The sequence below is a fragment of the Drosophila novamexicana genome, unplaced genomic scaffold, assembly GCF_003285875.2.
Source record: "Drosophila novamexicana strain 15010-1031.04,08,12 unplaced genomic scaffold, DnovRS2.1 tig00000485-arrow-pilon, whole genome shotgun sequence".
Taxonomy (NCBI): domain Eukaryota; kingdom Metazoa; phylum Arthropoda; class Insecta; order Diptera; family Drosophilidae; genus Drosophila; species Drosophila novamexicana.
In genome coordinates this window covers 4,951,860-5,011,795 of record NW_020824808.1, presented here as the reverse complement: position 1 = coordinate 5,011,795, position 59,936 = coordinate 4,951,860, and the positions used below count along the sequence as shown (strand labels likewise).

Sequence of the window (59,936 nt, the reverse complement as noted above, 5' to 3'; positions counted from 1 at the left end):
GTACTGGATAATAGACGTATTTGAAATGCTTAATCTTTTACAGGACGTAGGTAATATTTAGTATACAAACTGAATGATAAAGACCAAATTGAATCCTTACATAAATATTAAAAGTATTTTATTACTATTTTATATTTATATATTTTCAGCCCAATATAATATGTCTCATCTAGTATACAACAAAAGTTACTTCTTAATTAAGAAAAAAAAAAATTCAAAATTTTAAGATTAATAACAAATGCTCTTTAGATTAAAAAATTGTAAGATTAGAAACAAATGCTCTTTAGAATGTCTGTGACTTCCGCTAAAGATATAAATATGGAAATGATAATTATGTTAACTCGAACCAAGTCTTGAGTATTGTTTTAGCTCGTCTGAACACATTAGTTAAGATGGAGAAAATGATTTAATCAGTACCATCAGCTACAGCATAAAGTAAACAAGTAAGAGGGTCTAGTCGGGATCTCCCGACTAGGGGATACCCTGAACCCTCTTCTTCCAACATCAAATGCATATATATTCTATTTTAGAAGCTATATGTCAAGTTTGGTGACTCTAGCTCTTATTATTTACCAAAATGGCCCAAAAACAGGATATCGATATAGATTTTTATCGATTGCTTGGAAACGGAGTTTTCGATTATCGGAAACAAACTCGATATGCGCGTGAACTAGGAGCATGTACATCTAATTTCAAGTCTCCAGCTCATACATACGGACGGACGGACGGACATACGGACGGACGGACGGACAGACAGACGGGCGTGGCTAGATTGACTCGGCTATTGGTGCTGATCAAGAATGTATATACTTTATGGGGTCGGAGAAGCTTCCTTCTGCCTGTTACATACATTTGGATTTTGCACAAATACAATATACCCTTATACCCATTTTTAATGGGTTCAGGGTATAAAAATTCCACTTCCCTACCCCTGTTTCCTAGGAGCATTCGCCCTTATCAGACCTCCAGCATAAACATGCGACCACTGTCAAGGTCTGTCCACTTGTGATAACTTGACTGAAACTTTGGGGCATTACTCGACTCTTATAAATTGTGTTTCCAATTCCATTTCGTTGCTCTCATACGATATGTACTTGCTCGCAGTAACTAACGCTTTCCGGTCTTATCGCTTATCTAATTCAACTTGAACAACTAAAGAGTCCGACTTTATTTAGTCGCCGTTCGTTGGCCAGCCCAAATGCGTTGCCCCCGGACTCATAAGCATTTCGGTTCGGGAATTTTAGGATCTTTCGTATAGTGCGGGTCTTACGGCCAGCGAAATGGTTGTTACGTGTGAGTTCAGCTTCGATAATAACAGACATGGCACCTTCTACGCCGGGCAGCTTGTGAGCGGCTGCGTAACCCTTAAATCGGATAAAATCAAGGAGGTTCAAGGTACTATATCCCATATATATAATTGATGCGACCAGAGTTGTGAGTGTCGAGTTTTACGCATTGGGAATTTAAATGCCTGCAAATTTTTGGCATTATAAATACTCCGGCGATAATGATAGCTGATAGACTAAATGAATATATATATATAAATGTTACTGACGACATTGATTCCAATCATATTCTTTTTATACCCTGAACCCATTAAAAATGGGTATAAGGGTATATTGTATTTGTCCAAAATCCAAATGTATGTAACACGCAGAAGGAAGCATCTCCGACCCCATAAAGTATATATATTCTTGATCAGCACCAATAGCCGAGTCGATCTAGCCATGTCCGTCTGCCTGTCCGTCGGTCCGTCCGTATGTACGAACGCAAGGATCTCAGAGCCTATAAGAGCTAGAGACTTAAAATTTTAGATGTAGATGCTCCCAGTTCCCGCGCAGATCGAGTTTGTTTCCGATAATCGATAACTTACTCCGTTTTTAAGCAATCGATAAAAATCGATATCGATATCCTGTTTTTGGGCAATTTTGGTAAATAATAAGAGCTAGAGTCACCAAACTTGACATATAGCTTCTAAAATAGAATATATATGCATTTGATGTTGGAAGAAGAGGGTTCAGGGTATCCCCTAGTCGGGAGCTCCCGACTAGAACCTCTTACTTGTTTTTGTTTTATTTTTGTGGAATGCGAAGAGTCGAGCGATAAGAGTTGTATATAAATAAGCATGAGGTATTAAATTAAAATTGCCTTGGAGAAATATACGTTAAGTACAATTGTAGAACTCTATTATAAAATTTGGCTAACGTTAACGTTAGATATCGTGTTGAAAGTCTTTCCCGATTAACTTTTAAGCCCAACTAAAAAAAATTTCGAAATGCTTATCAGAATTCATATTTAATTGGGGCTATTAACCAATTAGAGCGCCTTTAAATAAGTCAATTTATTATGGCGGAACGGGGAGAAGACAAATTATCTAGCCCGTGTTTGGCTTTGCGGGCGGCTTATCACCTGCCTGTTCGCAGGGTTTATATCATTGCATTATATCATATATCATATTTATCTTCTTGACAGCTGCGCTTGTTAAAGTCGTGGGCTACTCTATAACCAAATGGAGCGAAAGACGTCTGGCAACAACAAAACTATTCGCCGGTCGAGAGGAATATCTAGCATCACAGACATATCTCGTAGGCTCGGAGCAATGTAAGTATTAGATTTAAAAGTCGGTTCTATTATAAACCGATTTTGTAAGAATCCATCAAAAGTTGTTCTAAAATATTTCAAGTGGATTTCGTTCATTTAACATACATGCTTATCAATTTTTAATGTAGAAATCAGTTTGCACATAATTAAATAAAAACAATTTAAAAAATTAGTAAATAAAATAAATTTTCCACCCTTGTGGCCGGCAATTCACCACTTTTCAACAAAAGAAAAGGAAATACAGCATCACTTTTAGCAGTGTTGATCATTAATCAATTAGTCAGTCAATCAGTCAATAAGTCAATTGTTTAATTAGTCAATTAATCAATCAGTTAATCGGTCGGTCAGTCATTCATTCAGTCAGTCGGTCTATCAGTCCAACAGTCAGTCAATCAATCAGTCAGTCAATCAGCCAATCAGGCAGTCAATCAATCAGTCAGTCTGTCAGTCAATCAGTTAGTCTGCCAATTACTTCATCAATCAGTCAGTCAGGCAGTCAATCATTCAAAGCCGTATTTACATCTACCTCTTCACCCTTCTAGCCAATGACAGACACATTATACAGGCGGGTGTGCACAACTATAATTTTGCCTGCCAGCTGCCGTATCAGTGTCCCTCATCGTTTGAGGGTCGCTATGGCTGCGTGCGCTATATAGTCAAGATATTGCTGATCCGGCCCTGGAAATATAATCAGGCCTATACGCATGGCATTACTGTGCTGAAAATGTTGGATCTGAACTGTGAAACGCCACAGCTGAGGGTGAGTTTTCACTGTTATAAAAGTCTCTAATAAAACTGTTTTATTTCGCTCTCTCACTCCTCAGTTACCAGCGCACAGTGAGAACTACAGGACCTTCTGCTGCGGTCCCTGCAAAACAGCGCCGATCAAAATGGAACTGCATCTGCCTCAGGCGGGCTATGTGCCCGGCCAGCGTATACCTGTCACCGTGCTGCTGATCAACAATAGCAATGTTGCCGTCTCTGAGGTGCGTCTCTCGCTGGTCATGCTGGTCCGTTACTTTAGTGTTACGCCGGAGCACTCTCGCGTGGATCGCATTGTGATTGGCAAGGCCAAAGGTGACTCCGTGCTGCGACGCAGCACGCGTTCCCTGACCCTGGACATGGTGGTGCCCAGCACGCCGCCAACCTGTCTCGATGTGTGCAAACTAATACAAATTGCCTATCAGCTAGAGGTGGAGGCGCTGATTAAGAGCCTGCGGGAACATCAGATGATCACCATGCCCATAACCATAGGCACCTGGCCGCTGGGCAACAGCTCATCCGCCTCGGATGTGGTGCAGCAGCAGCCACCCAGGCGCAGCGAACGCTACGAGTCGCCGGCGGATGAGCTGCCCGTGGTTACAGCGCTGGCAAACCAGCTCAACTCTCCAGATATAGGTAAGCTCTTCCAGAACATCCGCCAATCAGCATATCTTCTGATAGCATTACTTCTTTCGAAAGGTCTGCCCACGTTCGAGGAGTCAAAGCACACGCTGCACGGCAACATTAACGAGGAGGAGCTTTATGCGTTCGGAGTCAACGAATTTGCGCCCTTATATCCGGTTTACAGCATTCCAAGTCCTGTACCCGTTCTTTCGGCCAACAGTCGGAATATTGGATTCATCAACCAAAGTTTTGAAAAGTAAGCTTTGCTGGCACTTGGGTGGGGGCTGTTAAATAAGCTCGAGAATTTTGATTTGCATATAAATATTTACTAAGAATTGTTGAAATATATTTGCGTTTGTAGTACAGATTGATGCTTGGGGTTGAAAATTTGCTAACTTATATATCACTTGTATAGAAATGTTTCAGCAAAAGTTGACTTACTTTTTGGGTGGATGAAAAATTTGACAGCTTGTGTAGAACAGTTTATGTGGGAAGGTGCAAGTTAAACAGTTAGTATACAACAGTTTATATTAAGAGTAGTTGTTCCCACTATTTGAATACCAGTTTTTTTAAAATAGCTGACAATGTTGTAAAGGATAGCAAACTATTATAATTTAACGAAGGATTGTGAAAATGCTAGTCTATGATTTCAACTGTGTTGTTCACGTATAAAAGTATTTTTTTGTAACGCTTGAACTAAGGGTTGTTATATGGTTGTAAAACTAGCTTTTGCAAGGATAATAAAAGTAGAACAGTTTGATTTTAGCACATTATTTATAAATATAAAAGTATTAATGCTCTCGTATAACAGTCTGTTATATCAGTTGAAATTGTGCGAATTTAGATATATTTCGCCTGTATAACAGTTTATATAAGAGTATGATAATTTGCGTATAAGATTTTGATTATAGCAAAGAAAATATGCAATTTTCGAATTTGTTATACTGGAAGGGGCACTGCTTGCTCTTCAACGTCTTGTACCAAAACTCGCTGTTAAGCCTGTTAAATGGATTCCACAGCTATGCACTGCTTGGTTAAAATAAACGAATTAAAGAAATATTTTTAAGCGCTTAACATATCTTTTAGTTTTGGCTGTAAAAGCAGCTAAATTGTAATCTTTTTTTGTTTCTATATCTAAAGCGTTGCTCTTGTTTTATTCTATTAATTTCTTTAATGCTTGCCGCCTACTCCTAAATGTCTGTACAAGCTACGAGTATTATCTATTGGCTTACATAGTTACGATAACGAGCACGCCGCTTGCGGCGTTGGCTTTAATCTGCCCAGACTACTTTGATATTATCAACATGGGTTAGCATAAAAGTCTCGACTAAGCCCCAGCCACGTACTAACTATAGTGTGCGGATGGAAACAGAACCACAAGCCCAACCCCAGTCCCGACCCGTCTCTACACAATTCCTGCATAAACTAAATACCAACTCGCAACATGTTTAGTTTTTATTGTCACCTCAACTACGGGCTGGATTTATACTCAGTTGGGACGCGGTTTAATTGTCTCTGCTCGCTCCTCCAATTTGATTGTTGAGAGGGGAATGTTATTTTTTTTTTTTTTTTTTATGGTGTTGTTTTCTGTATGCTGCGGTCAGAGGCAGCCGCAATGCTGTTGCCTCAAACTTAAATGCAAAACGAAATCTAAAATGTTGCACGAGTTTTGTGAATTTTAAAAAAGTTATAATCAGCTTGCTGGGATCAGAATTGCGAGCTTTTAATTGACAGTTGTTTATGTTGATATCGAAATTTAGACAAAGTCAAATGCTTCATTTAACTAATGCAAATATACACAGCGAACGTAAGATAACTACAGTAAGGGGTTGTATAACTTACAAGCTGGGCTTGGCAAAATTGGTTAAATGAGGAAGATATGGTACTTCGTGTTTTAGAACAGGGTATCTATTAGGCGAGTTCTATAATTGTCAGTTAGGTAAATATAAAATTTGCTCAGGAAAATAAATCTGGAAAGTCTTGGTAAATATATATAACAGTTGTTCTAAGGGTCTATGAATGTTAATGCTTATTAAGGGGTATCTCTGGGTCGAGCATTACGCAACGAAACATTTTCGTTTGATCGATAGATAACTTGTTCAATTATCTTAAGGTGATTGGGCACATTACAGGGTATCTACAAGTTGATCATAAATCATCATTCAAATTTAATTTGTTAGTCGTAAGCAAATTTGTTATATTAATAGAAATGCTGTAAAAAAATGTAATGCATTTTGTATATGCTGCAGGGTAGCTATAGTTTACTTACTTACTGCCAATTAAATTAAATTTGAAGCATCTTCAACATAACCAAGCTGGGTGTCGAGTGCGTGTGGCAAGTCTGGCAAGTTCTAGGGATGCATTGGCCCAACACCTGCAATCCCGTTAAAAGCAACGTTGCCCTATTTTGTTAGCGCCTAAAATCAGCTGGCCAAATATGCAGCCGTAATGGGAATGTACTCGTAGGCATTATGCGATTTTCAACGGAGCATACCCTGCACTTTCCTACACACAGAGAGGAGAACACAAATCGGACTCGAATTTTCAAGCGCCGTGCATGTAAATGGCTAAAGTGATGGGAATTTGGCGGTAATTGGTATTTGGTATTGGCGTTTCAGCTTTCAAAACTGGATAAACAGAAAGGGGGTTGCCATGAGGCTTGTTGCACTTGTAGTGCCACTTGCTACAAGCGCTGCAGTTGAGGGGCTTGTTGCAAGCTTCAGTAGAAACAATGTAATGATATCCAGCTAGAGGGCTTGTTATTTGGGGCTTACCACTACAAGAGCATTGCCTGTAAACGGGGGTGCTGGGTGGCATTATATGAGTTAGGTTTAACTAAAAATAAACCAAGTAAATAAATAGTAAGGGTGAAATGCTCGAGACAAGCGAGCTTGGGTAGAGAAACCTCTCTGCAACAAGGACGAGGCCTTGCTGTAATATACATATTTATCCTTAATAATCCGATAGCTGCGATATCTTAGTTGTGATATCTAAAATATAAATATGCAGATGATCTGAAAATATACTTGTATTAAAAAGAAATATGAAATAACTGAGAAGAGGTAAAGTTATACTAAAGGTAATCTAGATAATCTTAGATGTTAGTGATATTATTTTGCATTTGATTAGGGCTAAGGATATCTAACTTCTATGTATTTATAAAAATTTACAATGTGGAGTGGTCAATATATTTTCATGTCGATATATATATATATATATATATATATATATATATATATATATATATATATATATATATATATATATATATATATATATATATACTACACATTGTCGAGAATAAAAGCGGGAGGCATGATATATCTTTACATCTACATATATATAGAGTCGCAAACTATCCATTTTTTCGCCCATGCGCAATTTTAAACATATTTAGAATTAATAATAAAAACAATTTTAATGATATAATAATAAAATGAAATAAAACAACACAAAATAAACAAAAATGTTTGTCCATACAAGAACCTACTTTTCGACCGATCGTTTCTATAGCAGCTATATAATATGTAGTAGACCGATCCGTCTGGCAGCGATATATTTACTGCCAGCAACAGAAAGACGAACCTATGCAAAGTTTCAAGATGACAGCTTGTAAACAAAAGAACAGGCAGATGGACTGTCGGACTATATCGATACAGCTATTAATGCAGGTCTAGAATATTTACACACTTTATGGAGTCGGAGATGTATCCTTCTATACGTTCCATTTCGTGATAAAATTATAATACCCTATAAGAGGGTATACAAATGATTATTTTATTAACTATAATTATTTAAAATAAACTAAACATCTACATCAAATTTTATTCTATGCTCACGAATCTAATGCCCACCTGAGTGAATTTCGTCTCTTCCGGGCTGTCACATAGCAGGAAATGTTTTCATCATACTCAACACGTAGGAATGCTATAGGGTATTTTATAAATAGTCGATATTATTTTTAGATTTCTTCTAAAAATGCGAATCGTTTAGCTACACATTCTATAAATATTTGCCTGGTCCACGTTTAATCACTGGGCTGGATTTATATCTAATTTAAATTTATGTGGTTCTGGCTACAGATTTATTTATGTCTGCTCTCAAGTGTAGGCAATTGATTAGCATACTTAAATTGCTTTTATTTTTCACTGATTTTAGATGGACTCCCCGCACATACACATATGCTCGAAAGTCAGCTCACATGTGCTTGATAAACATGTTCAGGTTGACATGCAGCAACAACAAGGGCGACAACAAGAGCAACAACAACGATAAAAAAGTGTTAAATGTGTTTTACATATTCGATTTGTTACCGAAACGCAGCTTTGCCCCACGTTTATCCGTCTACTTTGCACCTTAGCGCCGCAAAGCGCGCTACAAAATATTTTACTTCTTTTTATCTGGCCGGAAATTCACACGTGCTTATGTGGGTGTGAGCGTCCATGTCTGTGTGAACGCGCTGCGGCTTTCACGGCTGTACGGCTGAGTCCTGCTTGAGTCCTTGTTGCTGGTATTTGCGCATTGTGCTTGCGGCTCAAGCGCGTGTGGCAACAATCACAAGTGAATTTGCTGCCAGAAACGAATTTCAGCGACTGCTCTTGACTGAGTGTGTGTGTGTATGAATGTGTGCGTGTGTGTAAGTGTGTGTGCTTGTGTGCATATCGAGCAATAACGATGAGTGGGCACTTGATGTTAGTGCAGCTGTTTTGACTGGCAAAGAGCTTGACGTGTCTACAAGTCAAAGCCATTATCGATAAGGATTTCACAGGCATCGCTTTGAATGTTTTCATTGCCATTTTGCCAATCAAATCGAAAAACAAAAAATTTTCTTGTCTAAGTAGCTTCAATGGAAGTGCCCAATTGGTATGGTCTGTCCTACTATATCAACGTCACGCTAAGGTCTCATTAATTTGTAATCATACCAAAAAACAAACCACACTTCATCTCATTATGAACCCCTTTTAAAAACAGTTTCTAACTACAAACAAAAAAAATCCTTTTTTTCTTTTAACTTTTGTAATGGCAAAAAGTTGTCACGCGCGCGTAATTCCGAGCTCCATTGTCACATCCCCCAAAATGGAAAACAAATGTTAGTTTGCCCAAGGAACTAGACTTGTAGATACCCTATACGCGAGTGCCGCGCTTACAATATACTTCCATTAGAATATACCGCTAATAAGATAGGCCTGCCACCAATAATTATAGCCTGAACCCATTAAAAATGGGTATAAGGGTATATTGTATTTGTGCAAAATCCAAATGTATGTAACAGGCAGAAGGAAGCATCTCCGACTCCATAAAGTATATATATTCTCGATCAGCATCAATAGCCGAGTCGATCTAGCCATGTCCGTCTGGCTGTCCGTCCGTCCGTCCGTATGTATGAACGCAAGGATCTCAGAACCTATAAGAGCTAGAGACTTGAAATTTTAGATGTAGATGCTCCTAGTTCCCGCGCAGATCGAGTTTGTTTCCGATAATAGATAATTTACTCCGTTTCCAAGCAATCGATAAAAATCGATATCCTGTTTTTTGGGCATTTTTGGTAAATAATAAGAGCTAGAGTCACCAAACTTGACATATAGCTTCTAAAATAGAATATATATATGCATTTGATGTTGGAAGAAGAGGGTTCAGGGTATTCCCTAGTCGGGAGCTCCCGAATAGAACCTCTTACCTGTTTTTAGATTAGAATATTTAGCTGAGAGCGCACGACTTAAAAATATCCTGTAAGCTTGTGCAAGGCAACAAACTTATAATTATAATCAGTTGAAACTAATTAAGTATATTCTAGTCAACAAGTATCGACTTGGAGATACCCTGTACTCATGTCTGATACCCATTGACAAGAACAATTGCCGCTTCTTCGTATCTCTCACCATAGATAAAAATTACTCGAATAACTCGAAATCTTAGCCGCGAGCACTCGAAGAGAACTTACCCAATCCACTCACTCAATAAAAAGAAAAGAAATTGTTCTGCTTATTAATTCACGACCAGGAGATATCCTGTACCTTACGTAAAACACGCTTTAACACATAGCTTCCCGACTATTTACATGGCACGACTCTTATTTAAAATAGTACAGGGTATACCAGCGAGCATCAGCAAAATGCACCAGAAACATTGCAGCTTGCAAGGGTTAAGTCAAGTGGGCAAAAACAAAAGTGTTGGTCTAACAACAAGCGAGGCGCTTTTCGTGTGAAAATTTTAAGCTACTTTGCAGAGCCGAAAATGCTGGCTGAATAAGCGCTAAAAGGCAAGCCAAGTAAAGGCTACATATCCCAAGCCAGCAGAGTTGGCGGATACGTGGCGCTAGGGCGTGGCAGGCTCTATTCAATTATGTGCAGGTAGCACATAGCCAGCCAAAAAGTCTGACACTTCGTCGAACTCGATGCGGAGGTCAAAGCTTATGGCAGACACAAAATCAATGCAGTTGCCCCAACACCAAAGCCAACATATAGGTGTGTCACGATGTTAGCGGGGTAAAATTTCATAAATCAAAGTGGCGCTGGATGCACGTGCAACGACTCAAGCAACAACCGCGCCAGTTTTTGGGTGCACAGACAGCAACAAGGGGCAGTTGCCCCCTAAACACTGATTCAACTTCTACACACGCCACAGTAATTGCTTTATGCTGTGAGGCGTGACGCGGTCAACAACGCAACGTGAGCAAAACATTTTTGATATTACACACTCTACACACACACCAACTCAGCCCCACACACACACGCTTTTATCTTTATATAGACATATTCTGTTGGCTAACATGAAAAAGTTAAAAAGTTTTATGATATTTTAGTTATTTGATGCGTTCGCCTGCTGGAGTCTTGCTGCCCAACTCCAAGCACAAGCCAAAAACATATTCTACGTAAAATATATGTTGCTTACAGTGCATTGATTTTGTAAATGGATAGCAGCCCAGGAGGCAAGGCTGCCTTTTTTATTGCACGGCAGATATCCTATCAAAAGGTGCACTTGCCTTTCAGCTAAAGTGTGTAAAATGTTCTGTGTGTGTTCTTTATAACTATTTCTCTGTACCTACTTTATGTATTGGGGACTTTTATTTTATTCATATTATATAAAATAATTTGAAAATGTTTGGCCACATTTAATGGAACAGCATGTGCAAAAAATCTAAAAAAAAAGTTTATTATATTTGTAAACCCTAAATCCATGGAAAATGGGTAAAAGGGTAACATGTTTTTGTGCAAATGTATGTAAAAGGCAGAGAGAAACCTCTGACCCCATATAGTATATATATTCTTTATATATCAGCATCAAAAGCCGAGTCTATCTAACCATGTCCAACCATCCTAATGTATGAACGTAAGGATATCCGAACCTGTAAGAGCCAGATACTTGAAGTTGTAAACGTAGGTACTACGAGTGTCCGCGCAGTACAAATTTCTTTCCGATAATCTGCAACTTTCTTTGTTTCTAACTAATTGATAAAAAAAAGTAAGAGTTACCAAACTTGACATTTAATCATGTTCAAGAATAGTATATATAGATCAGGGATATAGGTCCGCCCATCTAAAACTACACCATTCTGCTTGCCGATATGAAGTTCGAAATCGACATAGCTCCGCCGTTGATCATGTTTAAGTTTTATATTCAATACTGTGCTCGCAGTGGATTGTTTTTGATTAGTCAGATAGTTTGCATATAAAAAATTTATCCATATTAATATTTTTATACCCAGAACCCATTAAAAATGGGTATAAGGGTATATTGTATTTGTGCAAAATCCAAATGTATCTAACAGGCAGAAGGAAGCATCTCCGACCCCATAAAGTATATATATTCTTGATTAGCACCAATAGCCGAGTCGATCTAGCCATGTCCGTCTGTCTGTCCGTTCGTCCGTCCGTCCGTCCGTCCGTCCGTCCGTCTATCCGTCCGTCCGTATGTATGAACGAAAGGATCTCAGAACCTATAAGAGCTAGAGACTTGAAATTTTAGATGTAGGTGCTCCTAGCTCTCGCGCAGATCGAGTTTGTTTCCGATAATCGATAACTTACTCCGTTTCCAAGCAATCGATAAAAATCGATATCGATATCCTGTTCTTTGGGCAATTTTGGTAAATAGTAAGAGCTAGAGTCACTAAACTTGACATATAGCTTCTAAATTAGAATATATATATGCATTTGATGTTGGAAGAAGAGGGTTCAGGGTATCCCCTAGTCGGGAGCTTCCAACTAGAACCTCTTACTTGTTTTGTAATGTTATTTTAGTTCCTTTTTTTATCACTAGTACTTAATTGTTGGTGTGGCTGATGAGTAGAGGCTTAGAAATTAGTGAGGTCTGTCGCGAGTTCGACCCCTACCGGGGAAAGTATTATTATTTTTTTTTTTTTGCTGGTGTGGCTGTTGATTAGAGTCGACAGCAAGTAATACGGCCAGTTGCGAGTTCGAGCCCTGCCAAGGGAACTTATTTTTATTAATTTATTTGTTGTTGGAATAAGAGGGTCCAGGGTATCCCCTAGTCGGGAGCTCCCAACTAGAGCCTCTTACTTGTTATTTATGTTATCGTTATTATTATTAAAATTATTATATATTTTAAAATTAAACCTATAATTCCAATTTCATCTTGAGTATTGCTAAAAAATTTTGATTTAATTCTGTCTATTAACTGTGACATAAATTTGATAACCAATTTAGTTTTAACTTTTTTGATTATTATTTAATAGTTTGGCTTATTAATTTTGCAGCCTACTGTCTGTGTACGTGTATTTAGATATGTATAAATATACATTTTTTATGTTGCCATGACGTATTTTCAAAACTATTCACGTGTGTACACACACTCGCACTTACACCCACACCCACCTGCCGTAAATTGTTGCTAACATTGCAAATTGAAAAGTCATGAAACCCGGGGTCAAAACTGAAACACCTAAAATATTTACAGCACAAATTTCATAGACAACACTAATAAATTATAACGCTGGCGGCAATAAAAAATATATCAGAAAATAAACACAAAATACGTGTATTTTATAAGCCAACTACATTTTTAGTGCTGCATCAACACAAATGCAGACACAAATGCAAATATATATATATATAAAGTGCAGCACAAAGATACATACAGAGACTCACATGCACACACACAGCCACACCCACATACTCACAGAGGCAAAGCTAATAAGTAATTTCTTTGAGCATTTTCGCCACAGGCACGCTTCGGGCAACATTCCCTCGGCGCAACCTGTGTGAATTATATTTCATGACAGATTTATGGTAAAAAGCGTATATATATATATAAAACAAGTAAGAGGTTATTATGAACCCTCTTCTTCCAACATCAAATGAATATATATATTCTATTTTAGAAGCTATATGTCAAGTTTGGTGACTCAAGCTCTTATTATTTACCAAAATTGCCAAAAAAAAAACAGGATATCTATATAGATTTTTATCGATTGCTTGGAAACGGAGTAAGTTATCGATTATCGGAAACAAACTCGACCTGCGCGGGAGCTAGGAGCATCTACATCTAAAATTCCAAGTCTCTAGCTCTTATAGGTTCTGAGATCCTTGCGTTCATACATACGGACGGACGGACAGACGGACGGACGGACGGACGGACAGACGGACGGACGGACGGACGGACAGACGGACGGACGGACAGACAGACGGACATGGCTAGATTGACTCGGCTATTGGTGCTGATCAAGAATATAAATACTTTATGGGGTCTGAGACAGTTCCTTCTGCCTGTTACATACATTTGGATTTTGCACAAATACAATATACCCTTATACCCATTTTTAATGTGTTCAGGGTATAAAAAGTAGAATATATAAACCATTGACGATGTGCTAAGACTGATGATATCAAGCAGGTGGCGAAAGTTTATTGCCCATACGAGTCTGGCAATATGGCCGCATGTGAGCTGGGATTGCAAAAAAAGAAATGCCAAAGAAAAAATTTTTTTATAAAAATACGAGCTGAGAGAACAATATGCGAAGCTGTCGCTCTAATTAATGGACGACTTTGCTCACACAGACAACAGCACAAAGAAAATTTTACTAATTAAGAACAAAAAATAAAGCAAGTAAGAACGTTGCAGACGGTTGTTGTTGACTGCGCAATACACTGTTCAAAAGCTTAAAGCAGGTGACTACCGACTGGAGACTCTTGGACAGTAACAAACAACGAGTTCCTGTCAAACTAGAATATAAGAATATGTTCGTTATGTGGCCAGAATATTGACAGATCGACTTTGAGAGAAGGTTGTAAGCAGACCAACTGTTGATGTTGACTGTTGTTTAGAAACTATACACGATATGTACATATATAAACATTAGATTTACAGCAAGCGCACACAACCAATATATTCCTTTTGACGTTGTGAATAGCGTATACGAACTGCAACAGCACCAACTCCATCCACTGTGGCACAACTGCAACTTCTTTGGCTGCATATATAGACTATCTATGTATATGTATACATTGTATATATAAGTATTTGTTCAGCGTGGCCATTTCTTGTGATTATTTCTAACAAGTTGGGCGCCGTGTTGTAGCAGCCATATAAATTGCTCGCGGACTGCAAGTAATTGTCTCTGGTTCGTTGCTTTGCATATGGATTTGGATTTTGGATTTGTGTACTTGGTTTCGGCTTTGACGCCGCTCAACATCATTAAATGTACATAATGGAATTGCTGTGATTTGTTTCGCCAGCTCTAGATTTATTATCTCACTCGGCATTTTCCAGCCGAAAAAATCGGCTTTATGTTACGCTTGCCTGATGACTGAGTGCAGCCAGAAGAGAGCGAGTGCGAGTGGACGACAGGATATGAACAGGAGATGGCAGCTCTTCCCCATTTGCTCCATAAGCATTACAATGACAATCAAAGTCGCTTACACAAGGACATTTGTGAGAATTTATGGCGCTACGAAAGCGGCAATTGCTAAACTTTACGCATTTAATTTGTGCAAAATTTGCTTTTGACTCGAAATTGAATTAACCTGATGAAAACTTTGCTATCCAGGCAGATGTTCTCACATATGCCTTCGCTTTGGTTTCAGTTCTGTAATATCCTGCTCAGAATGTAATTTTACTATGCAAGCGAATGAGCTCTTCATTAGGTTCCCATTTACACTTTCGATCTATTTTCGAAATTTTTAAATCTTACGAACTCATTTTTAATTATTATTTTCAACTCACATTCAACTAACCAGGTACAAATTTTACTTTGATAAACGCTTTGCAAAAGCTCAAGTATCCCACCGCAATTTTATTTCAACAAATTTCAATTAAACGCCATACTAACTATTTTCTTATCTAGTTATTTTCATTTGTGATATCGTGTTTAAATTTGTTTTAGAAGCACACAAACATTTACAAACCAAAGTACATTTGTTGTACAAGTTTTGATGTTGTGGCTTTCGTCATTTGCATTTCAAGTTTTTCCCTCGGCAAAGTTTTTAGAGAAGTTTTGCAGTCGTCACATATGCTTGAGATGATTGCAGGACTTCATTTTAATAAAATATGTTAGCTCGGACTTGAGTAATGGCTGCAATAGTTAAAATTAATTGCTTGCAAAACTATACAAAGTCCTTGCCATGCCTTACTTCTGATCCTTGCCGCTTATACCTGCTGCATTTCCCATGCCTGGCAAAGGTGAACAGTTTCTGTTGTTATCAAATAAATTAAATGTTGACCATGACAAAAAGCTGTCACACAACACATTAAGTTTCCGGCTGAGTTGTGCAAATTGGTGCGATAATATCGCATGGCTTTGACACTGAGCATTTGTGTCTGTCACATATTGAATGATATATTTAAGCATACTTTTGTAAATTATAGAGGTGGAAGACGTTTAAAAGTGGAATCTCAGTCGATATATTTAAACATAACTTTTTTAAATTATAGAGGTGGGCGGCATTTAAAGCGGGATGATGTATACAAAAGTTAGTCCCAGCAAAGTGTTTATTCACTCTATTATTTAATGGTATTTAACTCAAATAAAAAATCATATGTCAATTCGTTTATATATTTCAATTCAGCGTAAATTAAAAAATATGTCTCTTAATAATCATAATCCCTAGCATGTTGTTGTTGATTTCTCTTTCACATATGACACTTTACATTTTAAGCCTAAAAGCATTTAATTTTTAATGCGTATTGTTTTAATTTTTTTTTTTTTTTTCATTTTGTGTATGTGTGATTCATCACATTTGCAAATGTGGTTAATGTTAAAGCAATTGTAAATATGTTTAATTTTTTATGCGTGCAGGAAAACAATGGCAATCACTGTTTGGATAGGGAGGTCATCATTAATTATTTATTAGTCAAGAGTGCAGAATATGAAAGCACTGAAATAAAGTTGAATGTGCAAATTGTTTAATTAAAGCCAATATAGTACAAGTGTACATATATATTTAAATATATCGATCAGCCTGTCAACAGCTTCGCTCTTAACTGTGCTCTATAAAACTGATGCCAATCAACAGCAAAATTAAGACTCAAATATAAATGTCGGTCAATTTATGTTTTGGCCATTGTTTTGGCTTGGCAAATTAGCCACATTTGATAGCATTTGCGTGCTGCAAGGGCGGGCAGGGCGTTGGTTTGGTTTGACTGCACCTAATTCTTGCTACGTGCCGGAATCTATAATTATTGCTCGGCTAATTCGTGTAATAAAATGGCTTTGTTGATAATGTCAAATATTTTTTGGCCATTGTTGCATCACAATAGATTGACATTTGGGATTTGTTGCCCACGGTTGTGGCAGAACTTTTGGCAATCAGAATTTGGTATATTGTGGTTCGTTCGTTTGTTTGGGTAACTAATTCGGTCATAAATAAAATTAACAAGAGCTTTAAAAATAAAGTCTATAAGTCTTTATTTAGCTCTAGTTTGTTCAAATCAAAAATGAAAACCAATTTTGTTTTGATCCATATTTTTCCTATATATATATATATACATATATATATACATATATATATACATATATATATACATATATATCTTTATTTACCAATTTCTAAACAAATTTTGTTGTTTAAATTGAATTGTTGAAATTGAATTTTTCAAGAATAAATTCAACTTGTTATATCCATTGAATTGAATGTTTGTCAGTTTATTAAATATTTGTCTGCATTTATCAGTTATTAGATGGGCTAAAAAGAGCAGACTTAAACGGTGCCATCCACTCGACCTACCTAACAGGGTTCTTTAAGGCATATCTCCTCGATAAAATATATTATATAATAAATAATCCGCAGAATAAAAACAAGTAAGAGGTTCTAGTCGGGAGCTTCCGACCAGGGGATACCCTGAACCCTCTTCTTCCAACATCAAATATATATAAATATATACATATATTCTATTTTAGATTATATTATTATATGTCAAGTTTGGTGACTCTAGCTCTTATTATTTACCAAAATTGCCCAAAAACAGGATATCGATATAGATTTTTATCGATTGCTTGAAAACGGAGTAAGTTATCGATTTTCGGAAACAAACTCGATCTGCGCGGGAGCTAGGAGCATCTACATCTAAAATTTCATCTCTAGCTCTTATAGGTTCTGAGATCCTTGCGTTCATACAGACAGACAGACGGACATGGCTAGATCGACTCGGCTATTGATGCTGATCAAGAATATATATACTTTATGGGATCGGAGAAGCTTCCTTCTGCCTGTTACATACATTTATATTTTGCACAAATACAATATACCCTTGTACCCATTTTTAATGGGTTCAGGGTATAATAAAACTTTTCGCCTTATAGCGTTATACACCTTTGACTTATTCATAGTAAGTCTTGTTAAATATTTTCCCCCGTATATAATTAGCTTAGGCTGCCATATTAGGTAATAGAGATCGTGTTAACAATAAAATATTTATACAATTCTGTCTTTCACAACACTAAAACTTGGTTTCCATTGTTTCAGCCAAAATTGATAATCACTTTAGTATGCTCTCAAATCGATATGCTTTTGATAGGCTGTTCAATTTTCGAATTGTTCAACTACTATGTGCACTGCTTGTCAGAAATTAGAATTTTGATACATTTTTTATATAGAAGAAGCCTCTACATAAAAGTGGTCGCTAACATTAAGGTTTGGTTGTTGTTAAACACAAGTTCTATCTGCCTGATTATATTTAACACCTAATTTAAGCTTTGTTTTTGATTGCGTTGGTTAGAAACAGAAATCAATTTCAATGCCTTTGCTCATAAATAGCTCATTGCAAGGTCATTAGCCTGGCTGGCCACTTAGGCACACTCAGAGCTAATAATATATCTTCAAGTTGGTTGGCTCGTTGATCTAATGCGTGTAATTCATTAGCCGAAATTAGAGTTCAATTGAAAGGTTCAAGGTCTGCGGCCGCTGGGGCAAAGAGCAAACGTTGCCATTGCCATTGAACAGAAATATAGCACTTCATTAATGTGCCCCCCCTCTCTAGGATCTACCCCCCTCATTGGAATATTATAATAATAATGTGGTCGTTTGCTTTGACTGGCTCAAGGGCTGGAGTTGTTAAATGGGTCCTTAATAGGCACAACATTTGGGGCAATGTTTTCGCAGCACACATACACACATTTGCCTCATGTCCTGTCAGCGAGTCCTTTGCCAGGAGCTGTTTTTGTGTGTGGCGCCTGCTGATGGTTCATAATTGCGTTACATCTTTTGTGTGCCGCATTTTGCCGTATGCTCTTACGAAAATCAAATGAAAATGAAAAAAATATATATGTGGATATACACAACTGTATAATATAAATTAACCACATATATAATTCATGATGTGTCTGCAATGGTTTTTATTTTATTTTCGTATAACTCACATAAATTTAAGCTGAATTTTTTATGTTATAAATTTTCATTCTTCTCCTTTAACCAGCTGTGTGTCGGCAATTTCAGTGAGGCTAATTACAAATTGAGAAATTTCAGTGCATATATTAATAAATGCAATCAGACGATAATCGATCATAAATTAATGAGAAAGATATTTAAATGGTTAAATGGTATTAAAATAATTGCTTAATTATATTTTATTTGCGGCTTGTTTAAAATGTTTAAAATAACAGCTGACAACTGAAAAAGCATTTGATGGTGCTTGGTAAAAACTAAATTTATTTATTAGAATATCTGACTATTTTCGAAACCTTAGCTTAAAATCATAATAAACATGATGTCAAGTTGAGAGTTTGAAAAATTATTTATATAAAATAACACAACAAACGATAAAGCAAAATTCAATATTGTGAGACGTTGTAAATGCCAAATCTGTTAAAATATGTTTGAATATAAAAGTACCTCAGCAGCCTCCCAGGAGTTGAAAGATCAACTTTATAATATACGTACGAGTCCTCCTGCTATGTATCACGATGATCTGAGTCCGGGGTATGATAGCTTATCCTCGGTACATCCCGCTAAAGTGCATTCTAAAGTGAATGTCGCATATCATGCTAAAGTTGTACAAGATCATGAGAGACACAAAAAGCCAAAGCCCAGGATGTCCGATGCGTTGCGAGGCAAAAATGTTCCCCTGTATCAACAAGATGTCTACCCAAAGGCTTTCGATTTTGAACAAACTGATAAGCTGGAAAGAAAACTTAGCCTCACCATTAACCGGAGTGAAAAGAACACCAAACGCGCCAGCTACATAAAAAGTGTTGAGTGGGACCAAGAGTCATGGGTGCTCTATGATAGGGTGTTTAACGATCAGTTCGACATTAGCCAACATCCAAGCTATACGATCAAGAACGTTGCCTAGTAAGTGGCCAAATAGCAGACCCATTTATAGTTACATAATTATACAGTTTTGAATATCCTCTGGCAGTAATCTGGAGTGCGAAGTGGTCTATATGGAGGCTAGGGAGAAGTATAATGCACACTTCCGCCGTGAAATGGAAAGCTTTATTGCCTCGAAGCGCACCGCCGGCGATCAGTTTTTCACCAGAAGGTAGTTAGCATATGTCCTGTGTTTTTTTTAGCAGTGTATTTATAATCTCCATTATTTTTGCAAGACTTTTATCCTATACATCACTTTGGCCACCGCTGCATACAAAAGCTGAACTGAACATATTTATAAAGAAGTTTTTTCAACTGACGCCGGCGCAGAAAAAACGTTTACATTTTTTAATGACAACCGATTTTACGACAATTTAGTACAAGAAAATTTACAACATTTAATTGCAGGCGTAAATGTGTTAGTTAAATATCACAGAGGAATTTACTAACATAAGTATATTTGCAATAAAATATCAAGGAAAAAGTGAGGTTTTTAGTAATAATTTTAGTTTTAAAGTTTTAAAGATCAATTTATTGTTTAAATCTACAAAAAAAAAAAATAAAAGCAATATGCAACTATGTTGATGTACGTGCACCCTACAGCTAAGTTCTGATTGTATTATATACATTTGATGTTATCTAAATTGGTTCCTTTACTTATATTTATTCATTTAATATAAATATATCATTAGTCGTTGGTCAAAGCATTTTAATGGCCCCTTCGTAATTAAACTACCGTACACCTCTCCTGTACGCCCTATCCTTAAATACTGTTCCTATATTTATTCAATTACAATTATAATTCAAATATCCTGGATTGTATTGAATGTGTTCAGGAGCGATTTCTGCTTTTTGCCTTACGAGGCTTAAACTGGGACACCAATATTCGGTTTCCATCATACTCAAACTGGCCTTTCCTTTTTAATCTTCCGTCGTTAAGCAACCGTAAAATAATCCACTTTGTTGACTTTCTACATAAGTTGATTGTTGGCGACACCGCTTCTTCTTTATTATTAGGGCGTCTTCAGCTCTTTACTCTGTCTAACTACTGCCAGGAATTATCGCCTCTTATTATTACTATGTAAATATTACAACAGATTGTAGCACGTATTCTCCACAGAACTAGATTCTCTCCTGCTTTCAGAATACTGAATCATCACCGACCATTCTTAACAATTAGTAGGGGCATACACTTCTAATTATAATAATTTTTTTAATTATAATAATAAAATTATTTATTTCAAAGCGTATATATTCCTGATAGCCCTAACAACAATTTGCACCAATACAGTAAATCCTTTATTATTCTAGGTCATTAGTTAATTCGTATGCAAAATGAATTAAATTACGCAGATTAAATATTTGCTTTATACATGTGTATATATTTGAGTAGTTTCTATTGTTTTCACTTGTTTAGTCAATCATGAAAAAATCCAAACCATGCATAAAGTAAATTGTGCTTTATTGTTGTGAAAATATTTATTCACCGTTTTTTATAGTCTTTTTAAAGTGTTTTTTTTTTTCTGTTTCATTTAACACGCAGATGCGTGTGTAGCCTGTCGGTTAACAGGAAGTATGCCATTTGTCAAATAATATTTTATAACTGGTTTTTATATTTTTGGCAACAGCCTGCAAACGACCTTGTTAGACACATGTATATGCGTGTGTACATATAAAATGCTTGTTATTGTGCTCTCACTCGTGACAATTTATAGTTATTTTAGTTTATTTTTATATATATTGATTGGTTTCTATTATTATTTACCTGCTCATAAATATCTATTTTGTTTGAAATAGCATTTAATTGCATTACTTCGGCCAACTGCCATTTATTTAAAAATATTTAAGTTTAAGGGCAAACTATCTGACCTAGCAGAAAGCAATATCTAAATATTTTCAATAATTTTGGCTGGAATTTTCTATATAAATATAGATTTAGTGCAAAAAAAAACTGTGTGCATTGGGATAGCAGAAACAATTTCTTAATTTTCTTAATATAATTTATTACGAAATTTTCATTTGTGTTTTGTAAGAAGTTTTTATATAAATGTATAAGCTTATTGACTGATTCCCACGCCATTCCTTTTAAATTGACAATACCTTTTATTGAACTTTTTTACTCCGATTTTCTCTTATATATTCATATAGGTGAGAAACAATGGCAAATAAATCCCATGAAGTTCTAAGCAGCCGCCGTCAATACTCAACACATTTCGTTCCAAGTTATACACCCCAGAGGGTAGGTGTAGAAAAACACCAGAGAGGGGGAGGAAAATTATTGAAAACACTTTGCATGCCTAAACTCATTTTCACAACAATCCATGAATATTTAAGCCAGGTAATGTGTTACCTTATGCAGGTGAATACTTCGGAGTTCAGCTGCGAATATATGCTTAATATTTTCGGTTTTCACGCGCTCAAAATGCCAAGTACTTTTTATTAAAGTTTAATACTAAGTACAGCTAAATTTGAAGAGCCGCTGTGTGGGTTTTTCCAAAGAGGCAAGTGGCGGGAGGAAATATTATAGTAGCCGGCCGACATCCGCAACTTTGTGCAATAAATTATAATTTCCGTATGCTGAGCTTCTGTGTATATATATACACATATATATATGTATATATGATTTTTTCGCACTGTGCCCTACACCTGAATGGCCAGAGATTCAGCCTCTGGGCAATGGCTCGCCTGGTCATTTCCCGATTTTATGAAGCTTATGAAAAAGAGTGGGTGGAAAGGCGAATACAACAAAAAAAATGGTGTTGTGTGGTGCATGGCTGCAAGGTGTGCGCCAATTTCCGGCGTGAGTGGGCTTGCATGAGCTTGGGCTACTTTCAAAAGTATTTAAAATGTTTGGCTAGTGGTTCGTTTTTATTATATTTTGTTTGAGCAGAAAACGCAGCATATGTTGCCAGCGGCACAGCAGCTAAATTGTTATTAATTGCTCTTGAAATCCGTTGCAGCAGCTCTTCAGCATTCATTCACCCAATTATTTAGGTATTTGCCCTCAAACAGTTTGTTAATCACTGGAGCTGCTCGTGTGTGTGCTGCTTTTGAAGTTTATTTAACTCGATGCAGCGGCAATAGGAGCACTAACACTGTCAAAGAACGCCAGCAATAGGTTAATTAAAAAACATTTCTCATACGTACTGTTGACACACAGGACTTACGCCAGAGCTTAATGCATTTGCTTTCATAATCCGGTTATTATTTATAGTAAAAGTACCTAATTTATATTTTTAATTTGACAACATAATTAACTTGCATAATACATATTTCAATTTGAGCCACGCTTCAATTTCTCTCCACTCCTTCACTACACTTACTAACATATTTCGATCCCATTTCCTATCGTGCTCCGGCATCGCGCACTTCCCATAAACGTGCTATAGATGAAATAAACGCGTGTTGTAAGTATGTGTTACATATTTAACAAACAGTATACCCGTGCAATCATTGCCAGCCAGTGTTTGGAATTTTCCTTGCTTTCCTTTTTATAGCATAATTTTTATCATCTGCTTTTATTATGACCTGTGGCCATAAAAATTCTTTCAATGGGTATTTTAGTTGTTTGGGGATGTATGTAATGAAACGATATTGAAGTAAGTTGGGCATATTTTAAGAAAAAGCTCAGCTGGCAAAGTCATGCTGCCTGCATAAGGTTGATCTATTAATCTGAGAAACTGAAGCTACAGGCGTTAAAAATTGATATGTAGGTTCTTGTAGGCTCCATATATATATGAAGAATACGACATGTGTTGGAAATTTCTATGTGCTGCCTGGTACTTGGAATAAAATTAATTCTCTACTCCATGGTATATATATGTTACATATATTATTCAGAGTACTAAGAGCTAAACATAAATAAAAAACATTTAAGAAAAAAAATATATAAATGTATGTTACTTTTACTTGTCGATTGTACCTTAGATGAAGATTCGCTTGAATAAATATATAAAGACTTAAATATTGATTTGATTGAATAAATATATATAGACCAGTTAATTTATATGCATTTAATAAAATTTTCATCTAAAGTTATTTTTATAAATCATCTTTTATATATCTATATTAAATAAACTTTATATATATTCAATAAAATCTCCATCTAAATTGACGACCGAAGAGGAAAAATAGAATACATTTATATATCTTACCTATACAAAGGGTAAGTCTTAGTCAAGCGCTCACATGTGGAGTATTCATGTTTCGTTTCTTTGTGCCCAATTTTCTGAACTACAACTCTTCTCTCTGTGTGTGTGTATGTGTGTGTCAGCGTCCTGGTCTCTGGTCGTAACTTTCGCTCTGGGCACACAACGCTTCAGTTTTGTGGCATTGCAAAATGCATTTTATACGCAATAAAAGTACACTTGCAGAGCGGTTTTACAGCTCGCCCGTTGCTGTTGGCTGTCGCTTCTTTTAGCGCAGTTTTGCCACCATAATATTTCCTACTTATAAAATAAAACCAGAAGTCAGTGGGTTTGCTCTACGCTCTGCTGTATTTGTGCTTCTTCTTTTATATTTTTTTTTTCAGAAAATTTCATGAGCTACTTAATGTTGTTGTTCAAGCGCTACTGCTGCTTTAGTTTGCTTTTTCTTTTCGTTTTACGATTTTAACAAGTTGGTTATTAAATAAATTCAAATTACGCGGGCCTCGCGTTCTTTATTGTATGCCGCCCGGTACATTATGATGTTGCAACACAAGAAAAAAGTTCAATTCATGGTTGTCAATGGCGAGCGTGCTGCCAATTTATAAACACTTCCAACAAATACTTAATCATTTCAATAGCTATCGTTTCTTTTGTTGCCTTTTTTATACCCTGAACCCATTGAAAATGGGTAAAAAGGGTATATTGTATTTGTGCAAAATGCAAATGTACGTTACAGGCAGAAGGAAGCATCTCCGACCCCATAAAGTATATATATTCTTGATTAGCATAAATAGCCGAGTCGATCTAGCCATTTCCGTCTGTCTGTCTGTCCGTCCGTCCGTCCGTCGGTCCGTATCTATGAACGCAAGGATCTCAGAACCTATAAGAGCTAGAGACTTGAAATTTTAGATGTAGGTGCTCCTAGTGCCTGCACTGATCGAGTTTGTTTCCGATAATCGATAACTTACTCCGTTTCCAAGCAATCGATCAAAATCGATATCGACATCCTGTTTTTTTCAGCAAATTGGGTAAATAATAAGAGCTAGAGCCACCAAACATGATATGTTGCTTCTAAAATATTATATATATGTCAAGTATCTTACATTTTATACCTATCGCCACCTCCCCGCTAATAAAATAACCCAACTTTTATTGCGAACCAATTTAAGCTGCAATTTAAATGCAATTGACTTCTTCAGAATACACAAATATTCTATGGTACAATAAGATATACTGTAGAAAATTTCATAAAGATCGGTTACGAAAAAAACAAAGTTATATGCAACTGCGCAATTGGATGGGGCAGCAGCTTTAAGAATTTCTGTATAAATGTACACACACATATTTATGCGCGTATGCTTCGCATTCTAACAGCACGGTAATTTCGACTGTTTTCTGTAATGCTATTTTAGTTCCTTTTTTATCATAATTGTATAAAAATTGGTGTGGCTGCTGAGTAGACGCATAGCAAGTGGTGCGGTCTGTCGCGAGTTCGAGCCGGTAGGGGGAAAGAATTTTTTTTTTTTTACTGGTGCCAACAGTAGAGTTGACAGCAAGTAACAGTTGCGAGTTCGAAAAAGAGTGTAAAAATATGCCTGTTGAAAATTGCACAATCATGTTGACTGAATATTTAACTCAGATTAATTCCTTCTTTTTATACCCTTGCAGAGGGTATTATAATTTTGTCGTGAAATGTGCAACGCATTGAAGGAGACATCTCCGACCCCATAAAGTATATATATTCTTGATCAGCATCAACAGCCGAGTAGATAGAGCCATGTCCGTCTGTCCGTCTGTCTGTTTCTATGCGAAATAGTCTCTCAGTTTTAAAGCTATCTTAATGAAATTTTGAAGAAGTCCGTCTTTCTGTTACACGCAGCACATATATCGGACCACTATATCATATAGCTGCCATAGGAACGATCGGTCGAAAATTAAGTTTTTGTATGAAAAAACATATTGTTTATCAAGATATCTTGACCAAGCTCGGCAATTATAAGTTTTAGTAAGCTCCTCATATATATGCAAAATCCTATTAAGATCGGACTACTATATCATATAGCTGCCATAGGAACGATCGGTCGAAAATTAAGTTTTTTATGAAAAAGCATTTTGTTTATCAAGATATCTTGACCAAACTCGGCATTTATTAGTTTTACTAAGGTCCTCATATATATGCAAAATCCTATTAAGATCGGACCACTATATCATATAGCTGTCATAGGAACGATCGGTCGAAAATTAAGTTTTTGTATGAAAAAACATATTGCTTATCAAGATATCTTGACCAAACTCGGCAATTATAAGTTTTAGTAAGCTCCTCATATATATGCAAAATCCTATTAAGATCGGACCACTATATCATATAGCTGCCATAGGAACGATCGGTCGACAATTAAGTTTTTGTATGAAAAAACATTTTGTTTATCAAGATATCTTGACCAAACTCGGCATTTAATATTTTCCCTGTGCTTCTTAGATACGGGCAAAGCACTATAAGCATTATGAAAAGGTTGGGTCTGCAAGCGTATTAGATCTTCGGCGTGCCGAAGATAGCATTTCTTTCTCGTTTTAAGATGGTATGAACATTTTGTAAAGTTTAAATATCGTCGAATAAACTCATAAATTTAAAAATTGTTAACTAAAATCTCCATCGTTTCTTTTGGCATTAAAACTTTACCAGAAATCGAATGATCCCAATTTTCCAACAACAAATCTCGTATAATTGAGGGGTCCTAAAATTGTATTTTTGTCCACAAGCAGAACCGCATTTGACAATCGACTGCATGAAACTTGAATTTCTTTTTGCTTGGAAAACCCGTGCACAAAAGGCAAATAAAATTAAACAGAGCGTAACATTTTGCATGCTCAATTCTTTCCTCTTAGTTTTTTTTTCTTTCGGTTCTTTTAAGGGCACTTTTATGCTCCGCCCTTTTATAAGGGGTTCCATGACAATTCGCTTGTCTAGAAATTCGTAACGCTCAATTTGGCAACAATTTATGTGAATTTCGAAAAGCCCCTACATATTTATATTTGCAGACATCGTAACTTAAATTATATTACAATTCCTTTAAAGCTAAATTTTATGATAGGTGTAAATGGAATATCAGAATTACAATCATAGTTAAACTTTTATTTCTAAACCTAATTTTTGTTAGTATGTCTTATCAGTTGCTGTGCGTTATTTAATTAATCATGCAGCAGGCGCACAAATTAAATAACATAATCAATGCTGAAAAATCGCCAAGCACATCGTTTGAAAGAGGTGTTCAGGTGGTGCAGACGGACGAAGGGGGCACAATTTCGCAATTGCGAAATGCAAATGAAAAGTAAATAATAAAATTGTTGTGCACTGCAAAATGGGAATCGGCAAATGATGTGGCCACCGTTGCATCAATGGCAACAATCAGCAAATGCAATTGACAAACGAGGTCGAGCCAAAATCACATTTAAGGCCATGCAAATGCCCAGAAGCGGTAATCAAATGTGCAGCATGTCCCATACAGACACACACAAAGGCACACCAATCCATACCCACACACACACACGCACACATACAACGTTCACCTAACTGTGTTCCCAGGTTTCAAATCGCAAATAGAGGAAGGCAGGTTTATGATTAGCTTAAAGTGAAACTGAATTCACTTTAATCAAATTTTTAAAAATAAATTCGTCTTGATTTATTTATACAAGCATATACATAGTTTTATAAAAATGTATATGCTCACATTTAAAATATAATTAATTAATCAAAAATGAACGCAAGTTAATAAAGCTTATTCATAAGATTGACTTTGCAGAATTCGCATATGAAAATCGCTTCGGGAAATTCAAAATTCGATGCATTGGCGGCGCAAAAACGAAAATTGCTTCCAAAATCCACTTTGGCATTTTGACGGGTATTTGAATCCGTAAATCGGGCCGAGCGATGAGTTTATTCAGGCCAAAGTCATAAATTGCGCAAAAATCGTGGCTTGGGCGTCGATTTGGGTTTGGGTTTGGGTTGACACGGCAGCTTCTGCAATGCTTCAGTTGGGCTATGCATGTTAAATGAAATTATTGCAGTGTTTTTTTTTTTGGTGTTCGTTTTTCTAACTGTCGCACATGGCGTATGCGTAACGTGCGCTCAATTCATCAATCAGCGCGGCATATAGTCTGAGGCACATATTACTATGTGATATATATTCTTTTTCTGGACACCAAAACAAACAAATTGACTTAGATTTACGAGTGTAAGGGTGAGAGTGCGAGTGTGTGTTTACCAGTTGACCCAGTGGGCAGCATCATTTGCAAGCAGCGACTTGGAGGATCTGTTAACAACCATATTTGCTTATATATGTTTAAAATCTTTTATTAGTGTCTTTAAGGTCAGTCCAAGAGATAAAGGGAGAAACAAAATGAAACTAAGTACCTTTATGATCTGAATGATGGGCAGGGAGGTTAAGGGGATCAAGATTGTAGAGAAAGAAAGAGAGGGAGAGATAGAGATAGAGATAGAGATAGAGATAGAGATAGAGAGAGAGAGAGAGAGAGAGATAGAGAGAGAGAGAGAGAGAGTTTCTATAAGAGACTCCAGCTGAGAGCGACGAGGAAATATAAGCACCATTGTAATAAATAAATAGGTCCAATTTCCAATTGGGACTTATAGAAGAGTTAATGAGAGTTAATTTAACCGAACATTACAGGCTTAATTTTGAGCACAAGGCGACACTTTTAAGGGCCAATCTTTTTCAATTAAATTGCTGTAAGTGTAGGCTATCAATTAGGCAAGTATCCTGTACAACTTTGGCAGCTGCTTCTCTGTCTTAATAGCAGAACGTAGTTAGCTAAACATATTATGTCTAAGTATTTATATATCAAGTATGGATTCCCTGCCGTGGCCACTTATCTAAACGTATTTGCCAAACTTTGCCTGGGCCGAAACTCCACAGTAAGCCAAGTGGTTTACGAGGCAGGCTCGTTAACGCCGGCGGCTATTTAAAATGTTGCCAACACAACTCAATTACACTGCGTCGGCATCCCCCCCACCCTTCCCCACCCTTCCCCACCCAACCAACCACCCAGCAAACGTTCTTCTTCGCTTTGCAGAGACCGAGCCAAATCTCGGGAGGCCGTCACACAAATTTACACATGAGTCGGAGTGTGAGTTTGGAGCGCTCTTCGGGCCAATTGATGGCAGTCAGTCTGGCCAGTGCCAGGTGTAGCTGTGCCGTCTGTAATTTCGTCTACTTCGGATGTGTGAGTGTGTGTGTGAGTGTGTGTGTGTATGTGTGTGTCTGTGTGTGTGTGTGTGTGTGTGTGTGTGTGTGTGTGTGTGTGTGTGTGTGTTTGTGTGCGTGTTAATTACATTTGGCTTGCATTTGTGTAAAGTTGCCCAAAATTGAATTACAAGTTTTTGCCAGCATTTAGGCAAAGTGAGTGAGTTTTTTATCCGTGTTGTTTTTGCTGGCCGATTTGGCCACACATGGCCGGGCCTGAGCACGAAAGTGCACACTTTTCAGCACGCAGTCGAGGGTTTTTGGCAACAGTTGCGCCAAGTTGTTGGCAACTGATAACTAAAACGCTTCAAAGCAGCAGTTTTTTATCTACAATTTACTGCTATTTTTTTGTTTATTTTCTTTTATTTTAAATTTATTAAAAAGTATTTAGGACGTGTCCAGCAAAAAGGTCATTTAAATCAAATCCAAATTTACGTGTTACTTAAATTTAAAATTAATTAATGTAGCTCGCTGGAGAATCATATTATTCTGGGAAAAATAAATATATTTAGAGAATAAATATATATTTGTATTTGTTTGCCAAATTTATAAGTTCAATTTCATTCGACCTAATTTCACACCTGCTGAGTTGATAGTTGTTCGATGGTCTTTGGTTCGTTTTGGCATTAATAATGCATGTCGAGAATTTCTTAAAGGAATGTTCAAGGAATCCTCAAGGAACTACAAGAGACTGTTTTCCTTATTTGCCTTCTTGTGCCAGTTCGTAATTCCATTTCGCTTTTCTTGAAAAGTCAGTCCGCCAGGCTCAAAGCTGCTAATGGAACTAGTTATTTAATGTCTTAACTTTCATAATTAGTTCCAATGCAAAAGAAGTCTCGAGTAGAGCTTGAAGTGAACTCGGTTTACGACGACGCCAATCAAAGCCAAACTGTAAGCCAATGCACCACCCGCCTCTCCACCCCCTCTGAGTCACTGCATACACTTCACTAGCCTTTGGAGTATTTCAGTTCATTGTATAGCTTACTTTACCTTATTTGGCTGCGTTTCCTGCAGGCCTCATTAACCTTTTCGCTCAGCCCATTAATTGTCTTCTTTGTTAAGCATTGCCACGCCCACCCATTACGCAGCGCTAACAAACAATTTAATCGGGACAGCAGCGGCAACAACAGCAGCAGGAGGAGGAGGAGCAAGAAATTCTCTCTGGACGCCAAGTGCAAATAATAGAAATTCATTGCCAAATTGCATAGAAAATCGTTGAGAGGACTTGTAAGGCCTTGGCGCCTCGGGCAACTTGGCAGCGCTTACCCAAGTAACTTTCTGAGGCATCGTTTTAATTACCGCAAACGGTGGCAGTAAGCGCATTACGTATACGCCACGTTGCAGCTGCCGATAGAATCGCATTTAATGCAAGTTAATTAAAATGCGTCGCCTTTTGCTTAAGTTCACACAGCTCGCTCTTTAATTAAAACTTAATTTTAGGTTGCCCTCGAACTGCATTCTATTGCAACGCCTCACGCACGTATTGCGCCCTCGATCCAATCTATATATTCTGACACGCGGGTATAGACGCCCGGCCAACCCTCCAGTCCGCAGCGATTGCCAAACGAGACGACGCCCTCCAGATACCACGCCTCCCTGTAACGCATCAGAGGTCCACCAGAATCGCCGTCGCAGCTGTCTCGCGAGAAGTCGCCGCCGGCGCACAGTTGCGAGCTGATCACATTGATTCGCCGAGTGGCGAATTTCTCCGCACAGTAATTGGGATCAGCGACGGGCACATCCAGACGTTGCTTAATATTACTCTGACGCGCTGCAAAGAGAATGAGAGAGCATAAGTGCTTTATCTTGATTTGTACTCTACGTAAACTACAAAATGCAACTTTCAATAGGAACAAAAAAATTCCCTAAAATTTGATACATTTTCCCATTTTCTTAAAGCTCGATTGTGGTTAGAATACTTTGAGCTCGAATATAAAACTCACTCAGTAGCGTGCGTCCCCAGCCGCTGACAACGAGCAGCTCCTGGTTGTTGATGGCAGCTCGAGCGTTGGCCAATGGCAGACAAACTGGTTGGATGTACTCATTGAGCTCGACAGGTGTATTCAGACGTATGAGCGCAATGTCGTGATGACGATCCCGACTGTTGCCATCGTATTGCGGATGCACGATGACCTCCTCGACGCCAACCTCCAGAACGGGCTTATTGCAGACGCCCTTCACGCAGTCCACCTCCTTGCTGAGATCATATTCGCCCAGGCGCACACGGTTGCTGCAGAGGAATTAGGATTGGGTTAATAGATGAAGAATATTGTTGAGCCACTCACAGTTGTCCCACTTCGGTCTCGATTGCGCCCGTGACGCAGTGGGCAGCGGTTAGGATATAGCGATTGTTGATCAAGCTGCCGCCACAGTTGAGAAGTGTTTGGCCATCGCCTGGTAAAGAAAAGGTTAGGTAATACAGCTAACGGTGACTACAAATGAAAGCTAATCAAAGCACTTACGACTTCTGTACTCAAGCAATGCCATCCACACAAAGTCATCTAAAGCTGTATCGTTGCCGTTGTAGACCCGGTCGACGAACGAGTTCGGGCCGCACGCAGGAGCATGCGGCAGCAGGCTGCCGCCCGACTGTCCGCCTTCTCTATTAGTGGGCGTGGTCTGGGGCCTTCTTGTTGTGGTTGTTGTTGTTGTTACCTCAACTGTTCTGCCTGTTGTTGTCTGGCGATTCGCGTAGTTCGTATCAGGCGTGCAGCACACAAATGGCCGACGACCGAATCCATTCTCGCACTGGGAATCCCGCAGGAACAGGCGCTCATCGCTGCTCAGCAAGATCTGCTGCAGCACGTTCAGCAGGCTGGGACAGTCGTAGATCGATATGCAGATGCCAGCATTTTGATTTGGATTGCGGCAATCTACAATTCAAGAATTATATTTAATAATGTTAAAAAAGAACGATTTTAAGAAAATATTTAAGTTTACAACATTTTATCGTGCAGCTCTTGATGATTAGCATATCCATATAAGGTTGAGTTTGGTAATTCAGTCAGGCTCTTGTTTTTAAAGTACAACGATGTATGACCAATTATTGGGATAGGTAAATCTGGGACTTATCCAAATGGCTCCATGGAAGAGCAATCTATTTTTAATCTCATTTTTGTACAATCCAAAGTGCAAACACAGCCAAAGGGACATGTCTTATTAATAATGTCTCTTTCGAAAATACAATCAGTTGAGAGTTGAGTACAAATAAAGGCAGTTGCATTATATTTATAAATCCAGTCGAAGTTTGTATATATAGATATAATATCAATTATGGCTAATTTTGAATGGTTTTGAAGACATTGCAATCCAGATAAATGCTCTTCTCCACTTATAGATTATTTAATTTCCAAATATTCCAAATTATTTTCTAATGTTTCAGAACTGAAAAAATAAGTTTCCAACAGCCATACAAAAAAAAAAAACAAGTAAGAGGTTCTAGTCGGGAGCTCCCGACTAGGGGATACCCTGAACCCTCTTCTTCCAACATCAAATGCATATATATATTCTATTTTAGAAGCTATATGACTCTAGCTCTTATTATTTATTATTTGTGCTGCTATTTTAATTTTTTTTATTTTGTTTTCTCATTAAGAATGAATAATTGGTGTGGCTGTTGGGTAGAGGCAGAGACAAGTAGCGCGGTCTTGTGCAAGTTCGATCCATACAAGGAAAACTATTTTTATTATTTTTTTGGCTGGTGTGGCTGATGAGTATGTGCGGCGGCAAGTAATGCGGCCAGTCACGAGTTCGAGCCCTGCCAAGGAAGTTTTTCTTTTTAATTTATCTTTATTATATAAGAGGGTTTAGGGTATTCCCTAGTCGGAAGCTTTCAAATATATAATAAAAAAATTACAACACAAATAAAGTTTATAAGCTGCATTTGAATGAAGGCATTTTTAGTCTATTTGCAAGCCAATGCTGCTAAGGCTTTTGGGTAAAAAATTTTCCTTGTTATACCAGTAGTTTATGTTAATTATGCTTAACTAAATACAGAATAATTTTTTATAAAAATATTTATTTAGCTTCTATATTAAAAACAAGATCGATCAAAGGTTTTGCAAATAAATACAGGTCGCAATCTACTTTAGAAGCAAAACAAAAATCTTGAAAAATCTATTTAAAAATATGCAAAATTCGCGCGAAGCTCTTATCAATAATTTATTTGTATAATTGGAATGTTTAATGAATATATTTAAGTCGTTTATGAATATATTCACATATAGTACATAGAAAGCAAGGCGTAAAGCACAATTAAGTTCCCATTTTCAAACATTCGCAATAATTGATATAAAAGCCAATATGCAATACATTAATGACATTTTTGTTGTTTCAATATTTTCAGCTCGCTTGTAATAAAAATGATTGTCAAATCCAAAAGTCGAATCATTAGGTTTGTCAATGAACCAGACTACGAGTCGAAAGTGAATAGCCTGTCATTCACTTTCTCAGATTCAGGGCGCCAAAGTGAGCACAGAACTCAAAGCTTATAATCAATTATAATTAATGCTTATTTGCTGATAGCCGGAGACAGGGACGGGCCCAGCCAGAGATATGGATGCGGAGATTGGGGCGGCTGTCGAGTCATAGAGTCAAGTTCACAACGTGTGATTCACTTAAAACCCGTTAATTGCGCGCATTGTACTAACTTTGTTGTGCGTAAACTGTGCGCTGCAGCAGCGCTGCGATGAGCAGAAATTCCAGAGATCTTTGAGTTGATATCATATCGGGAAATAACACTAAAGTGCAGTAATCATACGAGAATTTATATGGTTCTGTTAGACAAAAATTCACATTCGATTTATATATGCACGCGACTCGACCTTGACGCGGTCACTAATCGAGTAGAACTGATTTCAGTGACAGCTGAGGCGGATCTTTAAATAGCGCGAGAGAACTTTGTGGCAGCCGATCACTGACTGTGCTCGCTCCCAAAACTGTTGTTAAGTGTGAGAGAGCATTAAGACGGCTGTGTGAGCTTTGAGCGAGGATTTGCGTTAATGCTGCTGCTAGAGTGGGAGCTTGGGAGAGTGAGTGTTAGGCGAGAGTATGAACTGAAATGGAAGTGGAACAAGAGTGGGAGCGAGAAAAGGAGCTGAAATGAAGGCGCGCACAGTAGATTTAATGTGAGAGCGAGCGTGGGAAGAAGCTTTCAAGAGTGACTTAACGGCAGACAAGCTCAAAAGCAGCCACTGCACACAACTACAAACAAATAAGAAATATGATTAGTATTCAGATAAAAGTTTTTAAGATATTACGTTGTTTGCATAATAATGCATGCATTTTCAAATATTATGCCATTGAAAAAAGTTCAACACAGAGCAAATATTACATTAAGCAATATGCTAAGATATACTTAGTATTAATACTCAAATCCAACACTGTACACAGTTAGGAAAATCTTGTAAACAAAATAAAGTAATATATACAATTCAACTATAGACATACACACGTGACTTTATTGAAAATGGCCACAGAAGATGAGCCCGACCCACTGGCACTAGCTTATAGGGAAACAGCTTCGGTGCGCGCGAAGTCATTGTCAAAATTGTATTCTAGGGATAGTACGGCTGGACGTCGAACAACCAACGTCAATGTGCCAAATATGGATCGAAGCGCGTCGCTGAATCGATTCAAAGGCCGCCACGAGCAGGATGGCGAACGACCCAATTTTGCCAAGGGATCTCTTTTACGTTTGTCAGACCATGAGCTCAGGCAGTATCATAATGATGCCGCCGATATGCGCAGTCGTGAGCCCAGCTTTACTAAATTCATGATACCCTAGTGAGTAATCGGGGAGTTGTTGGCTATAGACTTCATTAAATATCCTCTGTATAGTGAGATGATATGCGCCAAACGGTATCAGGATTCAATCAAGGCTTACGAGGCACAACTGGTGCATGAAATCAAGCAAAATGTTAACTTCCAAGGAACTGCAGCCGATGCCTGTTATTTTATGCGGTAAGCTAGGTAGATCAACCGAAATATATGTACGGATATTTAAACATATAAACACCTACGCATATAGATGCATATCGTATACGACATTTTGGCCACCATTGCATAATATGACTGAGGTGAACCGCACGAGCAAGAATTTCTTTAAGCTTACCGAAAAGGAGAGATGGCGCCTGCAGAATATAATGGATACCGATATTACATAAATGTTAAGCCATTTTGTATTTTTTTAAGTGCAAGTATCAATAAAGAATGTGCCATAAAATATACACAAAGGTTTTTAATATTTATCACTCATACGTAGCGTGACTCCAAACAGTCAACATGTCAGCAGGGGTTTGTGGCTTGAGGGGCGCAATGAAAATATGCAATAACTGTGCTCTGATTTTAGTTCCCATCAGAATCATCTGCGTTGCTGTGGCAACTGCTGCCATTCAGTGGCTTAATATTTAAGCTTTCAGTGAGTTGCATGCCACACAAATTCCCCGAATTTTTCTTTGGTTTGTTTGTTTCTTGGGAATTATGGAATGCTCTCAAATTGCTCTTTTAATACCAAAACTAATAAGTATTTGCGTATTATCCATAAAAAGTCAAAAAATATATATTATTTAATAGCAGTCATTCGTCGAATTTCGCAATGAGTTGGTATTTCTGGATTTTTAAAATCACAGCAGAACAATTATTACGCTGAGCATGTCTATAATTGTCGGACCTTTCAGCCATAAAGCTACAGCTTACTTTCTCGTGACGTATGTCAAATGATATATTTATACTATATGTAAAACCGTTTATTTATATAGTAAAATGTGAATTAAATTCTGCCAATTACAACAGCGCAATAAAAATGTGGTCAGAGCGTTTTTCTATATGCACACCTAATATTCATATTCCAAACATGAGCTCACATAGTTGCGTATTGTGTCTATGGTGTTAATGATATAGTACAAAGCTGATAAGTCCAATAAAAGACTAAAAATGAGTCTTCGTATTTGAGCTTCATTTGCTATCAATTTCCATATAAACACAACGCATATGTTTTGCTGCTCCGAACTAACCGTATCAACTATTATGCACATGGAGTGCGTGAGAAACTAGCCCATTTGTCACCTCAATCATAGAATCGTTCCTCGCAACCGAGGGGAAATAAGACCTGACTAAGTAAGCAAATCACACACAAATTACTTAATTCATGAACCTTATTAAGTGCATGGGGCTTCAAAAAAATATTTAAAAAAATCGTTATGTAGTTTTTACATTTTCCTGTTGCCATAGAACCGAAGCATAGCGAATCGGATCATTTGGAAAGTGGTCTACCATTTCAGGCTAGGCTCTGGGTACTCTGCATAGTTTCATCACATAGCCTTTGTTAGGCAAATCCAAGAAAAAATTGTCAAGCTGCTCGGCTTGGTTTACCCTGTAACCGAAACTCACGCTGATAAAAGTTGCTAAAAGTAAAAAGTAACAGAAAATTAGCAAAAATAAAAGTAACTTAAAAGTAAAAAAAAAAAATAAAAAAAAAAAAATTGTAACCGATGAAAATTGATTGGAAATTCATTGGTGTGAATTTGTAGGCTAGGCGGACATCGTTGAGTATATATGTATATTCTTGACCAGAATTACGAGACGAGTCGATATCTGAACATGTCGATTCCAGACTTTTAAATCTAGAGAGAAATTTGTTTTGGAATATTTGTTCTGGCATGTCATAAAAAATTATATAAAATTATCGATTTGGGAAAATGGTATAAAATCGACTGCCTCCCCTTGTCACACCCAAGTGCTAAGGGATGCATCCTCAATTCTAGGCATACTTGCATATTTATATACAATCTGAATTCAGCGGAATCTCTGAAATCAACTGTTTACAGAGCAGCTCCTAGTCGAGCACCTCCTTGCGGGGCACTTCCGGCTAGAGCGCGCTTGGTTTTTGTTATTGTTCTGTTGTTGTTGGCATTGTGCTTTGCCTTTTGCCTGGCCATTCATAATTCTATGTCCGGCTTGCAGCTTAGAGCGAACACGTGACTCCACAGTTGGCCTTATACTTGAGCCTAGCCTGTATGCACTCCGACGGACACCCAGGCATCGTCCCCTCTGACACTTTGCTGTCCTGTTATGCCTGTCGCTCGCTCCAATGACATTTTGGCCATGTTTTACCTCTTGGGAGCGACCGACTGACGCGGCTATTGTCTCATTCTGTCCCGATTTGTTTTTGATGTCTATGATGTACCTTTTTTGGTTTCTGTGTGTTGGTTTAGGTCAGCGCTTTGCTATTCCATGGCTGCATTCACAAGCTTTCGGCATTCATGTCAGTTGTTTGCCGGCGCCCCGCTTGGCCCGCTCGCCCCTCTGCTGTGTTGCGGCTGATGCATTGTTTAATAAATTTTCTGCTTAGGCCAGCCGGATTTTTATTTTTTTCCCACCTAGGATACTGCTCAGCAACGGTAAAACTTGTTGGCAACTTCAGCAGTGTGGCACAAATTTCACAAAAGCCGTTGCGTCCGCTGCCGTTGCATGCTGCTTGTTGCACGACCAAGTTTGCAACGTGGCTGGACATAATGATGAAATTACAGCTGCTTTTAATTCTGATGATAGGTATCAGCGTGTTAGCTAATTTGCGTGTCGGCCATCAGCCCTTGCAGCAAACTTTATCCAAAAGTTTTAACGCCTTTTTGGGCTGATTTCATTGGCATCAGCTAAATTTAGCTGTAAACTGGTCTCATGAAAGCCATCAACTCCAGCAAAATGCGGCAAATTTAATTTGCCACTTGAGTTTAACTCAACGTTTCGTCAAGTTAGAAAATTACAATAAGGCTTTTTAAAATAAAGCTGCAGACGATCAAAGCCGAACATAATAGAAAGGAGCTTATTATCAATATATGTGGCTCTCGAGCTTAAAGAAGAGCCGCTCACGGACATTAACGCATTCACTTTGAGTATTGAGAACAATTAAAGATTTCAATTTGTAGGTAATTGAACAAAAATAAAAACTTTCGAAATTCAGTCCGAAATAAATATTCATTTGTTACCTTGGGTAAGAAATCGTCAAGGAAATATGATGCCTCACTGAAGTGGAGTGTTCGATGAAATTCTTTATGTTCGCTTATATGTAATGTTCAATGAAATATTGGCTTTTAGATGATGTTTTTATTTTAATAATCGAGCGCTGCATATCGAAATATCAAAAGCAAAGAGCTTTGGGAAGCATCGATTAGTCGATACTTGAATATTTTTGTGCATGCAGCAGATAGACCTTAGAATTATACATTTAAGACTAGGCACTGCACTGTCTGCTAACTGTCTCAAATGATGCACGCTGCCCATATCCTGCTCTTAATAGAAGACATTAAAGTTTTTGAGGGAAACCATTCTTTAGGAACCTAAGCAGTCTGGCTTGTTTGCCACAGGGGAACCTTTTTATATTGACTCCATAAAAAAGTTTCAAAATTGATTGGAACGCCTTCCAACAGAGGGCTTCTTAATACTCACTCACTAAAATGTCAAGCTCTGAAACATAGTTTACATTTATCTAAAGAATTCCAATATGCATTAACCCCTTCAATTGCAAATGTTGAAAACTTTGGAAATAACTCATAAAAACGCATTTGTATATCAATTAGCGTAGAGAAATTACTTGGAGTGGTTATAAAATCAAGCATGGCCTGGAAATCGAAAACTCACAAACATTATCTGCTAATTTGATTTAAATATGCATATTTTCTGCTTGTCAAATCGCATGCCGCATAATTACATGTGTCAATCTGATGTCAGAAAGTTCGCATAATAGTAGTTAATCACAGCTGAGAGCTGAAGAAACCTAAATTATTAAGAAATCAAGCAGCGGGCAAAGTTTTAATTAGTAAATATATTTCCAAGAAGCAGAAAAAGCAAACACACAAATTTACACGTATGACAAAAGCAATGTTTACATTAAAAACAAAACGGAAGTTCAATTTGTAACTCAATTTGTTTGCCAAGTGTGTTTTTTTCGCTGGTGTCGCATATAAATTGCGCGGAAAATGACAAAATAAAAGATGGGGAGCACAAAAAACAACATACAGAAATATTCAAATTAGCCCAGAGGACACACACACACACACACACACACACACACATGTTTATCTTGCGACCTTTTAATTTGAATTTGACCAAGAGTAGCCAGCACCCAGTGAATTAATGAACTAAAAAGAATGCAGCAAAAACCAACAGGCACCACAACCACCAAAACACCAGCCAGGGCAACGGAGCCACCGAGCCAAATCCGACTAAAACATGTTCAATTACGGAAATGCGCATTTGGTCTGACATTTTTATGGCTTACAGTGCGTATGTGCAATTTGCCGAATGCATAACTCTCAAGCATGCCGTGTGCAATTTAATTAGTGTTGCGAAACGCCAAAACAAGACCATTCTCAAGTGCCGCACAACGCCAACTTGCCACCATTTGTGGCTGCCACCGAATTTGCTAGCGGGCGCTTACCCATCTTCTCAACACTGCTATTTAAATTAAATATAAATTTGATATTCGGCTAGCCGAGAGTATATTCTCATTATTGTTTGGCTGTATGCGCAGGAGAGAGATGAAGTTTGCACAAATAATTGATGCAAAATGTGTAGCTGGATTTTTGGAGGAATTTAATATTGGGTTAATTAGCTGCATTTTGGTGAAAGTATTACATTTTAAGCGCAAAAGCAAATTGATAATCGTTGTCATAATAAGAGCGAGAGAGGAAGGAGAAAGAAGGTGACAGAGGGAAAAATACAACGCAAGTGCGCTGGATAAAAGTTTATTTGAATTCTACATTTGGTTGTATTTATATAAATGTTAAACTACGAAAAATTCATAAAATTTAAATTAAAAGGTCAAAGAGAGGTATGACAATAATTAGTTGAATCCTAAAATGTTGTTCATTGTTTATTTATAAACAATGATGAGGCCTTTGGAATGAATAATACGCATATTGGCTGAGATGTTTACCAACACTGAATTTTAAAAACAAAGGTAGTTTAAGTAAAAAATAAAATGTAGAGTATTTCGACTTCATTGTATCCACATTTTTATGTTCTACACTCTAGTTAATTTTCGCTTCTCTGAACAGCTTTAAACAGTATGCTAATTTTGTTACATTTATTAGCCAACACTGCGACTACATATGAGTTTGACTGGCGGGCAATTCGATTAGCATGTAGTATGCAGCGCCGAACAACAAGAACAACCATAGTTACAACAATAACAACACCTGCAGTGGCAATTTTACAGGCATGTCCTAATGAAAAGAGCAACTAAAACCCCATTAACCCACATTTATGCACACTTTAATGGTATGGCACTCAGCCGTCTGGCATGTGTATGTGAATGTGTTCATGTGCCTGTGTGTGTGTGTAATAACTGCAATGGGCTGCCCACTTGCGTAGTCTTGAAATGCATTTCACTATCGTCCAAGCTTTTCATTTGCCAAAGTCAAATCCCAAACAGCAAGCGCTGACTGCGACACTAGTCAGCACTGAACAACAACAAACAAAAACATTGGATGCCAAATGTTGCATGTCACACAAGCCATACGCACATGCAACCAAAGCCAGATGCAGCGTCTGCCGCATGCTTTATTAACATTTGTTGCCACAAAGCGTCACAAGTGGCAGTTGACGCTGTTTTCGTGGTGCGAGCAGTGCGGCATGCTGTATACCTAGCCCATTCTGGCCGCGCAAGCAATAGCATGCTGCACTGTTTGCACAGCTAAGAGCACAGCTGCAAGAGAGAGAGTGGCGCTTAAGAGAGCGAAAGCTCGCGAGCCGCAGCGTTCTCAGCCGAAGTGCACATCGGTTTTTGCAGCCGTTTCAGCTCAGTTTGGCTCGTCGTTCCGAGGCAAGCGCTCAACATCGGCGCAGTTAAGCATGCTACACTTTTTGCTAGCGAAAAGTTAACATTTTCCGGCACATTTTTGACGTGTCGCCATGAAAACTGAATGAAAACTCAAAGCTGCATTTGCTGATTTGCTTTGGGCCCGCCTGTGAAGCGTAAAATTGATAGTCAAAGCGGAGGGCTGCCCAGGCACAAAGTCGGACTATATAAAGACATTGACATAGTTCTGAGCATAGTTTTTCTATTTGCTTTTCCATTTTTTTTTTTCTTTTACCCTAAAGGCAACGTCAATGGCCCGGCTCAAAGTTGGGGAACGCCCAAAGTTCCACATCTAAGTCGTTCAGGTGTGCTACAAAATGCGAAACTTTGTCTGCCAGCTGCAGTTGCACTTTGAAGGGGGTTGCAATCGAAACAAAAAAAACGTGTATTTATTTATATTGATGTTCATTAGCTGGCAGTTGCCATAAAATCAATTTTATGGGTTCAACTGCATTTTAAATTATGGACGAACAAGCCAAAAGTTGCTATTGCTCTCTCTCCATTTTTGTGTTTTCTAATGAAAAATATTTTTGATTAGCTGTGCAATTTCCATTGATGTTTTAAAAAAGTTTCTGTGTCTTACATATCCTTGAGCTTTCAATTCAAGAAAATTTGAACATTGCTATTAAAATCTTTCAAATATAACGCATACGACACGTATGCCAATAAAAAGGTAAAGATATGTAAATATATTTATTTCTTCATGCGGTTCAGAGTCCAGCTGAAGGTGCAGAAATTCTGAAAGTTCTCATTAGTATTATTTCAAATCAATCTATTTTGGTAATTATATAAAAAGCGAAAAAAAGTCATAATTTTTTTGCTTTGCTAACCATTTTGGGTTCCAAGAAACTTGATGTGAACTTATCGTACAATGTTGCCTCCATTTTACTTGAAAATATTACATATATAACATCGAAAGGCCATTACGCCCGAAAACATTTTTGCTGCATGCATTGAAATTTGATAAATAGGGCTAACGAATTGTGGCAAAACATTCTCTAAGCAGCTTTGTGCGAGCGATTTGCATGCAAAATGCAAAGTAAGTGGCGAACCTTTGGACCTAACATCAAAATTAAATTAGAAAACATAAACATGCACTTTGGTGCCTTTTAACAATATTTAACTTTGCTTGAATTATGTTTGTGGCTTTTTAATAGTTAAATTTATTAGATTTTTTTTTTGTTATTGTGCTATTTTTACACAGTTTACGTCTGTGAAATCTGTGGGATGTATTTTTTCTTATTCCGACTTGCAAACACGCAAATTCCAGAAGTCATAAATTTAAAGCTTTGCTCGAAAAAAGTAGACAACTTTTTTTTTGTTTTTTCAGTTGCTACGTGCAGTTTTTCCGTTTTGGCTTCGTGACTTTTCCACATGCGTCGTCCCGTTTGCATATGGAAGAGGAAAAGCATATAGAACTGGAAATGGAGCCGACTCCTTGGGCTGGCAGCGGCTACTGGCTCCTGGCTCCGGCAATTGCCGCATATTTAGCCGCATGTTTTTGAAAACTCTATTTAATTTTTTGGGGTGGCACGTTGTGATTTTTTCTTTGCTTTATGCCTCACGTTTTGCTGCACTTCAGCTTGGTCCATGTGTTTGCCAACGATTCGCATTTTCAACTGGTTTTTCAGCTTGGCTGCCTTGGTTGTTGTTCGCTTGCGTGTCAGCTGGTGGGGTAGACTATTGGGGGTACGTCCAAACGATTTTCAGCATTTAATTTAAGTTACAGCGCAAGCTGCTGAGATTTATTACTGACCCTTAACAAGACTCCAAAGCCAGCCAAGCAGTCAGAGCTGCCTATACATTCTGTTATTCTTTTGTTTCTTTCATTTTACCTCTCTTTTCTCTTTTTTTGGTCCCCAAACTGAGCAGCGACACAGTAGACAATATGAGCGCCAGGGTCCTTTATTTTACCATTGAAAATTACACGGTTGCAATGCTGCAGAGTAAAGCGTTGCAATGAAAGGAAATACTTCTACACGGCGTCGAAAGCTGAACGCAGTGCGCAACGACAAATTAAGCTGCATTTTATGTGAATTGATTCTTTTAAGTAATTTTAAAACTATCTCCGTGCTTTTATATTATTGCGATTTAGCTTTTGGTAACGGTAGTGTATACAATAAAAATAAAAGCTTATGAAAGACTTTTGACTTTTGATGGCATTGATCTTAATTTATTATTAAGATTTATATTTAAGGATTTAAATATATTAATCATTTCTTAGTAACATATGTTTGAAAGTAACATTTAAGAGAGTCCAAATTTTTTTTCAAGTACTTAAAGTCAACAAAATTATTATTTTTCTTTTAGTTTTTTTGTTATGGAATATTAGACTTTTTGTTATATTTTTTATTATCAATTTGTTATTCATTGTTTTACTACAATGCGTATAAAATATGTTTATAAATCCAGTTTTTTTCGAACCACTTCTCATTCAATTCAGCAAACATGAATGCCCTTTTCTCAACTAACGCACCCTTGACCAAATTTGTTTGCAAGCTACCCCCAAAATAAAAAACGTAGTCCTTCTGAATAGTACAGCACTTTTGGGTGAAGCGATAGCCTGAGAGTTCCGTTCAATAAATTAAACCTAAACAATTCATTTGGTTGGAAATGGAAGGCGTGTGTGGTGCCTGGCAACATGGCCGCATATTGCTGCCACATGCCACAGTACGTAGCCCGTATATTTGCCAAGAGAGAACTTGCAACGCAGGACGTTGGCAGGACCAATCGAGCGCCTGAGGCAATAAAGCAGAAAGCGACTTCTTAGTTTGCCTGCAGCTCAACCGGAAACCACATAAATGGGGAAATGATAAAAATGCTTGCAAACATGTTGTCAAAGCGTTTGCGATAAATTGCAATGGCATTCAGATACTCCTTGCCCCGCCCACACCTCTTCACATGTGCAGGGCACTACTGCATTGAGACAATAAAATAATAATAAAACAAGTAAGAGGTTCTAGTCGGGAGCTCCCGAATAGGGGATACCCTGAACCCTCTTATTCCAACACCAAATAAATTAATAAAAAAAGTTCCCTTGGCAGGGCTCGAATTTGCAACTGACCGCATTACTTACTGTCGACTCTACTCAACAGCCACACCAGCAAAAAAAAAAAATAATAATACTTTCCCCGGTAGGGCTCGAAATTGGTTGGCAATAAAAGTTGGGTTATTAACTTGATTTATAGCTCTGGGGTGGTAGCGGGGAGGTGGCGATAGGTATGAAATGAAAGATACTTGAAATATCTATAATATTCTAGAAGCAACATATCATGTTTGGTGGCTCTAGCTCTTATTATTTACCCAATTTGCTAGAAAAAAAAACAGGACGTCGATATCGATTTTTATCGATTGCTTGGAAACGGAGTAAGTTATCAATTATCGGAAACAAACTCGATCTGCGCGGGAACTAGGAGCATCTATATCTAAAATTTCAAGTCTCTAGCTCTTATAGGTTCTGAGATCCTTTGGCTCATACATACGGACGGACGGACGGGCGGACGGACGGACAGACAGACGGACATGGCTAGATCGACTCGGCTATTGATGCTGATCAAGAATATATATACTTTATGGGGTCGGAGATGCTTCCTTCTGCGTGTTACATACATTTGGATTTTGCACAAATACAATATACCCTTATACCCTTATACAATATACCTTTAATGGGTTCAGGGTATAAAAAAATAGAACAAAATGGAGCGCTGAACAGGACAATGATGAGGAGCTGTGAGCACTGGGCTAGCCCAGCACCCGACTGTTCAATATATATATATTCAATATATATACACACAAATGCATGCATATATTAACATCGTTTCCATAGAAAAATGGAGGCCAGACACATGAAGCCCTCTCCGCGCATTTAATGAAATTGTTTTACACTCAATTGAGTTGGCCAACTATAAAAGAAATGCAAACAAAAACAAAACGAAATAAAAAAAAGGACAGCCAACTAAATGGGAATCAACATAACAACAGACCCTTTGCTTTCATGTGCGAGACAGCAAACCGAATTTAGTCAGAACATAATCTATTTTAATACAAAATGCTCGCGTTGATACGCCGCACTTGACAGTGGGAAACAATGCAGGGAATTTGCTTCAAAAATTGCCCCGAAGGAGGGATTCACACTTTAATGTGTAGAGAATATATATATGTGAATTGCTAAAGAACATACAAGGTTTCTGTATTTACAAATATTGTCTAATCTTTCGAGCTCTTAACAAAAATGTTGTATTATATATACAGATTAAGATTTTGCTTCAAGCCATAATTGCCATAATTGTAAAAATCAAAGCCTTTGTAATGAAGTTAATGATCTAGGTGTCATTCTTGATTATAAATTACGTATAATATAAATTAACAGCGAATCATTCTTCTTTGAAGTTTACTATAGTTTCTTACTGTACGCTGTCTCTTTGATGAACCCGTATATTATCAGAATATACATATTTTGAAGATATAATATTGATTCAAATTTTGATTAATTAAAAGCAAAAATTGACAATGCACGGCTTAGCTTACGCACACGCTGAAATTTTGCTGTCGACACTTCCGTCCTACAGTATTCAGGTAGTGCCAATCAGTGTTTTAGTTTAGCTTTCTACTTTCTTTACCCAGATGCGTGTCCTGATCTTAAAATTAGCTACCCACGACACGCTGCAAGCCCCACGATGAGCTTTGACTTTACCGATTATGTTGGGCGAGATGAAAGGTGGAGAGGTAGGTCACAGCGACGGGCAGGGTTATAAGCTGTTTCTACAACATTTGCTTATCTGCATGTGACTCGCTCGTGTGTGTGTGTGTGGCTAAATCTGTGTCTGGTTATGTGTAAGTATCTGTATCGCAGGATCCGTAATGCAGTAATAATCATTTGTTCGTTAGCGGAATTGCTGGGTTGACCTTGTTGTAACGTTTACAGAAATTGGTAAGATTATTTTGAATTGACTTCTCGCCCATCAAAAAGGCACACACACTGGCACAACCCAACTGGATGTTGGCCTTGTTTTGCAATGAAGTTATAAAGCGAAAATTGCTTGTCATATGCATTGCATTGGACAGGGGCGACGGCTGTGGCCGTTGGTATAAAAATTATAAACTTTTCGAAGGGGGCAAATTGAATTTGAGTGGCATTTTCTGTTGCGATAAATGTGCACAATGCGAACAGCTCGGTCGATTTTTCGAATTGTACCCGTCTCTTTTGACAAAGGTCAACGCAAATAAATCAAATATTTAGACGACATTCGGTTTATTCAAATTGAAAAGCTACTGAGTCGCTGAGGCTTTCTGTGATGTCAAAATCCTAGAAAGGAGCAGACAGACGGATAAATATCTATGGCGTCGATTGCATTACGCATACGACATGTTGCCAATAAAAATGTTTAGGGCGCCCCAAATGAGAAGTCATAAAGAGGCTCGGGCCACAATAGCATTTGGCTTGGCAGCTAACAACTGGGACTCGGGTAGCATTAAAAGCTAAACATGAGTTAGGTTGCAAATAGGTTGCAGAAAAAAAAAAATGTTTTTGAATTGAATGATTGCAATAACAGATATCAGACTTCTAAGGCATTGCTTACAAAGCTTTTACATTCCAATCTGATGCCTCGGCGGTGCATTGAACCCATTGTGAATAGGAGATGTGTCACATTATCATCTTTATTAAGCATACGTTTGATTCGGGGGGCCTTTCAGCCTGCTATTAGCAAAGACAAACGGCATTGTCAGCAAATTAAGCAAATATTTGGAAGTTTGCCTCAAAAGATTAGAAGATACTTAGATTTAAATTTGTTTTGAAATAAATTCAAAATAATTTAAAAAAAACAATATTAATTTGTCAATTAGCTCAATTAGAACAATTTTTTGAAATTAATTTACTTTTCCTAATATATTCTTAAAATCTTTAAATAAATTATGGCTCATGTGAATATAGTGCGAACCTGATAGATATTTTGAGTTCTATAGAAAACGTTGAAAATAACATATTATTTATTTGCATAATTATTTCATTTCATATGTAGTTTTCGAAGTCGAAGTTGGATTCCTTGCATCTTGACTTTTTCAATTATGAAAATAATAATTCTTCATTATTTATGAATGAAAATGCAAATAACAAATAAAGCTGATTTTTATTATTTATTTAAATACAATCTAATAAGTTGTTGGTTAATATTAAATAATTAAACAAAATGCCAAGGTCTTGACTAAAATAGTTATTAAATAATAATAGCCCTATTCTTACTTTCCGAACAAAACCTACCGTATATTATAAGGGAAATCACACAAAGTATCTGAAAATTGAAACTCAATGAAAGCGACTTATTGAAGATGAGCATTTTCGATTGCGTTTAGAGCTGAATAAGCCGCTTAAGCTTGCGGAAATATATGTTAGTGATGGGAGTCTTGCATCTACACGAAATCCCTATTGATTTTCTGTGCCTCCGCATTTATGGCGCAACTGCGTGGCACTTGAGCAAATGTGACATGCCTCGTTTTAATTGCAGGGACTCTTAACTGGCCAGGCTCAAACATCGAAACATTCACGATTAAATGCCAGACTTTTAATTAAACAGATTAAGGGGTCATAAAAGCGGCATTGCCAGATGGCCTCAAGTCGATTATGAGCTGATACTAAACTGAACATAAAATGTTTGGGCTACAGCTAAGGATGTGAGAAGGCGTTGTAGTGTTCGTTAAGCATATTCCCAAAGCTTGGCAGGAATTCAGGACACAGCAGCTGAAGACGACGATGCCAAATAATCATGGCTGCATCCTGTATTTGCATCTTTTATTGCGTCGCCACAATAATACAAATATATAGTTATAAAGAAATAAAAAATAAGGTGCGTCAATTGAAATGTTGAATGCAATTCTGCAGCTGGCGTCAATCTGTTACTCGCCAAGGCAAAAAGGAAATTCAGGACTCGAATGCATATCGAGCAGCAGCAAGAGCAGTGAATCGATGTGCACAACATGTTGAAATGCTGAGAAATGCCTTAAATCACGTTATGAATGAGCAAATCTTAAGCCGCGTACGTGTACATAGGACACAACACAGGATACATGAGAGAGCCTGCAGAAAACGTAACCAAGACGGACGAAAATTGAAAACGAAATGCGATGCCATTGCTGCTCGTTGTTGTTGCTTGGGTTTGTTGCCTGGATTTTGCCTCGGGTTTTTGATATTTAACAAGACTATTTATTTTATTTTGTTATGCGCGGCAAACAGCTTGTGTAAAGGATTTAACCAACTGTTCGGTGGATGTTTGTGTGTGTGTGTGTGTGAGGGTGTTTGTCAAGAGCTGGTGCTGGCCCAGCCAAAAATAAACGTATACATTTATATATATATATATATATATATATATATATATATATATATATATATACATATTTATACAAGTAAGAGGTTCTAGTCGGGACCTCCCGAATAGGGAATACCCTGAAGCCTCTTCTTCCAATATCAAAGGCATATATATATTCTATTTTAGAAGCTATATGTCAAGTTTGGTGACTCTAGCTCGTATTATTTACCAAAACCGCCCAAAAAACAGGATATCGATATAGATTTTTATCGATTACTTGGAAACGGAGTAAGTTATCGATTATCGGAAACAAACTCGATCTGCGCGGGAACTAGGAGCACCTACATCTAAAATTTCAAGTCTCTAGCTCTTATAGGTTCTGAGATCCTTGCGTTCATACATACGGACGGACGGACGGACGAACGGACGGACGGACGGACGGACGGACGGACAGACTCGGCTATTTATGCTGATCAAGAATATATATACTTTATGGGGTCGGAGATGCTTCCTTCTGCCTTTTACATACATTTGGCTTTCGCACAAATACAATATACCCTTATACCCATTTTTAATGGGTTCAGGGTATAAAAAGGGGCCGCACAAAATGAAATACAGAAATTCCAGCAACAACAAAAGGCGCCGCCAATATTAAATTCAAGCCGCACTTGCACTTGTTAACAGGCGCCAGGCAAAGTGTTTGCACACATTATAACAGTGTCCCACACATACAGTGGGGCAAGATAACCATAGCCCTAGCGCTGACTAGAATCCCATGGATGGCCACTTTAGAACAAAGGCATAAAAAAACACAAAAAAAAAGGCGCTTAGAATACTTAAATATTACGAAAGTGGGATTTGATATGCAACAGCAGCAGTAAAAGGCACAAAACTGAGGAGCAGAGAAACAAAAGCTGGGTTTATGACAGTGTTTAAAAAAACTTGAGGAAAAACATTGATATTAGGGCAATAATAATAAAGAACTAAAAATCATAATACAATAAAACCAAAACAACGAAAACTGACTGTGAATTTCAAGTAATAATTGTTAACATGATTAAAGTATATCTAAAATTGAGCTAAATGAAATGAATTGATATGCTAACTAGACTGTCTTAAGCTATGGGAGGGCCTTCTTTTGCCGACAACCCCATTTCGAAAGCAATTTGTGCCTAATTAACATAGCAACTGCAACACAATTGGAACAGAAAATTAAATGCAATTTGTAGCATGCAATATGTTCTACACTATAATATAATTAATATCAGCTCAAAGTAGACCCATCGACCGAGTCAGTGGGGAGAAACGGCAACAGCTAGCGCCATGACAGACAGTCATTAAATTCTGCACAAGTCCACAATAAATAAGCAATAAAATATTAAAATTTTGCAAACGTGCGTTTGAATACAAGTTTTACACACTCATTAAAACTGGATAAAGAATTAGGCATACTATAACATACTTTCCTTTTGTTTGCACTCATGATTAATATGTTAAGAGTTAATATGTAGTCAGAGTCTGTTCGAGTTATCGTAGTCCGGCGCATAAATCAATCAAACAACAGAAATCGCAAAAGGTAAAAAGAAAAGTTGCAGGAATGATTATATAGAATATGCTAGGCTATTTACTAGTCGATCATAGCTCAAACAAACATTCTTGACTATTTTTTTCGCCGTTACGATTATTATTCCTTCCTCAGCATTATGAGCAGCAGGATCACACAACTCAAAGGAGATGCAGCTGCTTCTGTTGCTGCTGATGTTCTGCTCTGCTGCTCTGTTGCTGCTGCTGGCAGTAGGATATATAAGCTCGCACCTGTTTGCCACAGCTTGGTGTGGCTATACCCACGGTAATTGTGCCAGATGGAAAGCACGTCAAAGTGACGAATGAGTCGGTTTAAAGCACTTTGCCGTAAATCCGCTTGACTTACGAGGCAGTTACAGATGTTGAGTACAGCATAGTTTATTATTTATGTGTTTATTGTTGAGTTAAGTACATCTTAAAGTATATCTTAAAAATGGGTTTAATTCAGTCAGTGTGTGCGCTTAAAATATGTGCTTGACTAGTTTATTGTTACATCATATTAAAAGCAATTCAATTTATTAATGAATTTAAGTGGTAAACGAAAGTGTTCTATGTATAAATAATAATAATTTGCCAGTAAATAAATTAGACCTATAAATTATTACAAAGCAAAGCCACTTTCGGCTTCATTCAGCATCATCATCCCAGCATTCGGTTGACTTCGCTTTAAACCGTATAATCCCTTTTTCAAGGAGTCAGAATTAGTCTACATACTAACATAATGTAAACATAAATTCAATAAAATTATAATAATTTTCTTAAATTTTGTACTTTATTTTATTTTGAAGTTGATGTTTTTGTATAAATATTTTCATGCTGGTTTGGCGACCTTTCCATTTAGGTCCCTGGACCTCGGGCCTGCTGCATACGTTTTAGAAAATATTTTCTACATAACAAAATGTTTCCAGGCCTTTAAGATTTGTAGAAAACATCTCAAGAGACCAAAAAGCAACGCGGTAAAAGCAACAGAAAATTGACCGCTTACAGCAATGTTTGACCACATAACAAGACACCAAGTGCAACAACAATAACATACATAAACAGACACGTGGCATTAACTCATTGGAAAATTACTTTGGTTAACACCAGAAGTGTTGCTGCTGCAGCACGTCGCAAGGTGTTTCAAGCAAACCGAAGACCATATCAAAAGCTGTTGAAGCAACCAGAACTTGCATAAACATAAGTGTACACCAAAAAGCTGACAGAATATCAGAAAAAAACCAAAGGAAAAACCATGAAATTAATTATTATTTTTGTAGTTTTTTTTTTTTTTTTTTTTTTTTTTGTTGCAAAAATGTGGAATTAGGAAATGTGTGAAAACGGATGGACATAAAAAAGTTTGGTGAAGTGTGTACGACTGATGCATGCGGAAATTGTGCTAGACTTGCCAAGAGTTTATTGTATAAATTTTGCACAAGCTAGGGTGTCTGGGTGTGTGTGTTAGCTTGCATTTGGCTTTGTCTGCTGACGATGGCACCCAAAAGGGATCAACGGGGCCAACGCAGCTGGTGGCTACCGCCTTCCGGCAAACTCATGCATTTTTCAGCAGCAAAACCAGCAGCAGCAATAGCAACAGCAGCAGTGGCAACAAAGTAGCTGCAACAACAAGTAGCTGTAACAACATTGTGCAAAGGCAATGTCAGTGACAACAGCTTTACAGTTAATTGCAAGCAACGTGGCACACATTTACCACGAGGCATCGCCCAACACGAACCACCCACAGCCACCATCTACCATAAGCGACACAAAAGTTTTCTCATTCTAATTTGCATAATTGATGGCTTACTGATGGATTTGTCGTTCGATGGCAGACCAGCCAGAGCTCGAATTGGTATATATTGCCAAAGATCAATTATAATAATCTTTGTTCAACACATCTGCGCTCAAAGAAAAGCTATTAATTTGCATAGATATACCAGATGCAGCTGCTCATTAACATAGCTAATGCCAGGACACTCAGACGTATCTGTGCTCAAGTCTACATCCCAATCTGGTAAATTTGAATTTGCCATATATCAGCATGAGTTGTTCGACAGCTCTTAAGTGACAGGATCTTAATGAAGTTTGACAGTTTTGCATTGTTGTTGTTAATCGATAGCTGTGGCTGGGTCGCCTGCGCCAGCTGTTCATATGCTGTTAATTATAACAAGGCCTATTTAATTAAGTTTCAAACGTGCGTAATAATTAACTTGTTGCCACGTGGCAGGCGGTCAACGAGTCTGACGCCAACGATTGTAGCCAGATTTCAGAATTCAGATTTCAGTTGAATGAACGCCTGATAAAAAGTTTTTATATTAAAAGCTGTGCTACATGAGAAGCAATTTAAATATCTTAAACCTTAATTTTGATATTCAGTTAATAATAACAAAATTATAATTTCAGTAGAAAACAATATACTATTTTTAATGTGCTGGTGGGCAGCTTTAAGAATTCATTGTAGTCCTTAAACCTAAACTAGCAAAAAAAAAAAAGAAAGTGAAATGAAATGAACAGCATCAAAGCGATTACTTTATTTACTCCAGAGTTCCTTGCTCGCATAAAAAAGAAAATTAAATTCCCTTATTTTAGTTTGTTGGGCTCCGTAAATTGTAAATGTATATTCAATGTTGTAACTGAAATCGATTTTTACGCTTCCTTTTAAATTTTGTTTTTTTCTTCAATTAAATTAAATCTGTTCGCTCGCTACAAATATATTCGATATGTGAGGCCATTAATCATGATCAATTCTTTCGATGCCATGAATTTTAAATTGCCGAACAATCAAAAGATACATATATGGTTTTTAACTATATGACCTCAGCAGGAACGTTTGACGTTATTTTTGTGCTGGCGAATAAAATGTTATATTTCGCGTAATTTAAGACCAAGGGCTGTGAAAATGAAATTTAAAGTGTACACGGAACCACAGGGGGTGGCTTACGGCTAAAAAAAAGGGCTGTCAAAAGGAAATCTGCACATATTGGTCATTAATAAAAGAATTTTTTCCCCTATTTTGTATCGATATACGCATTATGCAATACAAAAGGCAAATATTGATAAACAAAAAAATGAATACGGCTTACAGTTTATTGGAGAAAAAAGAACATGCCATACAAACATGAAAATAAATATGGCAAGAAAAAATACTGTGTGAAAAGGCAACCATAAAATCCTTACAAATGTGAAACGTTAGAGATGGCAGCGTGAGCTGCTCGTGAAAAATGTTTAAAAATCAAGTACACAAAACAAATGAAAAAATAATTTAATTGCATTTATAGATAAAATAAATAATGTTCACACTTATATTAAATATTTAACATATTTATGAAACTTCCAGAGATTAGACTCTGTAGGAATTAGTTAAAATACATTTGTTGCACAATTTGATTTTAGCTGAAAAAAATTAAAAATATATTCTTAAATTTCAATATATATTATTTGATATATCATTTTTTTTTTATTATATGCATTTATCGTAACTCATGAGTTATGCATCTGCCCGCCATTTAGGTAGTTACAGCTCAATGTAATATGTGTGTCGAGCTCTCTCCATCAATTTATCTCGTTTTCCAGCACTCTATATCTCGGTCATCTCTCTCTCTCTCGCTCTCAAGCCCCCTATCTGGGAGCGTTAACGTGTGCGCGATTGCGAGTCAATTGTGTCGTTATTTATCAGTCAGCATAAATGCCGCTTTATACCGTGTGTGCGTATGTGTGTGTGTTCTCATGATGGTCTGACTGTCAGTGTGTCCGTCTGGCCGTCCGTCCGCCTGTCTCTCTGTCTGCCAATGGCAGAAACAATAACAACAATAGCAGCCATTACCCTGCCATTGGCATATTTCTCTTTCACAATTTTTGTATTTCGTGCTTTTAGGCGCAGCCCTTTGTGCAGGTGTAATAATAATATAACCACAATAAATAAAATAATTCCGCGAATATTGTTTGTTAGCCACAGTTGCACTCCCTAAAGCAAGGTTTTCGATCACCACACACCCCCATCCCACTGGCAATTATTTGTTTTGTTCTTTTTTTAAAAGCACAGTAATTGCCGCCATTCTCTGTTGTTCATTAAATGCATTGTATGAAATGATTTTTGCACACTACAGACAATTTTCCATGTGGCTTTGTGGTAGCACTTTACAGCCATGTTGTTGATTACTTTCATATGGTGTCAAGTGCAATTCGCTTAAAGCAGGAACAGGAGCAAAAATGAAGCATAAATTAGAGAAGTATATGAAAGCTACCACATGCCAATAGGCGACTAAATTACTGAATAGTTCTTTTAAATGTTGTATTTAAAAAATTAAAGCCCAAAATTATATTTTAGAGGCTATTAAGTAAAGCAAATTATATTTGAAGACCTTGCACTTACAAGCATAATAAATTGTTGGTAATAAATACTAAGCATCTGTTCATTTACTTGAAGAGACGGCAAAGAATATTAAATGCCAAAATTAAATAATATTAAATGCAGCTAATACAACTTCAACAACAATTGACAAATTGCGTTTTAGTTAATTAAAATCACTTTAAATTGTAATATCTAATTGGAAGTAATCATAGGCCCACATATTTTAAGCATTTTTAACCACAAAACACTCGTTAAGAGCACTTTGTACTTATTCAGGAGCCACGCAGTACAGAGGTTTTCCTTTTGTTTTTGCAATTATCAAATATGCAATACTAATATAATACAAAAGTAATTAACACATTATCTGTTAATCAATGGTTGCATATTAGTTTCACTTATTTTCATAGAATATCCATTTACCTGCTATAATAACTCGAATAGTATTGAATGTGCGGCAACTCGTTTCATGCCATTCAACTTGTGCACTGTAAATGTAATTAAAGCTACTGGGGCGAATAAGTGATGTGGCATGAAATTTATATACATAACTCATACGTCATGTCTGCCAGCATGGAAAGAGATGCATTTGCCTGTCTTTCACACACAGCAGAAATGTGTGAGTATGTGTGTGTGTGTGTGTGTGTGGACATGAGGCGTAGGGCGTGTGAAATGTGTAGCTATGTCAGCTGTAGCTTAATGATTTTTACGCTGCTCTTGCACTTAAGTTGCAGTCTTCTCATACTCTTTTTCGGTTGCACTGGCCGTTAATGGCAAACAGCGGTGCCAACATCTGTCCCATATAAACACACTTATACACACACATACACACAGATATACACGCTCAGACAGTTGCGCTCATTTGTCTGGCGGGCAACAAATTCCAAGTCATTAGTCGTTGTCCTGTTTGTCGTCTGGGGCGTTGTGTTGCATCATGAAAAAAGCATCGCGACTAAATTACAACGGCTGCAAAAAGCATTATTTACATATATGATATTAGAGCAACAGCCCTGAAACTATTCTCTGGTTAGTTTACAATTTAAAATCTAAAATGTTCCCAGCTCGAAATTATGTCAAGACCGCGTGTCTTGTTATTAGAAAATGTTGGGCTAGAGGATATCTATCTATCTAAAGAGTGAAGTATATGCTACCTGTATAATATGCTATTTAATTTTTATTAAAATTTCGTCTAATAATCCCGTGATCCGTATGGACATAAAACATTGCAAGTCACGGCTCTGGCTTAAATAAATATTATTTACACAAAACAGCAATCAACACAAATTTTACGATTTTGTGGAGAAAATGTATTTAAAACCCGCCCTCGCCTATCAACTTTTGCTTGGCATTGTCCAGGCAATTCCTGTGTTGCTTGTGAGCGGGTGCTACAACAGCAGTGGCATTTTAAACATATTTCATAAGCCAAAAGCTACGAAAAAATGTTCCGTACTGACTGATGTGTGTGAGAATACGTGCATGTGTGGGTGTGTTTGTATGAATATGTCCTGACGAAAGCCGCTTGTCAACAGCTGTAGGCGGCTGCCATCGCCAGTATTCATATCCAAGCCGTCATCGTCGGCTGCCATTGATCATCAGTGTCGTCTGCCTTGCTCCTCTTTTCCCTTGTAAGGCTCTGAAATCTGCTGCTGAATCCACAGCGTATTGTTGTCAAGGTACATTTTATAAAATTCAGACACTACGCGTCTTTGAAACTGAGCGGCATACGTAAAATTACAATTAAAATGGGTGGCATAAATTAATATTTGTTAGCTTAAGAAATTTAATAACAGCAGCGGACGACTGCCATTGCAGGTACATAATATTCGGGGCATGCAAGAATAAAAATAAAAGCTTATAAAATTTCATATAACAAAATTAATGACAGCCATTGTTCTCTTATTAAAATTAAAAGTACATCAAAATGTTCGTTTCCATGCAGAACAGGCTCCTGCTAATGGTTAAAAAAAGGTTTGAAAATAATTTTAATTTTTATTAAAAAGTGAGAAGGAAATTTACGCAAATTTTAAAATTTTTTTATTGTCGCTGTTATCTATTTAAATCGTATACAATATATAATTTATTTTTTATACCCTGAACCCATTATTAGTGCAAAATCCAAATGTATGTAACAGGCAGAAGGAAGCATCTCCGACCCCATTAAGTATATATATTCTTGATCAGCACCAATAGCCGAGTCGATCTAGCCATACCCGTCCGTCCGTCCGTCCGGCCGTCCGTTAGATGTAGGGGCTCCTCGCTCCCGCGCAGATCGAGTTTGTTTCCGATAATCGATAACTTACTCCGTTTCCAAGCAATCGCTAAAAATCGATATCGATATCCTGGTTTTTGGGCAATGTTGGTAAATAATAAGAGCTAGAGTCACCAAACTTTACAGATAGCTTCTAAAATAGAATATATATATGCATTTGATGTTGGAAGAAGAGGGTTCAGGGTATCCCCTAGTCAGGAGCTCCCGACTAGAACCTGTTACTTGTTTATCTTTTACTTTAATAAAATTAATTACAATTGCTTCGTTAACTTATATGATTTTTAAAGCTCAGCAAAATTTCAGCATTGCTGTTTGTAATAAACTCCTAAGCAAACTCGGGCATCCTTTAATTAAATTTTGGCCCTTTTTGCTGTTTGTCTAACCTTCCAATGGTAGTCATAATAAAGCAACTTGCATCACATTTTTGTCCGACGGAAGTGCGCGAAGTTTTCGCAGCATCGACCCTTTTTACCTTGGGTCAACATGTGTATGCGTGCTTGTGTGTGTGTGTGTGTGCGGTATGTGTGGGCGAATATTTACATATGATGTGTTATCAAAAAAGAGAAACCATTTTGGTATGGGGAAAAAAAACAACACTCGCTCGCGACGACCTGGCTAAACTTTGTATGCAAAGCAGTCAGAGCCAGCCGCAGAATATTTTGTTTTCTTTGTTGTTAGGCGGCATGCCCCAAAGTTGTTCTCAACTGCTGTGTTGCAGGAACGCATACTGTGATTATTTTTGTTCTTCAAAATTTTGTTGAATATGCAAATTGCATATAAGCGATTGCTGCGCACATGATTCCAGCAAAACCAATTTGGCAATTTTTAAAATGTTTATGGGCACAACTTTTCCCGGCAATTTCCTTTTTTTTGTTTATATTTTTGAAAAATTAATAATTTTTCTTAACATTTTTAAAAGCTTTATTTTATTTCAACTTTGACTCTGCATAATAAACGATACCATACTTGCCAAAGACACACACAGATACACAATGCGAACACACACACACACGCCACAGCATTCTATTCTGTCTGATGTGATTCTTTGATTTATACTCATTATCTTTTCAAGCATCCCAGAAAATACCCTTTGGCCTGTACATGATAAGTAGAGGAACTTTTGAAGGAAAGAAGCCAAATCATTTTCAATATACTTCTCCTTTTTTTTAAAAATTGGTTAAGTTTTGCCAGAGTCCGATTACTTTGCAGCCTAGTCAAGCATTTATGAGGATCTGCGTGATTTTCTGTTTTGTTTATAAGCAAGTGATTATCTATTTCACCAAGTATTTCAATTTATAAGCACAATATTTGTCAAGCTTCTGCACATAAAGAAGTTCCCTCAGGTAACTATATGAACGAACCTTCTTTATCTGTCTGAGAGCATTTGTGATTCAGTTCGTCTCATAGCCACTCGAGTTGGTACTTTCCTATAAAGTTGCCTCATGAATTATTCATGAATAACGCGTACAGAGCAAATGGGAAAGTGGAAAAATCTTTCAAAGATTGCAAAGCATTGTGTTTATGTAGCATAAAAGGCCAATTCCACTTGCCTGCTTATGCTATGTGTATAAGTATGAAAAATAGATTAAATAGCGAAAAGTTTTAAAAGCCGATTAGCATACAATGGCAGGCCAAGAAGAAGAGAACAGGAAAGTAAATTACGCAGATAATTGCCAAGTATTGCGAAAGTCAGTGTTAGATATAACATGAAAATGGCTATTTACAGACATTCCGCAGCCAAAAGTGATATCCAAAATGAGATCAATCGGCAGTTGGGCCTTTATAAATAACCCTGCACTTTACGCCAGGCATGTGAAGGCGCATAACTTTTAGCAGCGTCCATTTGCAATACGCGGCCACAAAATTTATGAGCTTTACGGGCCATTATCGCTTTAATAATTTAGTTGGCTCTGTATAAAGAGCAAAACAAACCCACCCAAATGGCGCATAGAGCAAAGAGCACAAGTATAAATGGCAAGAAACGCACACACAGGCACACATAAAATAAATGAAAAAGAATTCATAAAGAAAATTGCAGGCAAATTGCGCTGAAATGCCAGCAGCGAGTGGCTGCGAAGGGCTGCACTTTAGTGTGGTGCAAATGAGCCTCAATACAATTTAAATAAAAATAAACAACATTTTATAATTTGCAAGATCTGTTTTAAATACGCTTATGCACACTTCGCATAATCAAGTGCTCGCAAGTCCCTCCAAAAGCAGTCTGTAGCAGCAGGGGCCAAAGGATATGCGTACAGGATATTGACAAGCTGTTGGCGCAGCCTTGAAATTTGTATTGCTACATGCAAATATTTTTCCAGGAAATTTTTATTTTTATTTTTCCGTCTTGTTTTATATATTTTAATTAATTCTCCGGAGTCTCGGGCAAGCCGATGACTCAGGTGTGCATAAGCACGAACAAACAGCAATGAAAAAGGATAACAGACGTCTGGGCATGGACGGACTAAAAATTGTAAAAAAGGCCACGTTAATTAAAAATTTGCGTCGCCCGTTTTAAAGAGATAAGCAGTTTTCTCGGCCTTGAAAAATTAAAAGCATTTTTTATAACAGACTTGAGGCACTCACATTCAGTACTATTTTCCTTAATTATACCCTTGTAGAGGGTATAATATATTTTTTCTTGAAATGTGTAACGCATAGAAGTAACACATAAAGTTTTTATATTCTAGGCCATCATCAACAGTCGAGTTGATAAAGCAATGACCTGTCAGTTTCTATGCGAACTAGTCTCTGCTATCAGTAAATTTTTCGGATCGGACCACTGTGTCATATAGCTACCATAGGAACTATCGATCGAAAGTTAATTTCTTCCATAAACAACTTTTTTGTTTATCAATTTATCTTGACACAAACGAGGCATTAAAATATTTCACTGCACTCCGTATATATCTGCAAAGCTTGTCAACATCGGAGTACTATGTACCTCAGCTCACTTAGGAACGATCGGTCAAAAGTATGCAAACTATTCCCTTTTCCATGATATTTTAATTAAACTCAGCATTTATGAGCTTGCTTGAAAAAAGAAATGTCCACAAGCGCATTAAATCTTCGGCGTGCTGAAGATATATTTATTTCCTCGTTTAACTAAATTTTATTTTTTTGTATACCCTGCATAAAAAATGTAATTAGGCGTGTAACAAAACTGTGCAACGCTTGTTACAATCAATTAAAATATAGTTTAAAGCAGTACCACAAATCATGTACAGCTATTCCTTTGTCAATTTGTCTGTCTAAGTTGTCTCAAAGAATAACAAATAAAGCTTGTATATTCCTATATAGAATTCATATCCAGTTGACTTAAACCTATATATTTCTATGATATGTTTCGTGCTCTCTACTGTTTTTGTTTGAGTTTTGGCTGCCATTTATATGGGTAAGCTCTAGAAATTAATTAAACATTTGCTCTGGCAAGGTCATGGGGAAAATTGT

The 59,936-nt window shown here is 37.3% G+C and overlaps 4 protein-coding genes and 2 long non-coding RNA genes across 7 annotated transcripts; 3 read left to right on the top strand and 3 right to left on the bottom strand.

Annotated features, from left to right (window-relative positions):
• The first annotated feature begins 1,198 nt into the window (after positions 1 to 1,198).
• On the top strand, positions 1,199 to 5,046 carry LOC115761374 (arrestin domain-containing protein 17). 2 transcript variants are annotated; one of them, XM_030703126.1, is made up of 5 exons: positions 1,199 to 1,395; positions 2,473 to 2,601; positions 3,144 to 3,361; positions 3,426 to 3,999; positions 4,063 to 5,046. In XM_030703126.1, the coding sequence occupies exons 1-5, from the start codon at positions 1,281 to 1,283 to the stop codon at positions 4,245 to 4,247; spliced, it is 1,221 nt and encodes a 406-aa protein (XP_030558986.1). In that variant the 5' UTR covers positions 1,199 to 1,280; the 3' UTR covers positions 4,248 to 5,046. The 2 variants fall into 2 exon arrangements, with proteins under 2 accessions (XP_030558986.1, XP_030558985.1); XM_030703125.1 differs by having other exon boundaries at positions 3,426 to 5,046.
• LOC115761375 lies at positions 4,298 to 5,641 on the bottom strand. The gene is made up of 3 exons (XR_004017734.1): positions 5,453 to 5,641; positions 4,429 to 4,455; positions 4,298 to 4,360 (listed from the first exon to the last, which is right to left on the bottom strand). It is a non-coding gene; the product is annotated as an uncharacterized LOC115761375 (long non-coding RNA).
• Positions 5,642 to 19,178: 13,537 nt separating this feature from the next.
• Positions 19,179 to 20,224, top strand: LOC115761450. The gene is made up of 3 exons (XM_030703217.1): positions 19,179 to 19,727; positions 19,795 to 19,917; positions 19,982 to 20,224. The coding sequence occupies exons 1-3, from the start codon at positions 19,249 to 19,251 to the stop codon at positions 20,121 to 20,123; spliced, it is 744 nt and encodes a 247-aa protein (XP_030559077.1). The 5' UTR covers positions 19,179 to 19,248; the 3' UTR covers positions 20,124 to 20,224.
• A 2,533-nt stretch (positions 20,225 to 22,757) lies between these two features.
• On the bottom strand, positions 22,758 to 24,225 carry LOC115761627. Its single transcript, XR_004017756.1, has 4 exons — positions 23,934 to 24,225; positions 23,188 to 23,273; positions 22,913 to 23,128; positions 22,758 to 22,840 (listed from the first exon to the last, which is right to left on the bottom strand). It is a non-coding gene; the product is annotated as an uncharacterized LOC115761627 (long non-coding RNA).
• A 6,317-nt stretch (positions 24,226 to 30,542) lies between these two features.
• Positions 30,543 to 33,999, bottom strand: LOC115761531 (serine protease 7). The gene is made up of 5 exons (XM_030703303.1): positions 33,801 to 33,999; positions 31,614 to 32,024; positions 31,437 to 31,545; positions 31,095 to 31,381; positions 30,543 to 30,922 (listed from the first exon to the last, which is right to left on the bottom strand). The coding sequence occupies exons 1-5, from the start codon at positions 33,874 to 33,876 to the stop codon at positions 30,624 to 30,626; spliced, it is 1,182 nt and encodes a 393-aa protein (XP_030559163.1). The 5' UTR covers positions 33,877 to 33,999; the 3' UTR covers positions 30,543 to 30,623.
• Positions 34,000 to 34,524: 525 nt separating this feature from the next.
• On the top strand, positions 34,525 to 35,371 carry LOC115761532. Its single transcript, XM_030703304.1, has 3 exons — positions 34,525 to 34,935; positions 34,990 to 35,112; positions 35,180 to 35,371. Exons 1-3 carry the CDS (start codon positions 34,619 to 34,621, stop codon positions 35,313 to 35,315), a joined length of 576 nt encoding a protein of 191 aa, XP_030559164.1. The 5' UTR covers positions 34,525 to 34,618; the 3' UTR covers positions 35,316 to 35,371.
• Positions 35,372 to 59,936: the final 24,565 nt, after the last annotated feature.

What these genes read in the sequence shown, in the direction of transcription:
- LOC115761450 (XM_030703217.1), top strand. Translation starts at nt 19,249, where the DNA reads ATGTTTGAATATAAAAGTACCTCAGCAGCCTCCCAGGAGTTGAAAGAT. An exon ending in ACGATCAAGAACGTTGCCTA is followed by an intron (nt 19,728 to 19,794) that starts GTAAGTGGCCAA and finishes ATCCTCTGGCAG; the next exon opens with TAATCTGGAGTGCGAAGTGG. An exon ending in GATCAGTTTTTCACCAGAAG is followed by an intron (nt 19,918 to 19,981) that starts GTAGTTAGCATA and finishes TATTTTTGCAAG; the next exon opens with ACTTTTATCCTATACATCAC.
- LOC115761532 (XM_030703304.1), top strand. Translation starts at nt 34,619, where the DNA reads ATGGCCACAGAAGATGAGCCCGACCCACTGGCACTAGCTTATAGGGAA. An exon ending in ACTAAATTCATGATACCCTA is followed by an intron (nt 34,936 to 34,989) that starts GTGAGTAATCGG and finishes TCCTCTGTATAG; the next exon opens with TGAGATGATATGCGCCAAAC. An exon ending in GATGCCTGTTATTTTATGCG is followed by an intron (nt 35,113 to 35,179) that starts GTAAGCTAGGTA and finishes CTACGCATATAG; the next exon opens with ATGCATATCGTATACGACAT.
- LOC115761531 (XM_030703303.1), bottom strand. Translation starts at nt 33,876, where the DNA reads ATGATATCAACTCAAAGATCTCTGGAATTTCTGCTCATCGCAGCGCTG. An exon ending in ATTGCTTGAGTACAGAAGTC is followed by an intron (nt 31,546 to 31,613) that starts GTAAGTGCTTTG and finishes TTTCTTTACCAG; the next exon opens with GCGATGGCCAAACACTTCTC. An exon ending in CTGGGGACGCACGCTACTGA is followed by an intron (nt 30,923 to 31,094) that starts GTGAGTTTTATA and finishes TTCTCTTTGCAG; the next exon opens with CGCGTCAGAGTAATATTAAG.
- LOC115761374 (XM_030703125.1), top strand. Translation starts at nt 1,281, where the DNA reads ATGGTTGTTACGTGTGAGTTCAGCTTCGATAATAACAGACATGGCACC. An exon ending in TCTCGTAGGCTCGGAGCAAT is followed by an intron (nt 2,602 to 3,143) that starts GTAAGTATTAGA and finishes TCACCCTTCTAG; the next exon opens with CCAATGACAGACACATTATA. An exon ending in GTGAAACGCCACAGCTGAGG is followed by an intron (nt 3,362 to 3,425) that starts GTGAGTTTTCAC and finishes CTCACTCCTCAG; the next exon opens with TTACCAGCGCACAGTGAGAA.